The sequence below is a fragment of the Equus asinus genome, chromosome X (assembly GCF_041296235.1).
Source record: "Equus asinus isolate D_3611 breed Donkey chromosome X, EquAss-T2T_v2, whole genome shotgun sequence".
In the NCBI taxonomy this organism is placed as follows: domain Eukaryota; kingdom Metazoa; phylum Chordata; class Mammalia; order Perissodactyla; family Equidae; genus Equus; species Equus asinus.
In genome coordinates this window covers 95215735-95276682 of record NC_091820.1, presented here as the reverse complement: position 1 = coordinate 95276682, position 60948 = coordinate 95215735, and the positions used below count along the sequence as shown (strand labels likewise).

Here is a 60948-nt window from a genome sequence, read left to right as displayed (position 1 = left end):
TGTTATTCCCCAGTCCTTCAAGCCCAGCTTGCTTAAGTGTCCCCGCCTCTGTAAAACTTTCCCTGAGCCCTGTTGCCCACGGAAGTTTCTGCTGCCCCTAAGCACTAATAGGAAGCAGCTGGCCGTGATCAGAGGCTCCTGGTTTTGTTGATATCTTCCTGTTTCCATACATCTTGTTTTCCCAAACAGATCATAAACTCAAGGACATGATAAAATTCTCTTTTTTTGCCAGTTAAAAGGCACAACTTTATTGATTAAACACAAGTCTAAGAGTAACAAATGTAAACTAATACAAAAGTGTAGCATATTCATGATTAGTTTGCTGTCCATTTAGGTAGAGGAAAGAGTAAAAATATCTCAATCTAGGTAGCAAGATGGAATCAATAAATGCTTTCTTTGTACAAGCTCTAGTATTCATTTGGCGTCTTTAGAATGGTCCAGCCTAAAACCAACCATCACAATCAGCATCACTGTTGATGATCTGTCATATTCATTATTCCAAAATAGAAGCTGAAAGGATCTCTGCCATATAAGCACAGTGAAAAACAAAGAATTTACAAAATGCATTGTTCCCAAGTGCAAACTAAAAAAATAACCTCCATATTGTTTGCGACAGACCCCCAGTTAGAGTTTGGTCAATACTTTCAGGACTTTTACTTTCACCACCAGATCATTGTGATTTGCTAATGCCTTGATTTTCTTAACACACACTCCAGATTCTTTGAATAAGAAAAAAAGTGAACTTCTGCTGAATTCTTTCCTGGATGATGCAAGCCCTTCGTTTTTTATGTTGTCATTTATATTCTCAAATATGGTAAGGATATTAAGAAGAATCTCTCTGTCCCATTCTTTATTAAAGAGGGAAATCAATTCTGATGGTACTTTACAACTGACCAGCTCTCTTGTCATGGCTGGATTTTCAGTAAAGTTTATAATTAGTTTCATAATCTGAATCTTGGTGAAGTAATTCCCCAAGAATAACAAAGCAAAAAAGTCTGGAAAAGAATAGGAAAGCAAATGTTGGTAATGATTAGTGACAGTCATGTTGGTTAACAGTCTTAGTCCAGCCATCTGCACAGCTGAGTCCAGGCGACAGATCACGGTGTCATCACACACTTGACTGATATACGTCTTAATCTTGCCCTGATTTTCAGCATTCACACTCAAGTTATTAAGAGCATTGTAAGCCTTTTCCCTAATAATGGGATCTTTCGTTTTTATCATTTTTGCAATAATTGGGAGACCACCCAATTCCCGAATGGCATTTTGGTTAAATGAATATGCTGCATTGTTACCCAGAGTGACCAAGGCTACTTCTTGAATAAAAGGATCGTTTGATCTTTCCAGGATATTAAGGACCTTTTGAAGGTCAGTAGCACCCAGAATATCATCAATTTTATAGGGAAAGTTGAACTTGCCCCTGCGAACAGGCCAAGCTGTAGCTGGAGTCCTGGTGCTCTTACCTCGGGTCCTTCCCTTGGATTTCCCACTTGTCTTGCTCCCAGCCCTAGCCCCACTCCTGGTAGGGTGGCAGCCTCCACCCCGACCTCCTGGGCAGGGTAAACTCGGTGCAAGGAGCCTGGTCCCAAAGATGGTACCCAACCTGGTTCCTCTGCCCGCCCTTGCGCTTGCCTGTTCCTTCAGGGTGCTGAAAAGGGCCTTGGCCTTGGCCTCTAGACCACCTCCACTCTGGACCCCCAGATGGGCCTCCACCTTTACATCTGAACCTCTCTCAAGTTCCACGCCCACTTCAGCCTTGGCCTTTGAGTCACCCTGAACTCTAGCTCCGGCCCCTGCTCCAGCATTAGCCTTAGCTCCTTTCCCAGTCTGGACCCGAGTCTCTGCAATATCACTAGATTCCTCCTCATCGTCGTCTTCGTCGTCGTACCAGATTTTGTCACTCTCATCTCTTCCCCAGGTCAGTTTGTATACGCAGTAGCAGGCACCAGCCCCAATCACCACACCAGCGGCCACACAGCCAGCTTCTCGAGTACGGCCCATTCTCGGGTGAAGGTCAGAACCGAATGTCTGAACTCAGGCAGAGAAGACTTGCTCTGGCCCAGAGGAGTGCTCCCACGTCAGAGAGGAGAGTCTTCAGCTACAGCTGGCAGGCTCAGTTGCAGCTGCAGATACAGCAGACCTAGGAATGAAAGAAAGATTTGAGGCTTCAGTCTCCTCCTTTTGTGCCTTTGCATGCAGACAGACTGAACTACAGATGGACGATCGGAGGGGAACATAGCGGGGACTCAGAGCATGGCATCTAGATCACTGATTCCTTTCCTCTATGGGGAAGGTAATTTTGAAAACTTTCCCCATCTTCAGATGCTCCAACCTCATGTTCAACCACCCACCTGAGTATGTTAATTTAAGGTATCTAATCAGTTCCCTACCTCCCCTGCCCCTCCAGATGTCCTGGGGGCAGTGGCGTTCTCACATACACTGCCCACGTCCAGGCAGCTTCTTGCTTTTCTTTTTGCCTTTAAGTGCAATGTTGCACTGCGTCCCGCAAACCTGCATATAAAGGGATGGGGAGGGGGATGCTGAGCGCTCAGGGGACAGAGGGTCCTCACCCAGGACAGGACACATGTCCCTATCCCAAATCCCTGGATCCCTGGCCCTCGTCCTGCACTGTGTAGCCCAATATTTCCCATCTTCAGTTACCCTCCTCTCCTAACAGAGCTGCGGCTTTGAAATTCATTATCTCCCTCCCCCCGCCTCCTTTGATCGCCTCCAATCTTCCACCACATCCCCAACCCCCGAAAGTCACTTCCTCGAAGGTGACGCCATACCCCACTCCTTGTAACAAAATGGATGCTGGTGAAGAGTCTAGAAGCCTGAGAGGCATCATAAGCACAAAGGTCTCGAACTCCGCCCTTGCCTCCGCCACTCCCACCATCTCAGAGGTACCAGGACGCTCCTCCCCTGACCCGTTATATCAACTTCCACTGCTCTGGAGCAATTTCCTTCCTCCCTCATCTCGGTTTCCGCCTCCACCAAACTTAAGGACTGACAACTCTGGGACTAAGCGCTTGATGGACGTATCAACACCGAGGACACTGTACCCCAAAGAGTAATCTGGAGCAAGGTCCTCCCTACTCCCACCCCAGGACTCTGGTGACACCCTCCTCCTCCCAGCCACTTCCCTCCCTGTCGTGTACCTGCAGAGCACTTTCTTTTGCAAGCTCCAAAGTGGTATAGTGCAAGAGAAGGAGCAGGATGCGTAGGAGGTCCATAAGCCCGCTCGAGTTTGCAGTCTCCACCCCAGGGGAGCCCAAATCGTGCCACCACCCTCACTGTGACCTACTTGTTTCTGGACAATTTTCCCCTTCTTCCAGCTCCTAGGGTTGAATTGCCTTCAGGCGCAAGATCTACTGACACAGACAGGCGACACGGCAGAGACGGATGGCTGGGAGGATAGAACAGCACTTCGGAGAGTCCCGATACCAGCTTTTCTGAATCAAGGTCCTGGTTGTCAAAGGGATTTCACCTTTTAGTCTCTCTCTCTACCCCCACATCTCAGGACTCTGCTCACATCAGCCCTGTTCCTGTATGGCGTCCACCCACCACTACCCCAGCCCCCACCACAGCCCCCACCCCCGGCGGTCGGCCATTTTCCAAGCAAAAACCACACCCCCTTCGAACTACTGGAAAGGGGGGAGGCGGGGCGAGGGAGTATGGAAAAACCAGAGGAGCGAAAGGAGACCAAATGATCTCTTCGATCCCCCTCCCCGACTCATTCCGACCCCTAAGGACCACCATTTTTCGTGCAGGAGCTGTCACATCCTTTTTCCTACATAAAATAGCAGGCAGATAACTGGAGAGTCAGTAATGGGCCCAAGTTAAAGCAAGGACCTCAGCCAACGCCCCGCTTCCAGGAATGGCGGGGCAATCCCACCTTTACACTGCCCTGCAGAGATTTGGGGCAGATTCTTTATTCCTTTGCTCTGAGTGCTACAGCGCCCTACTGAGATACGTGGGGAATAACGGACAGACAGGCACACAGGCCCCAGATTCTGGATTGGTAGATGGACGAACACACAGGACCCGACTCCTAATTTCTGCCCTTCCCCCCTTCCCGCTACAAAGCCCTGGATGCCAAAGGTTTCGGGTTTCCCTTCTGGTCTGGGGTCGCCCCTGGAATCCGACCGCCAACGTCCACCATTTTTGTTCTTGGAAGGGCCGGGGATAGTGCAAGAGTGTGGAGCTTTGTCCCTCTTCTGTCTCCACCCTCCTCTGCTACCCGCACCGCAGAGATCTCCCAGGCAGCGCCCAACCACACACAGACCTGCTGGGATCCGGGCAGCTACCACCTCCTCCTTTCCTGGTCACAGGCCCGCCCGCACTCGGGGCAATAGGGAGATGGCAACCGGACCGAACGAAGACCAGGATTAGAAGGACGTCTGCACACGTCGGCTCCCGCTCACGTGAAGGCCACGTCACCCGTGAGCTCAGGACCCCAATTACCACTCCCACCAGCAGTGCGGCAGGAGCCAGCCCACTCCTTTCCTTCCCCACCGCGTCGGGTCCTGCCACTCATTTTCCTCTGCCAATCCCAGAGACCAGAAGTAGCTTCTCCTTGTGGTTAGGATATGCCTTTCTTTGGTTAACAGGGAGAGAGACTGATCTGCTCCCACGTCTACTGGTCTTTTCTTCCTATTTGAGGACTAATCTTTTTCCTTCTCCCGGTCCAACCATCTCTCCCTTTACGCTCTCACCGCCAGCCAAGAAGGTCCAGCATTTCTCTTGCACCCCTATACGAAATGGGAGGAAAGATCTCAGAAAAGGATGTAGGTAGTGGGAGTGTCTTACTTTCTTAAACTTTTCTGTCCCTTTTTTAAAAAATCAGTAATGCATTACTTTTACATTGGGAAAATAAAATGATGCTATTTTCATTTGAATGAAGAAGAATGTAAGTGGGAGAGAGAAACCCAAAAGGCCTCATTAATTTCGTTATATTTATTTATATCACAGGGAAAATGTTTCTACTGGTTATAGCCAAACAGCAGCGTTCAAGACGTACTAACCTGTTTTAAAATTGAAAACTGGACTTTTTCATATGATCTATGAATCAGTTCACAAAGAGATGACTAGTCATGTAATCTTGGCCATTTTATGCAAATGATCTATTTCTTTTTCTACTTTTAGATCAAATTACAATTTGATAAAACAAAAGCAACACAATCCTGTCTTGATTAAAGAAAGACATGTATTTGATGTTTCAAAATCTTGGCTGACTGCCCTGCAAGCCTCTTGTGATTTGATAGCTGTTCTGAACACCTGCCCCTGGATTACATTGCAGTCTACTAAGCTGGAAGCAGCTGAGTGTGTGAGGGATGCGGAGATGGTCCAATGCTCCCTGCCCTGTGTCAAGAGGGGAGGGAGGAAGGTGCTGTCCCTCTACCCCCTCCCTCTCCCGTATCCCAGAACCTCTCATCACCTGCAGTCAGGCACCTGATTCTGTTGCTCACTCCAAAAGTAGACATGGACAGGTGACCAGGGTGGGAAATGTCGCCTTTACTCAGGTGACCAACCTGGGTAAATGCCTTTGGCTTCTTTCCGCCCTCCCTCCCCCACATTCCCACAGAGGGAACTCAGGGGTGCACAGAGGGATTGCTGCTCCCACATAACACTGCAGCTGCGGGTTTCCAGGAAGCCTGGAGAAGTGATTGCTGGGGGAAGCACCCAGGTCAGCCCGCTCTGCCCTCATTCATGGTGCCCGAGTTAAGGTTGCTCCTAACACTGCTGCTACTACCACCTGGCCTGAGAGGTGCGGCCTGCTGAGCCTCTCAGCTCTGGCTTCCTTACCCAGGGCACTCAGAGAGAACCTAACCTTGCTGCAGGGCCACTACCTGCAGCCCACGCCCGCCTCGGTGCCCGCTCAAATGTATGCTCTGACCCACTGGACTCTCCCCACTGACCATAATGATTAACCTGGAGTAGGCGTGCTCAACTGGCCACCTCTGTGGTCTACCTGAAATTGTATCAAAGTTATGCACACACATAGTATGTTTATTTTAATGAGGAGAGAGGTCACAGCTCTCATCAGATTCTCACAGGCATCTATGACTTTAAAAAAATACTAAGAACTACTTGCCTGGAAAAAAAGATATATATTCCCTCAATAAAAATCTATCTCTGTCTGTCTCTCTCGCTCTCTTGTTATACATTCTCCTAATTTTTTTAAATGTGTAAACAATACAGAAATGTATAAAGTAGAATGTGAAAGTGCCCTGCAATGCCTGTTCAACCAGTAACCATTTTAACAATTTCCATCTTTCTTCATGCAAATACAAAGAGTGTCTGTATGCATATGTGACAAGTTTCAAATTGAACAACAATATACAGAATGAAACGTGTGACATTTAGTGACATAAAGTGCAATGAATCTGCCCTTTAATTTGAGAACTGACATCTTTAAAAATTGAGTCTTTCTATCCATGTCAACTTTTATGATCTTCAACAAATTTTACATTTCTTTAGGTAGGTCATACTCATTACTTGTTAAATTTATTCCTAGGTATTTTATTGTTTTGTCGCTTTTGGGAATGGCATTCCTTTTATGATTACATTTTCTACCAGGTTATTGCCTTCTAAGGAAAAATAATTAACTATGATATATTTATTTTTAGTGACCTTTCTTAATTTTTCTGATACTTTTTCACTTGATACCTTTGGTTTTTCTAGGTATGCATACATAATCATCTGCAAATAATGATTTTTTTATTTCTTCTTTTCCAATATTTATATCTCTTATTCTTTCATTTTCTGGATGTACTGCATTGACCAGCACCTCTAGGACTAGTTGAGTAATGGTGGTGGCTGAGGGCCTCCTGATCTTATTCTTGAAAGGAATGGGAACACGCTTCATATTTTACCATTTAGTAAGACATTTGCTGTTTGTTTCTAATGTGTTCTTTATCTGCATTTGTTTGATTGGCGGGGGGATGGTTAAAGGCTGCACTTTCGTAGCCCTTTATATAAGACTGAGAAAAATTCAGTTGTCCACATCATAATATTGGGAGGGGAGAAGACAGGGGGCAATTGCCACAATTGCTATGCTTATTGTGAATATGTTGGTGAGCAAAAACGCACTGACTCTGCTCTCATGGTGGAAAAAAGACCTTAATGAAATAATCACACAGACATACGAACCAGGAGAAATACTGTGAAGGAAAGGAACACTGTTAATAGAGAAAAAGAAGCGGCAGAGTCTGGGGATCAGAAAAGGCTTCCTTGGAGAGGGGAAAGGAAGTAAAGTTTTGAGCTGAGATGAAGAAAAGTAGGTCTTAACTAGGAAATGAGAGGAGTAGAAAATAAAAATGTTCAAATTCTCCACCCTTCTGATAACCACCATGATAACCCATCTACCTCAGTCCTAGGATGATTCCTGTGAAAACCAGTGCTAACTTTTCAATGGACTCTTTGCAGGTTTTGTTGTTGTTTTATATATACCAACAAAAAAATACATATGTAGATACATTATATGGGAGTGTGGGTACATATGTATCTTTTAAAAATAATTTGGGATCATAGTATGCATACTATTGTGCAAACTATTTTTTCACCTGATATATTGATATCATGTACATTGTTTTATCAAAGACAATAATATTCTCTAGTGTGGATTTACCAAAAATTTAACCAATCTATTACTGATTGATATTTAGCCTCCTTGCAATCTTTGTCTATCACAAAAATGCTACAACGGAGACCTCTGTACACATATATGTTGGCAATTGTGGCATTATTTCCTTAGGATAAATTCCTAGAAGTGAAATCACTGGGTCAAAGTGGATGTTCATTTTAAATTTTATCCGTGCTGCCAACTTTCAACTCTTAAATTTTGATATATATTAATTCCATGTTGTTCTCTAAATTAAAAAATTTAGATTTCTTTAATTACAAGTGAGATGAAGCATCTTCTCACAGGTTTGTTAACCATTTGTATTTCTCATTTTTCCACTAGGTTTTCATCCTTGCCTTATTAATATATAAAAACATTCTGTAAATTGAGGAAATGACTGCTTTGTCATAAGTGTTATATTTTCCCAGTTTATAATTTTCTTAGGATTTCTGCTATAGAGAATTTTTTAAACTTTATGATACAAAATTTATCAATTCTGTCTTAACATTTTTGGGGGTTTGTGTCCTGCTTAGGAAGGCCTGTATTTTGATAAATTTTTGGTCCATATGAAATTTGTGTGTGTGTGTGTGTGTCACTGCCTTTATTATCAGTAAGGTGCCAGCAGTTTTACACACCATTGTTTTTGTACCATTTGTATGAATGTTAACATAGTATTAAAAGCAAATAACATCTCAGTGTTATTATGAATACATTTTTTTTCCAGCTTTATTGAGCATATGGAATTATTCTTTTCTAAATAGTTAGCAAATTGTCCTAGTGCCAATTATCAAATAATCCCTCTCTAGCTCTTTGATTTAAAATGCCACCTTTATCATAAGCTAAATATCCACATACATTTGGATCTATTTCTCAGTTTTCTATTATATTCCTTTTGTCTGTTATTTTTATTTCTTTTTATGTATCAAACTGTTTTAGTTATATTATCTTCACAATATCTTTTACTATCAGGGAAGATAAGGCCTCTCTAATTACTCTTCTTTTTCATAATTTATCTGCCTCTTCACATGTGTTTATTTAGAGATAAAATGTATTATTTTGTTAAATTCCTCTCTAAATCCTGTTTTTATTTCAATTTGGATTACATCTAATTTATAAGTTAATTGAGGAATAATTGGCATCTTTACAAGAATATCTTACCACCTCACACCTGTGAGAACGGCTATTATCAAAAAGATAAGAAAGAACAAGTGCTGGTGAGGATGTGGAGAAAAGGGAACCCTTGTGCACTGTTGAGGGGAATGTAAACTTGTGAAGCCACCTTGGAAAACAGTATGGATATTCCTCCAAAAAATAAAAATAGAACTTCTATATGATGCAGCAATCTCGCTTCTGGGTACATGTCCAAAGGAAATGAAATCCGGATCTCAAAGTGATATCTGCACCCCCATGCTCATTGCAGAATTATTCACAACAGCCAAGAAGCACCAAAGTATCCATCAAAAGATGAATGGATAAAAAAATGTGATGTGATATATAGACAGAGAAAAAGATAATGGAATATTATTCAGCCATAAAAAAGAAGGAAATCTTGCCGTTTGTGACAACATGGATGGACCTTGAGGGCATTATTCTAAGTGAAGTAAGTCAGACAGAGAAAGACAAATACTGTACGACATCACTTATATGTGGAATAAAAAAAGCCAAACTCATAGAAATAGAGAGTAGAGTGGTGGTTGCCAGGGGCTGGGGGGAGGGAAAAATTAGATGTTGGTCAAAGGGTACAAACTTCCAGTTAGAAGATGAAAAAGTTCTGGGGATCCAATGTACAGCAAGCATGGTGACTATAGTTAACAGTACTGTATGGTATATTTGAAAGTTGCTAAGAGAGTAGATCTTAAATGTTCTCACCACAACAACTACAACAAAAAACTTAATTATGTAATATGATGGATGTGTTATTGTGATAATCATTTCATGATATGTATGTGTAACAAATCATCATGCTGTACACCTTAAACTTACACAGTTATATGTCAATTATATTCCAGTAAAGCTGAGAAAAAAAGAATATCTACCTATCCAAAAACCCAGTTTTTCTAATTATTTGTCTTCATTTATTTTTCTCAGCAGAATTTCTAAATTTTTAAAAAATAACTCCTAGGCCATTGCCTGGCACACTCTAGGTTATCAACAAATATTTGTTGAGGGAACAAATATGTCTTGCAGACTTTTTGTTAAGTTTATACTTAAGTAGCTTACCCTTTCCCATGGCTGTTGTAAGATGAACATTTTCTTTATCTTATATTTTCTGTTATTGTATTTATATATGAAAGCGATTGGTTTTTGTATTGATTGTATAACCAGCCTCTATATGGAGTTCCTAAAGTTTCAAATAGTTTTTAGTTGATTCTTTTAGATAACCTTGCCTCCTCTTTTCCAATATCAATGTCACACTTTTTTCTCTTGGATAATCGCATTAACCAGTACTTCCAGAACAATGTTAAATAATTGTGGAAAAACTGGCTCCGTGTCTTTTCATTTTTATTGGAATGCTTCTAGTGTTTATCCCTCAAGCATGAAGGGCTTCTTATTAGAAATTTGTATAGTTTTATCATATTAAAGAAGTATCCACCTATTCTTATGCCAATATGTTGTATCCAGAAGGCATCTGGCTTCAAGTACAATTTGATTAAGATTCTAGCTTCATTTTTTTCTACGATTCTCTCTGCAATGCCCTTCTTTACATATAAACTTCGTCCTCAAGCTGGTCACTCTGATAGAACCAAAATAGCTATAATAGTTCTAGGCTTTACATCATCATATCTTTAACAGTAAGAGTCCCAGCATAAAAAAGAATCCAACTCAGCTGGTTCAAGATATTTGAATGTAGGGGCTACTCGAAAAGGTATATGCAAGGTTAGGAGACCAAACAGGGGATTTTGACTCACCCAGAGATTAGCAATAGCAGGAAGCTGTTACCTCAGGCCTAAAAGGACATAGTACTACTGGAGCCTAGTGAGAGCTAGAGCTATGGAGGAGGGACCTTCTGGCAAGAGTTGAAGTGTTGACCCATCACTGCCAATATTTATTGACAGTCACTGCCAAGAAAACACAGCCCAAATCAGAGAGGGAGCATGGAAGAAATACCTCATTTTCTCTCTTCTGCCCTCTAAAATTCTATCAGTGCATTCTATTGGCCAAATCCAAAGGGACCCCAACCAGGAATGGAGCCTAGGGGATACAATCCATAAGGGTCAGCCTCCCAGGGCATATAAGAGGGCAGAGAAAGGCAGAAAATGGGTCAGGAGGTGGAGCAAAATAAAGAATAACCAACACAGTCCATTCTTTTTGCCACTCAGCATCCATTCTTGCCCTTTGCTCCAATGAAGAAACTCTCATCTCCGACAGGGAGGCAGGAACAAAAAGTCCCATTAGCCACTGTACTGTCATGGAGCAATGCTAATTCATACTCTCCACCCGAAACCTAATTTATAACAACCATCTCCAGCATTTTTCATATATCAGAGAAAGGAAGGAAAAAACAATAAATTATCAACAAAAATACACCTAGCTGCTACAGTTCCCCTCTGTAGCTGGTCACGAGGCCAAAAGTCAATAATCATAACTTCACTCTTCCACCACCTATTTCATATTCCCCTTAGCTTGTCAAAGTTCTGTCCCTAATGTAGTGATCCTAACCTTCAATCCTGTCTGTATTGGATTTCTGCATCATTGACCAGGACTACTGGGCAAGTGAGTACTAAGAGGTACCCCAGTGACTATCTCTTGGCTCTAAGCATACTTCTTGTTCTCATTGTATAGCAGCAACACTATTTCCTCTTAGTAACAAGATCCAATCACTCCAGCCAGTACAGTAACCCCTTTATCTGCCTGGCAGTTCAATAGCATGAAGAGACCAAAATGGCCAGGGTGCAGTTTCAGCTTTCAATTTAATGAAACCATGGCTTTATTCCCTGGTGGAAGTATTCATTCCTTGGAAAAATAGAACCTCCAACCTGCTGAGCCCGAGGTTGTGGAGACGAAAAAATATATTTCTTTATTGGGTTAATTGGTATAATAGTTAGAGGGGCCACTCCCTCTTCCACCTCTCTATTCCTAGACCTGTGTATCTTCACTATGAGTGAAATAGTACCTTATACAGGTCACTGGTTTTAAAGCAGCTATTGTATCCTTGTAGTACAGCACTCTCAATCCGGAACAGCTGACTCCATAACTAAGCCTTCAGTACATCATTTACTTTTCTATCAGGCAAACTGCTTCTGCATGATGGAGTAAGTGATAAAGACTAGTGACTCTTTGGATATGACTCCATTATTGTACTTCATCTACCATTAAATGAGCTCCTTAGTCAGAGACAATATGGTATAGGATACTCTGGTGATGATTAAGGCATTCTGGAAGTCCGTGGATGGTGGCACTGACAAAATCATTGTTAGCAAAGAAGGTAAATGTGTGTCTGGAATATATATTTATTTCCATGAGGAAAAATTTCTGTTCTCACCATGATGAAAGGCATACCATATAATAATCCTACCATGATGGGGCTGATTGGCACCCCGAGAGAAAAATGCTTTATTATATTGAACAGTTCATCATCATCTTATTTTGTTGTCAGGTTGGGCAGTCAGCAGTGTTAGTACAAGATCAGCCTTGGTGAGTGGAAGTCCATGTTGTTGAGCCCATGCATACCCTTCATAACATTGATGCTAATCTGACAACGATAGCACAGAAAAAAAAAATAGGGACCATTATCACTATTCTATTCTTTTACTACAATGCTAGACTGAATTTACTAATATTTTATTTGGGATTTTTGCATCTATATTTATAAGTTAGATTGATCTTTGGTTTACTTTTTTAGTTCTATTCTCTGTTTTGGTATAAGTCTTATAAAGCCTTATAGAATTAATTGGTTAGATTTCCACTTTTTCCTATGCTCTAAAACACTTTAAATTATATAACAATTATTGGATCCTTGATGATTGTTGTGGTAGAAAGAATAATGTTCCGTCAAACATGTCTACATATTGGAACCTGTGACTATGCTGCCCTATATGCCAAAAAGGACTTTGCAGGTGTGATTAAGTCAAGGATATTGAGATAGGGAGGTTATCCTAGATTGACTGGGTGGTCCCAATGTAATCACAAGGGTGTTTATAAGGGAAAAATAGAGGCAGAAGAGTCAAAGAAGATGTGATGACAGAATTAGAGGTCAGAGTGATATGGGATGATGGGCAAAGGAATACAGGCAGCCTCTAGAACCTAGAAAAGGCAAGAAAATGAATTCTCCACCAGAGCATCCAGAGGGAACACAGCTCTGTCAATCCGTTTTAGAGCTCTGATCTCCAGAACTGTAAAATAATAATTCAGTCTTGTTTTACACCATTGAGTTTGTGGTAATTTGTTATAGCAGCAATAAGAAACTAGTATGTTGTTGTTTTTTAAAAAAGAACAGAGAATGAAGTCTTTTATATTTACCCAGATGTTTACCATTTCTATTGCTTTTCTTTCATTTCTGAATTCCAGATTTCCCTCTGGTATCATTTCCCTTTAGCCTGAAGAGCTTCCTTTAGCATTTCTTTTAAAGCATGTCTGCTGGCAACAAATTCCTTCGTTTTCCTTCATCTGAGAGCATCTTTATTTCATCTTCATTCCTGACGGATATTTTTGCTGGATATGGAATTATGTGTTGGCAATTCTTTTCCTTCAACACTTTAAGATGTTGTTCCACTGTCTTCTAGTCTTCATTTTTTAAAAGAAAACTACGGTCTTTCAAATTGTTGTTCCTGTATTGGTAATGTGTTGTATTCCTCTGGCTACTTTCAAGGGTTTTTTTCTTCAATTTGGTTTTCAGCAATTTGATAAGATGTATCTAGGGATGGTTTTCTTTGAGTTTATCCTGCTTGAGATTCATTGAAATTCTTGAATCTGTAAATTTATGACTTTCAACAAATCTGGGAAATTTTTGACAGGTATTTCCTGAAATATTTGTTCTATTCCAGGAGAGGCACGCCAAGAAGAGCAGAAGCTGCCACCCTTTCCCAGCATCATTTCACAGAGCAGGAGTGTCACTCAGGTAAAAGCAGATCCCTAGTCCAATGGTTCAGGAGTTCTTCCCAAGAGGAAAGACAGGATATCAGGATGGAGAACTCTGCAGCTTTGCTTGAGGGAACTGACTGAATTTGGAAAAGGTAGTAGAAAATTCCATGCCTACAAGCATTGTCAAAAACAATGGAGATCTCAGTAGAGAAGAATTAAGAGGAGGCTGGTAGCACTAATACAAGAAAAATTTCAGAATAGTCACAAGCTTACCAGAGAGAACAAGGGAAAGAGACAACCAATAAGAGCCCTCCTGGGATCATATAGAATTGCAGAGGTCAGGAAGTGTGTGTGCATATGCTAGGCTGCATACACCTAGGAGAATCAGAAAAAGGCATGGAACAGGCTTGAAGGGATTCCCCAAGCCACACACAGATCCATAAACACAGGGCAAAAGCTTCACTGGCACAAGGAGCTTAAACACAAGCACTAACTGACCAAGCACAAACTCTGACCAAGCACTGATTGAACCGTAAGCTACTCTGACAGAGGGGTGAATCCCAGAAAGCCAAGGTTAAAAATAAAATCACAGAGGGGTCAGCCCTGTGGCCAAGTGGTTAAAGTTCTGCATGCTCCGCTTCAGAGGCCCAAGGTTCACAAGTTCAGATCCTGGGTGTGGATCTACTCCACTCATCGGCCATGCTGTGGAGGCATCCCACATACAAAGCAGAGGAAGATTGGCATGGATGTTAGCTCAGGGCTAATCCTCCTCAAGCAAAAAAAAAAAAAAAAGAGGAGGATTGTCAACGGATATTAGCTCAGGGCGAATCTTCCTCACCAAAAAATAAAAATAAATAAAATAAAATCACAGTCATCCTTGGCAGTGTGGAAGAATATGTGAATCCCCAAAGCTATGCCCTTTCAGGAGCAATCAGAGAAGGAACCTCCAAGCTAATTGTCCCTGGTTGAATGGAGGTGGGGCAAAATATGTAAACTCACCAAATTGTGACAGCAGCCTCCAAGCTACACATATATCCAATTGTAAAGGGTAAATATCTAATTGGCTAAGGGGGATTAAGCACAACCTTTGACCAATAAGTTATTTATGCTAACGCAGGGGTGAAACCTAGGAAGCCAGACTAAAAGATAAAAACAAGAGGAAAAGACCTGAGCTGGGACACCAGAGGTGAACACTATGGGGGGAAATAGACTTCACAGAATTAGTCCTGCCAAGTCAACAAACAAATAAACAAATGACTGAGAAAATAATAACAACAACCACTGGGAGGAGGATCAGTACCCAGGGTTGCTATAATATATTATCTAAAATATCCAGCTGTCAACAAAAAATTAAAATACATACAACAACTACACAGGTAAATATAAAAGACAGTACAAATATTTTTTGTTATAACTATTTGTTCTATCTGATTTAAAAGACAACTTCATAAAGCAATATGAATAAATCTATGTTGATGTACATACAATGTATAAAGAAATGTAATTTGTATGATAATAGCAATACAAAGGAGTGGGGAGGGAATGAGGCTATTAGGAGCAAAGATTTGAAATTAAGTTGGTTTGATCCAAACTTGATTTTTTTTTTAAGTTAGGTTGTTAATTATAATCCCCAGGGCAACCACTAAGAAAATACGTTTTAAAATACAGTAAAAGAAATGACAAGGGAATGAAAATAGTACACTAGGAAATACCTATTTAATATAAAAGAAGGCAATAATAGAGGATTTGAGGAACAAAAAAGACATAAGACATATAGAAAACAAATAGCAAAATGGCAGATATAAATCCTACCTTATCAGTGATTGCATTGAACATAAATGGATTAAACACTCCAATTTAAAGGCAGAGATTGGCAGAATGGATTTTAAAAATATGATCTAACCATATGCTCTCTACAAAAGGCATTCAGATTCAAAGACACAAGTAGGTTGAAAATAAAAATACAGAAAAAGATATACCATGCAAACAGTAACCAAAAGGGATCTGGAATGGTTATACTAATACCAAAAATATTAGGCCTTAAGATAAGCATTAGACACAAAGAAGGTCCATTTATAACAATGAAATAGTAAATCCATCAAGAAGATATAACAATTATAAACATATATGTACCTAATGATAAAGCTGAAAAATACATAAAGCAAAAACAGACAGAATTGAAGGAAAAACAAAAATTTATACAAGGAATAACAATAATATATCATTTATGTCAACTACTATGTGCCAAGTACTACTCTGTGTGCTTAATCTTTCACCACAGCAATCCTAAAAAATAGGTATTATTGCTATTCCCATTCTAAATACGGGGAAAGTGAGGTAGAGAGAGATGAAGAGATTTGTCCAAGATCACATAACTATTAAGTGACAAAACCAGGATTCGAAGCCCAGCTGTCCAGTGGCAGAGTCTACACTCTTAACTACTCATGGCTCAGCTATGAATAATATTTATGTAGACATGATATAAACACTAAATATTGATTTAATAAAATATAGTGATATAACAATATATTGGGAGAACGAGATAGTATATGGGGTGGGAATGTAAGATAAGTGACTCTTTCCATTGTAGGGAGTCATAACTGATATATAAAAACTAAAAATCAAGAAATAAAAGTATAAACAGGTCATATAGAAATATGGAGGTGATATCAGAAGAAATAGTTAAAAGATTTAAAAGTGATTGTCTCTGAGGAACAGAAATCTGGGGTGGGGAAGGATGAAGCAAAGTTCTGGTGGACTTTTTCTTGTTGCTGTTATAAGTCTATGGTACTCTGTAACTATGAAAATTACATTTTTAAAAACCAGGTTCTAAAACTGAACATAGAATAGGACTCCAATTCTGCATAAAGAATGTACAGAAAACTTGAGGACTGTTATGGACTGAATGTGTGTGTGTGTGTGTCCCAAAAATTCATATGTTGAAGCCCTTACCCCTAATGTGGCTATATTTGGAGATAGAGCCTCTAGGGAAGTAATTAAGGTTAAGTGAGGTCATAAGGGTGGGTCCCTAATCCAATAGAATTAGTGTCCTTATAAGAAGAGAGACCAGAGAGCTCACTCACTCTCTCTCCACATGCACAGACCAGAAAGACCACGTGAGGTGTGATAGCAAGAAGGCAGCTGTCTACAAGCCATGAAGAGAGCTCTCACAGAAACCAAATTTACCAGCACCTAATCTTGCACTTCCCGGCCTCCAGAACTGTGAGAAAATAAATTTCTGTTGTTTAAGCCACCCGTCTGTGGTATTTTGTTCTAGCAGCCCAAGCTGACTAATCCAAGGACATTATGCTAAGTGAAATAAGCCAGTCACAAAAGGACAAATACTGTATGAATCCACTTATATGAGGTACCTCGAATAGTCAAATTCAGAGACAGAAAATAGAATGGTGGCTGCCAGGAGCTGAAGGGAGAGGAAATGAGGAGTTGTTGTTTAATGGGTACAGAATTTCAGTTTGGGAAAATGGAAAGAGTTCTGGAGATGGATGGTCATGATGGTTATGCAATGTGAATGTACTTAATGAATTGAACACTTAAAAATGGTTAAGATAGTGACTGTTTTGTGTACTTTACCATAATTTTTTTAAAAGGGAAAAAAAAGAATGTACAGAGATATGCATTGTAATATTGATGGGAGGCTATCCCCTGAGTTTCAATTCTGCACTGCCCGCCCCCCCCCCCCCCCCGCCAATGTCAAACCTGTATCGAGCTTCCTCAGCATTCTGTCCTCAGCTTTTCAATCTGTATCCCTTCCTGGGACTACGTGACTCACTCCCTGGATTCAGTTATCACCTATAATACATATCTTTAGTCAGACCTTTCTTCTGAGCTCTGGATCCATACTTTTCAAATGAACACTGATCCTCTCCACTTGGAAGTCCCATAGGCACCTCAAGTTCAAAGAGTTCAAACCAGATTCATTCTTTTCCCCTCCCAAATATGCTTCTTCATGTTTGAAAAATAGAAGAGGAAGAGAAATGTTAATACCCTCCCTCCTTCATCCACTACTCTAGATTGTCCTCTTTGCTCTACACTATACTGCCTTAAGGGCCAATCAGTTCATGTGTTTCCCAGAAATGGGCCTTTTAGCCCAAAAGAAGGACTGCATTTTCATCTTCAAACAGTGATGTTAAATTATTCCTTATACGTGCATGACCCAGCAAAGCCACTGTATCCCAAACCTTAAAACAACCCCTGAGCCCAGAATCCGCTACAACAACAACGCTAGAATAAGAATCTGAGGACCTGGGGCCACAGTCAGATCCAGAACCGGCTATACCACTTAACTCTCCAAAACTTCTAGAAATGGTATCGTTGCTATCCAAGCTTCAGTGCTACCCTTAGAACTGAGCACAAGTGCCCCTCCTAAACCCCAAGTTTTGAAGGGTCCTGCATATCTCATACACACACACAGCACACATTAAAGAACACATGGGTGCCTGTGTCACATGGGATCTGGTGCTCATTGTTGGCACAGTGCAATTCATAACCATAAACATCTGCACTTTGACTAACACTGTTCAGGCTCGAGCAAAATGCTTCTCCACATCTGTTTCCCTGTATCCTCTAAACAAAAAGCAACTGTGTCCTAATGCCTTGAAGACTTGTGGATTGTGTCACTGCTGACATAAGAGAAAGACATTATTTCAGAGTGCAGGGAAGATTCGAGCAGTAGAAACACTTAGGGAAAAAATAAGCTAACTTGCCAAAGCCTTTTCTCAGATACATTAATCTAACAGGGTTTTTCTCAACAAACTATCATTTCCCAGTAGTGTCCATTTTCTTGCTTGTCTTTATTTTCCAGTTTTTAGTTTCAGAGGTAATAGAAAATTAGTGCAGTATTTACAACAGCTGCATATGGAGGGTAAAGAACATTTCACAATATTAAGCAACTCATATTACTCCTGATTTTAGGATGGATGGATAGGTAGATAGAGAGAGAGTTGATAGGTGATAGATATGACATGTGTAAAGCATTGTCATAGATTGGATTCCCCAGGAAGCAGATTCTGAGACAAAGATTAGAGTGTAGGAGGTTTATTAGAGTGCTCCCAGGGTCAACACTCATGGAAGGAAAGGGAGGAAAGAAGCAAGAATAAAAAGAGAAAGAAATGAAATTTCAGTGCACTATCAATGGAATGCTTTAGCACACCCTGTAAGAAATTTTGAAGATAGGCTGAAACTTCAAAGCTATCTCTAGTAGGGGCAAGAGATCTGGGCCTTTATATACAGCATCAGTGAGTCATTGGATGTGGGCCACCCTGAGAATGGGATGTGATCTTGAACAAAACAATTCTCAGCTGAAGCAATCCCTGAAGGAGGCTGACAGTCAAGGACTTTCTGATGGCAACATTCCTAACAATTGAAGTAATAAGAGCCTTATTGTTAAAGGGAGTTCTAGGCAGGGTATTGCAGTGTCCACCACAGTCCACCCCTTGTGCCTCCCAGATTCACTTCATGTAAGTCCTGAAATCAGCTCTTCTAGGGGTCTGGTGGGTCTCTCTTTCTGGGGGAAAGTTAGGACAAACTACACACCCCAACACTCAAGCTGGTCTCCAAGCCGCAAATGATTTTCTCTCTCTTCCACTATCAAGTATAGATCCCCATCACTCTTAGGGTCTTGGCAGTTTAGCTGGTGGTATAACCTAGACCCTCATTCCTGGTAACTATGGCTTTCTCAGACCGAAGTTACTATACTTGCTAATATCCACATACCAAGCCCACCAAACTATGAACAATGCTTGGGTTTTTCCTTCTCAGTCAACTTATCAAAAGAGATCCTCCGTGAGCCCACAGGTGTAAGGTAAATGAAAGGTGCTAGAACAACAGTGATGAATATCATGGAGCCTCTGCTCTAGCTGATTGTGCAGGTGCTTGTGTCTTCCAGTTCTGCTCGGGTTTGACCCTGTGTATAAAACTTCCATCTTGTTGCTGGGCCTGCCCACCCTTACACCTTGGTGGACCTGACAGAACTCGGCTCACGACGGGCAATTCTGGCTGCATGGTAACTTGCATGGTCACTCGATATTCTATGGCCAGGTATTCCATCTCTACCAGGGCATAGTAGCATATCAGAAGCTGTTTTTAAAAGGTATATAATTCTCTTTCGGACACTATAACTCCTCAGTTGAGGGAAACAATAGAAAGAATAAACAAATGGGACTTCATCAGACTAAAGAGCTTCTTCAAGGCAAGGGAAAACAGGATTGAAACAAAAAAACAGCTCACTAATTGGGAAAAAATATTTACAAGCCACTTATCTGACAAAGGGTTAATCTCCATAATATACAAAGAACTCACACTGCTTAACAACAAAAAAACAAACAACCCGATCAAAAAATGGGCAGAGGACATGAACAGACATTTCTCAAAAGAAGATATGAATATGGCCAATAGACACATGAAAAGATGTTCATCATCGCTAATCATCAGGGAAATGCAAATCAAAACTACACTAAGATATCACCTTACACCCGTTAGATTGGCAAAAACATCCAAAACCAAGAGCGACAAATGTTGGAGAGGTTGTGGAGAAAAAGGAACCCTCATACACTGTTGGTGGGAATGCAAACTGGTACAGCCACTATGGAAAACAGTATGGAGATTTCTCAAAAAGTTAAAAATAGAAATACCCTATGACCCAGCCATCCCACTACTGGGTATCTATCCTAAGAACCTGAAATCAGAAATCTCAAGAGTCCATTGCACCCCTATGTTCATCGCAGCATTATTTACAATAGCCAAGACGTGGAACCAACCTACATGCCCAGAAACTGATGATTGGATAAAGAAGATGTGGTATATATACACAATGGAATACTACTCAGCCTTAAAAAAAGACAAAATTGGCCCATTCACAGCAACGTGGATGGACCTCGAGGGTATTATGTTAAGCGAAATAAGCCAGTCAGAGAAAGACGAACTCTATATGATTCCACTCATAGGTGGAAGTTAGTATATTGATAAGGAGATCTGATCGGTGGTTACCAGGGAAAAGGGAGGGTGGGGGGAGGGCACAAAGGGGGAAGTGGTGTACCCACAACATGACTAACAAAAATGTACAACTGAAATCTCACAAGGTTGTAATCTATCATAACATTAATAAAAAAAAAAGAAATCAAAGAAAATTAAATGCCCGAAAGAAGGATGAATAAGGAAATAGAATTGAAGGTGCAGCCAGTCCAGTATTCCATGAATAAAATCTAATCAAACTGCTACTTAGTTTAGGTCTATCATATGTAAATCATGTGGATAACTGAGTTCTCAATTACCCTTAATGGGTTCTTGTTCATAGTTGAAAGAGTAAGATTAGACTTCGTTCCACAGTTCAGAAGCATCCAGATTTAACTGATCTGGCCATAATTTGCATTGAGTAATGAGGCTTGAATAAATGTTACCCTATTTGCTATGTGTCACAGGATTAATTAATCAGTAAATAAAAATAAGTATATTTAAAAAAAAAAAGGTATATAATTCTCTACTGCATGTGGTGTGGCTTTGCTCCAGAACCGAAGTTCTGGACTAAAGTTGTGACTTTCCCATTAGGGCTTACCAAAAACTCAATATGGCATCTTTTGCCAACACAGATACTTCTAATACCTTAGGGTCTATCTAATGTATGGGCCAAGTGGCAGACTGCTTGAAACTGCAGCCAGGATCTGTTCTCGGGCCTTCTCTTGCTCTAAGCCCCACTCAAAGCTGGCAGCTTTTTGTGTCACGCAGTACATGGGTTGAAACAATAATTTGTTTCAACAGGTATGAAATGTTCTGCTTCCAGAACCTGATGAAGCCTACCACACGTTGGAATTCAATCTTTGTAGGGAAGGTGAAAAATGCAATAATTTGTCCTTTACTTTGGAGGGAATCTCCTGGCATGCCCCAAACCATTCAACCCATAAAAACTACACTTCATGTAGCCAGCCCCTGGATCTTTGTAGGGTTTATCTCCCATCTTCTGGTGTACGTGTGTCTTACCAAGGCCTCCAATCTGCTAGCCACTTCTTACTCCTTTTGGTCCAATTAGCACGATGTCATCAACATGGTGAACTAGTATTATATTCAGATGGTCCAGATCTCTTCAGACTATATTATGACAGAGGACAGGAGAGTTAGTAGGGCCTTGAGGAAAAACTATAAATGTATACTGTTGCCAATTCTATGTGAATGTGAACTTTTTCTGATGTTCCATTCTTATAGAGGTAGAAAAAAAACACATTTTCCAAATCAATAGCTGATTACTAGGTACCTAAGGCCATGTCATTCTGCTCTAGCAAAGATAGTGTATCTGACGTGGCAGCTGCACTTGTGTCACTACTTGGTTGGGTTGGCACTAGTCTACTGTCATCTACCAGGCTCTGCCCACGTTTTGCAGGGGCCCAAACTGGTGCATTAAATGAAGATATGATTGTGACCACACTCCAGCATTCTTTAGGTCTTTAAAGGTGGCACTAACTTCTGCCATCCTCCCTGGGATGCTGTATGTTTTCATGTGCTATCTTGGCCGAGGAGATGGAAGGCAGTTTCAAAAGCTTGTAGAAGGTCTTCTCATCTATAAATAGCTCTGACCCCACAGGCCAAGGAACCAGTGTGGGGCTTGCACCAACTATCAAAATATCTATTCCAATTATACATTCCTAGACCGGGAAAATAACTGACAGGTGAGTCTGTGGACCCACAGAACCACAGTGAACTAGGCCAGGAGCCCATTTAATACCAGGCTCCCATCTGCCCCTATTGTAATAAGAGGACTGTAATGACACTTTAGGTCTCCAGGTATCAATATCAACTCGGAACCAGTAGCCATCAGTCCTCAAAATGTCTGGATATTCCTCTTTCTCCAGTGCACAGTCACCTGAGTAAATGGAAAAAGAGGAGGATCATTACTATGTATGTGTTGTAGGGTCCTTCTTCCCGAACACCCAGCCTCTCCTTCAAACAGTGCATTCTAGATCAAAAACTGACTTAGGACCAGAAGCTGGGTGGGGGATTTTGACTTTTTATTGAGGCAACTTCCCTCAGACTCCTGATCATCTTTGATTTACTTTGACTGTACAGGTTGTTGGCTGCCTATTTTCCCCAAGGCGCTGTGTTATATTAACCACCTGTATTCTCTCAGCTACCTCTTAACCATCTATTCACCAGGGGCACTGTATTCTATTAATCATCTCCACAGCTCTCTGCAGGTCAGGCCTCCCCGCCTGCCACTCTGAGCCTGCAGTGCATTATGGTATTTGCATCCACCTGACTTCTGACAGTTGAATGCAGTCATCCTGCCTCTATTGTTTCAGGGCCACCACCATTTCTATCAGTGATCCTCGTCCTGTAACATCCTCTCCTACTCTGAGCCCTGGCCTGAAGAGCAAGCCACCACTGAAATTCTTAGTGAGGCTGGCGCCCCTCTCACCAGTGCATTCCTTACACCTTTGGCAAATGGTGTAGTAGTAAGTTCATATGATCTCCTGTGGTTTCCCAGGGTGTTAAATCCTGTATCTTGGGAGAGAACTCTCACATCAATTAATTCTCTCTTATCCAATTCTATAATCCAGCTCCCTGGATGAAGGCCCTCAGAACTCAGCCCCATGCTTACTCCCTCAGCACCTGCTAGTACGTGCTGGCTAGGACCTGCGACTCCTTCTTGGGGTAATCCCTTTCCTTCCTTATTAGGCCCAGTACATCCCCAGTGAGGTTACACTGTGACTTAACCCTAGATAAAGGCCCAGTGGCCAGGAGGGGAGGTGGAGGCAGATTCTGAAGGAAACATACATCATCTTACAAGGGAAAGACCTCTGCGTGTTCAAGCAAAATGAAGCTCTAGCCCTTAATAAGAAGGAGTGAGACACTTCTGAATGCTCAAGGGGTTCAGGGAAATCTCAGGATACAAGATTTTTAGGGACATCAATTCAGATGTTCCCATACCATGTGTCAGGATCCCCATTCCTTCCTAACTAGGACCCTCATCTTGGCATAGCAGATTTGACTTGGTTGGGATTTTAACATTTATTGAAGCCTACTTTCAATAAGTCTTCAGCCTGATCTTCATATTTTTCTATCCTCTACCTGGAAAAGATGAGGACCTCTTTATATGCTATGAATAAAGCCCTCTGGCTTTCACACATAGCTTTTAATTAATTGTTGATTAATATAATTCAGTTTTTCATTATTTTTTTTCTGAAGATCAATCAAGCTCAGCCATAGCCACCCAATTTTCCAGGCTTCTTTATATTTAATATCTCCCATATATTTCTCAAAGCTGCTACCGGGTACCAGTGAATGCATTCCCTTCCACCAGTGCCATCCCAGTTCACCAACAGTGAAAGCCCTAACAATTCCTCTGCCACCTGTTCTAGCTGCCTGTCTACTCCACCTACCACCAATGATGGGGTCCTCATTGCCAGCTGGGCAGCAGGTGATCCATCTCCAAAATGTCATCACAGTGTATGCTCTCCTGAACCACTTCTCGTACCAACTGTTGTAGGTTGGCTTCCTGGAGAGCAGACTCAGAGACAGAGTTCAGCATGAAGGGCTTTGATTAGGGAATGATCTTGGGATCAACACCTGTGGAAGGGAAAAGAACGAAGAAGGATTGGACAGAGGGAAAAGTTAAGCTCTCCCATTTGGGGCAAGAAAGCCATGTCGATCAGTCATTGGATGGGAAGTACCCCAAGAAGGGGGTATGACCTTGGGGGAGCTCTCTTAGCAACTGAAATAATAATATCTTTATTCCTGAAGGGAGACTATGGCAGCAGATTGCAGAATCCATCACAAGTTTGACATTTTTTCCACTGGAAAGTTGGTGGCCATTGAATGCTAGAATTGAGAACAGCTTTACTTTTAAAATAGTTAATAAGATTTAAATTTTCAAACATTTACAGCTTTATTTAGCATTTTCATTTATACTTTCCAAATATTTACACATAAATATGTGAGCCTCCATTTACACTTTTTCTCTAGTCCCCTGAAATGCTATTGACAGGCCTGCTTAGCCTGAATCCATCCATTTCCTTTTGGTAAATTATGCAAAAGAAAATCCTGGTTTATTATATAAAAACCAGAAAATAGAGATAAGTAAAACATAGATAAAATCACCTATTAATCTAACACCCATAGGAAACTATTAACATTCTCAGTGTATACACCAAAGTGTATACATAGAAATAATTTAAATATATACTTTTTCCTCACAAAAAGTATAGCATGTGCTTTGGCAGCCTATTTTCCTCACTTAAAATTATATGCAGGGCCGGCCCCATGGCCAAGTGGTTAAGTTCACACGCTCCGCTTCGGAAGCCCAGGGTTTCGCGGGTTCAGATCCTGGGTGCGGACCTGGCACCGCTCATCAAGCCATGCTGAGGCGGCATCCCACATGCCACAACTAGAAAGACCCACAACTAAAATATACAAGTATGTACTGGGGCGCTTTGGGGAGAAAAAGGAAAAGTAAGATCTTTAAAAAAAGATTATATGCAGAATTTTTTCCAAGTAAATAGGTGTAGATACCCATAAACATTTTTACATATGTGTCGATGTGCAGACATACCTTACTTTGCTTAGCCAAGTGCCTATTCTGAGACACTTACGTCATTCACGATTTTTCAGTCTTCAAAACAGTGAAAAGATGCACAGCCTTGTATAAGCCAATTATTTGATTATTTCCTAAGGATCAGTTCCTACAAGTGGAATTACTGAGTCGAACAGCATGCACATCTTGAAGGCTTTTGAAACGTGTGTCGAAGTGGACCTCGTCCTAGTGTAGGCTCCCACCAGCAGTTTGAGAGTGCCCCTCCCCCCACACCCTCACCGCCCTCTGGGAGAGACATGGATCTTCTCCAGTAAGGTTACCAACAGCCCTCCTGATGGTTCCGTAAAAGTCCTGCCCCAACCAACCTTATGAAAGTAATCTGATAGAAGCACTAAAAATTATTCATTCTTCTAGTATATTTTATTATTTCAAAATAGTAACTAACGTATTCACTTACGTGGACACCAGAGTTGGCCAAGAAAGAGGATGTTTTCCTATCAAATGCCCCCAGGACCCCAAAAGAAAATTGTCCCTCACTGTATGCCCCCAGAATAGGTTTCAGCACTTCTTCCTTCAAAGGGCCTCTCACCTCCTCCCTCCCCTTACCACTCCCATGGCCAGCACTCAAATTTCATGCCTTTATCATCTGGTAACTTCCTAACTGGTGTTCCACTCTCCAGTGGTCACTCCTGTCCCCACCCCAACTCCGACCCATCCTGCACACAAATCAACCACATCGTTTTCCTTTCATCCTGTCATTTCTCTGGTCACGAAAGCCTTTGGGGTCTCCCAGGGCTGGAGAATAATATGCAGACACCTCGGTTTAGCAATCAGGGGTCCTCCACGAATGGGACTCACTCCAACTGCCAGACTGTATTTCCCACCACTCCCCTCCCCACACTTTGTGCTCCAGGCAGGCCAGCCTCCTCTCTGGAGCAGGATTCCCACCTCCATGCCTTTCTTCCCACCACTCCTCCCTCCTCCAATGCCCTTTTGCCTGTTATTCCCCAGTCCTTCAAGCCCAGCTTGCTTAAATGTCCCCGCCTCTGTAAAACTTTCCCTGAGCCCTGTTGCCCACGGAAGTTTCTGCTGCCCCTAAGCACTAATAGGAAGCAGCTGGCCGTGATCAGAGGCTCCTGGTTTTGTTGATATCTTCTTGTTTCCATACATCTTGTCTTTTCAAATACATCATCAACTCAAGGACAAAGACATGTCTCTTTTTTTATGCTTAAAACACACAACTTTATTGATGGCATAAAAATAAAGTCTCAAATGTATAAACATAAGTCCACACAAAGGACCAAAGATTACCTTACTTATGAAGAATCAGTTCAGTTCCTGCTCATGAAGCATACTAAAAATATCTCAATCCAGACAAAGTAAAAATCAACACATGTATTTTCAGTACAAGTTTGAATTCATTTGGTGTTCATAAAATGGTCCAACTATAGACCATCATAAGTAACATGAGTTTTGAAGTTATAATGCAATTTACAATGTGCATTACTTCCAGGCTGCAAAACCAAAATATTACTCAATTTTTTTGGAAATACAAAACTAATCAGAGTTTACTTAATAATAGCTCAACTCTTTCTTTCACCTCAGGGTCATTGTATTCTGCCGCTAAGACTCGAAGTTTCTTGGCACATGCTTTAGGCCTTTGGAATACAAAATAAAGGGAATTTTTGCTGAACTTGTCCTGGGTAAATACTTTTGCTCTTCTTTTAAAATGGTAATTTATATTTTCAAATAGAGAAAGAGCATTAAGAATATTCTCTTTTGTCTCTTTCTTGCTAAAGATATTAATCAGTGATGTTGGTGCATTAGCAATTAGCAAATCTTTTGTCATAGATGGATTTTTAGAGAAATTCAAAAGCATTCCCAAAATATGGTCTTTAGTTTCTCCACTTCCCACAGTCAACAAACGAAGAAATTCTGAAATATAATTTGTAACCATATGCTGATACTCACTGATAATAGTCAGGTGCTTTATCAATCTTAGTCCTGCCAGCTGCACATTTGAATTCAAGGGATAAGTGACGGTGTCTTCACATACTTGATTTAAGTATGTTTTAACCTTCCTATGATTTTCAGCAGCCACTGAGATGTTATTCAGTGCATTTAAAGCCTTGTGCCTAACACTGGGGTAGGGATTATTGAGCAAGCTTTCAATAATTGAGATTTTGCCTGCATTACGAATGACTTCATGGGAAAATGGATAATCAGGACTGTTATAGAGAGCATTATTGGCTATTTCATGAATAGAAGGGTCTTCAGTCATCTCAATCATGCAAATGAGTTTTTCAAGCTCTCTTGGATCCATGTTAGCTTCGCGTTTACAGCGGCAGGCCCAGGGCTGAGTTTTCTCCCCAGACCTGATCTGCTTTCTGAGCTCATCTTCAGGTGGGAAGCAGGACTCATTTTGGTATGGAAATTTCATTTCCGTCCAGATCATGGCTCCTGCCCATGACCCCATTCCTGCCCCTGGGACCATGGATGGATATGTGCCTCTTGACTCAGCTGACTTTTTGGCTTTAGTGTTAGGTGTAGATTTGTCCTCACTTCTGTTTTCATTACCATCCCGGAACCAGGACCTTTCATCAACTCCACCAGCAGCCTCAAGCTTATCCTTGATGCCAGCCTTACGCTCAAAATTGATATCTTTCTCACTCTTGGATCTGGACTCATTACTGTTCTCACTTTCAGCCCAAAACAAAGACCTTAAACTGATCTCCTCAATATCAGGGCTGGATGCTCTACTTAGCTCATCCTCATCTACATCCTCAGCCAAAGTCCAGGACCCCATGCCAGCCCTTTCCCCAGCCCCAAGCCTAGAACCTGTAGTGGTTGCATTTCCATCCCAGAGCCAAGACTCTTTCCTGGCCTCAGCCCCAGCCACAGGCCCAGCCTCAGGCCCCACACAGGAATCCATACAGGCCATCTCTTCAGATCTGATCCAGGACCCAATATTGGTCTTGTCCTTAGCCCCAAATCTGCAACTAATGATGGCCTCCTCCCCAGCCCCTGATGTGGATTCAACACTGGCCTCATTTTTAACTCCAGGCCTGGATACAATACCAACCTCTTCCCCTCTCCAGAACCAGGACCCTGTACTAGCCTCACCCTCAGCCCCAAACCAGGATCCTTCATTGGCCTCTGTACAAGCACTGATCTGGGACCTTCCACTGGCCTGGTCCCCAGCCCTAGCCCAGGATCCTCCACTTGCCTGGTCCTCAGGCCTCAGCCTAGACCCAGCCCAGGACTTTCCACCAGTCTGATCCCCAGTGCCAGCCTGGGAGCCTCCTCCACCAGCCTGACTCTCAAATCCAGTTTTGGAACAGCTAACAGCCTGATCCCTAGCCCCAACCCAGGACCTTCCACTGGCCTGACTCCCAGTGCCAGCCCAGGACCCACCACTGGACAGATCTGTCAGCCCTGAACTAGACCCTCCAACAGCCTGATTTTCAGCACCAGACCAGAACCCTCCTCCACTGGCCTGATCTTCAAAGCCAGGTTTGAGACAGCTACCAGTCTGCTCCCCAGCCCCAGCCCAAGACCCTCCACTGACCTGACTCCCAGTGTCAGCCCAGGACCCACCACTGGACTGGTTCAAGGGCCCCAGACTAGACCCTCCAATGGCCTGGCCACCAGCCCCACCCCAGGACCCTCTTGCATTGGCCTGACTCCCACTGCAAGCACAGAACCATCCACTGGACTGATCCTCAGGCCCCAGCCTGGACCCTCCACTGGCCTGGTCTTTAGTACTAGCCCAGGAATCTCCAGTGGACTGGTCCCTGGGCCCCAGCCTAGACCCTCCACCAGCCTGGTCCCTACTGTCAGCCCAAGCCCTTCTTCCACTGGCCTGATCCTCAAATCTAGGCTTTGCCCCACCACCAGCCTGATCCCCAGGTCCAGTCCAGGACCCTCCATTGGCCTGGTCCATAGCCCCAACCAAGAACCCTCCACTGGCTTGGTCCTCAGAGTCAGACCAAGACCTTCCTGTGGACTGATCTTCAGGCCCTGACCTGAACACTCTACCAGCCTGGCCACCAGCCCCAGCCAAAGACCCTTCTTCAGTAATCTGATCCTCAAATCTGGGCTTGGACCCACCAGCAGACTGATCACCAGTCCCAGCCCACGAGCCCCCACTGGCATGGTCCATTGCTCCAACCAAGAATCCTTCATTGGCCTGGTTTCCAGTGCCAGCCCAGGACACAGCACTGGACTGGTTCTCAGGCCCCAGCCTAGACCCTCCACTGGCCTGCCCACCAGCCCCAGCCCAGGACACATTTTCACTGGCCTGATCCTCAAATCTAGGCTTGGATCCCCCTCCAGACAGATCACCAGTCCCAATCCAGGTCCCTCCACTAGCCTGGTCCACAACTCCAGCCCAGTATCCAATATTAGCCACATTCCCAGCCCTAAGTTCAGCCCAGGATCCTCCATTAGCCTGAATTCCAGCCCCATCCTGGGACCTTCCACTGACCTGTTCCTCAGCCCCAGTCCAGGACGCTCCATTGACCTGGTTCTCAGTTTCAGTCCAGGACCCTCCAATGGCCTCTTCCCCAGCCCAGGTTACTCCACTGGCCTGGCCCCCAGGCCAGGAACCCTCACTGGCCTGACCTCCAGCCCAGGGCTCCCCAATAGCCTGGTTCCCAGTAGCAGCCCAAGACCCCCCACTGGCCTGGTTCTCAGCCCCAGTCCAGGACCCTCCAATGGCCTTGCCCCCAACCTCTGCCCAAGAACCCCCACTGGGCTTGCCCCCAGCCCAGGACTCTTCACTTGCCTTATTCCCAGCCCAGATACCCCCACTGGCCTGGTCCCCAGCTCCAGCCCAGAATCCAATACTAACCTCACTCTCAGCCCTAGCCCCAGGCCAGGACTTAATGCTGACCTCATCACAAGCCCCACCCCAGGACTCAATACTGGCTTCATTCTCATCATCAGCCCAGGACATGCTATTCTCCCAGTATCCATCCCTGGCCTGAAACCTAAATTTGATCCATCGCTCAGAAGCAATCCAATCCTCAATACCAATCCCACTCCAGTAATAGTCATGGACCCTAGGCTGAGTCTTTCTGCAGGCCTGAGTGTCTGTCCCACCCTCACTTTCAGACGTGGACATGGCCTTAGCCTTGGGCTTTGCATAGGTTTCATCTTCTCCTGTGGCTTCTGCCTCAGACTTAGGTATAGCCTTGTCTGCTGTCCCAGGCAAGGTCTTACTCTGGGAATGGGCCATGGACTGAGGCTGGCCAGAGTCCATCATAGCTACCCCAGCCTCTACCTTAAACTCAGCATTGAGATTGCCCCTGACCTTACTCCTGGCACCAAGCAAGGCATCAACCTGGGAATTGGCCACAGCTTGGGGCGGGGCCGAGTCTGTTGCAGCCAGCCCAGCCCCTGCCTTAGACACAGCATTGGGATTTCCCCTGACCTTCTTCCTAGCACCAGACAAGGCTTCACCTTGGGAAGTAGACACAGCCTGGTGCTGGGCAGAACCCATTGTATCTGCTCCGTCCTCTGCCTTGGACACAGCATTGGGATTTCCCCAGACCCTATTCTTGGCACTAGGCAAGGCCTCACCATGAGAACTGGCCACAACTTGGGAATGAGCAGTGCCTACTGTCTGAGTCTGAGCAGAACATGTTGTATCTGGCCCAGCCCCTGCCCTAGACACAATATTAGGATTGCCCCGGACCTTATTCCCGGCACCAGGCAAGGCTTCACCTTGGGAATCAGACACAGCTTGGGGCTGGGCAAAGCCTGTCGTATCTGCCCTGGCCTCTGCCTTAAACACGGCACTGAGATTCCCCCTGACCTTATTCTTGGCACCAGGCAAAGACTCATCCTGGGAACTGGCCACAGCCTGAGGCTGAGCAGAAACTGTTTTATCTGCTTGAGGCTGGGCATTGCCCCTGACCTTTTTCTTAGTACCAAGGAAAGCCTCACCCTTTAAAATGGCCACAGCCTGGGGCTGGGCAGAGCCCACTGTATCTGCTCCAGCCTCTGCTCTAGACACAGCGTTAGGATTGCCCTGAACCTTCTTCCTGGCACCAGACAAGGTTCCACCTCGGGAATCAGACACAGCCTGGGGCTGGGCAGAGCCCATTGTATCTGGCCCAGTCTCTGCTTTAGACACAGCGTTGAGATTGCCCCGGACCTTATTCTTAGTAACAGACAAGACTTCACCCTGGGAGTTAGCCACAGCCTGGGGCTGGAGAGAGCCCACTGTATCTGGCCCAGCCCCTGCCTTAGACACAGCATTGGGATTACCCTTGACCTTATTCTTGACAGCAGGCAAGGCCTCAGCTTGGGAACTGGCCACAGCCTGGGGCTGAGCAGAACCTGTTTTGTCTGTTTGAGCCTGGGCAGAGCCCGTTATATCTGGCCCAGCCCCTGCCTTAGACACAGCATTAGGATTGCCCCTGACCTTATTCTTAGTACTAGACAAGGCTTCCCCCTGGGACCTGGCCACAGACTGGGGCTGGGCAGAGCCCACTGTATCTGGCCCAGGCCCTGTCTTTGACACTGCATTGGGATTGCCCCGGACCTTCTTCCTGGCACCAGGCAAGGCTCCACCTTGGGAATTAGACACAGTCTGGGGCTGGGCAGATCCCATTGTATCTGCTCCAGTCTCTGCCTTAGACACAGCATTGGGATTGCCCCGGACCTTCTTCCTGGCACCAGACAAGGCTTCACCCTGGGAAGTAGACACACCTTGGGGCTGGGCAGAGCCTATTGTATCTGCTCCAGCTTCTGCTTTGGACACAGCAGTGGGATTGCCCTGGACCTTACTCCTGGCACCAGGCAAGGCTCCACCTTGGGAATTAGATACAGTCTGGGGCTGGGCAGAGCCCATTGTATCTGCTCCAGTCTCTGTGTTAGACACAGCATTGGGACTACCCCGGACCTTATTCTTGACACCAGACAAGGCTTCACCCTGGGAATTGGCCACAGCCTGGGGCTGGGCAGAGCTCATTGTATCTGTTTGAGTCTGGGCAGACCCCACTGTATCTGGCACAATTCCTGCTTTAGACACAGCTTTGGGATTGCCCCTGACCTTATTCTTAGTGCCAGACAAAGCCTCACTCTGGAAATTAGCCACAGCCTGGGGCTGGGCAGAGCCCACTTTATCTGCTCCAGCCCCTGCCTTGGACACAGCATTGAGATTGCCTCGGACCTTCTTCCTGGCACCAGGCAAGGCTTCACTTTGGGAATTAGACACAGTGTGGAGCTGAGCAGAGCCTGTTGTATCTGACCCAGCCCCAGCCTTAAACATAGTACTGGGATCGCCACTGATCTTGTTCTTAGTCCCAGGCAAAGCTTCACCCTGGGAGCTGGCCACAGCCTGGGGCTGAGCAGAGCCCATTGTACCTGTCTGAGTCTGCGTAGAGCCTATTGTATCTGACCCAGTCTCTGCCTTGGACACAGCATTGGGACCCCCCCTGACCTTATTCTTGGCACCAGGCAAGGCCTCACCCTGGGAATCGGCCATAGCTGGGGGCTGACCACAGACCCTCTGTTCTGCCTCAGCCCCTGCCCTAGAAATGGCATTAGAATCACCCCTGCCATCAACCCTGGAATCAAGCAAAGCATCAGCTTGGGTCTTGGCCCCAGCCTGAGGCTGTGCACAGATTTTTGTGTCTGTCCCGACCCCTGCCTTACACTTGCCTTTGGCTTTGCCCCGAGTCTTACCTCTAGTACTAGGTAAGGCCTCAGTCTGGCTCTTGGTGGAAGCCTGAGACTGTGTCTTTGTGTCTGTCCCAGTCCCTTCCTTAGACATGGTGTTGGCATTGCTGTTAGCCTTAATTTTGCCATCAGGCAAGGCATCGGCCTGAACATTGGTCACAGACTGAGGCTGTGCATAGGACTCAATGTCTGTCCCAGCCCCCACTTTATACATGGCATTGAGATTGCCTCCGCTCTTATCTCTGGCATTAGGCAAGGTCTCAGCCTGGGAATTGGCCCTCACGTTTGCCTTGGCCCCTGTTTTACACATGGCATTGGAATTGCTTCTACCCTTAACCTTGGCGTCACGTATAGCCTCAGCCTGGGGACTGCTTACAGCTTGAAGCTCAGCAGCAGCCCTCATGTCAGCTCCAATCATTGCTCTAGATGTGACACTAGTATTTCCCCTGCCATCCACCTTGACACCAGATATTGCCTCAGCCTGTTTCTTGGCCACAGTCTGAGGTTGTGTAGAAGCTCTCATACCTGCCCCAGCCCCTGCCTTACACATGGCATTGGTATTACTCCCAGCATCACCCCTTGCCCCAGACACGGCCTCAGCCTGGGCCTTGGCTACAATCTGAGGTTGGGCAGAAGGCCTCATGTCTGCCCCAGACCCTGCCTGAGACAAAGTTTTGCAATTCCCCTTAGCCTCAACCCCAGCACCAGGCATGTCATCATCCTGAATCTTGGCCACAGTATGAGACGGTGCACAGGACCTCACATCCACTCCAGCTTCTGCCCTGGACATGGTATTAGGATTTCCCTTATTATCAATTGTGGTACCACGCCTGGCTTCAGACTGAGTCTTGGCCACACTCATAGTCTCTTCCAGGGCTTTTGCCTTGGTCTCAGCCACAGTTTCAGTCTTGTTTATGGCACTCATCTTGGCCACTTCCCTGGTCACTGCCAAGGCCTTACCCTGTGTCACCATTACTCTGTTCACCTCTGTCTCTTTTTCAGCCAATATACGAGCTTCTGCTTTGGTCTGAGTCATTGCTTCTTTCTTGGTCTCTGCCTTGGCAACCAATGTCCAAGCTTTAGCTTTGGTCTGGGTCACTGCCTCCTTCTTGACTACTCTCCCAGCCTCAGAGTCAGTTTGGGTTACTGCCTCTTTCATGGCCACTTCCTTGGCTTTGGCCTTGGCCTCAGTCAGAGTCACTAGCTCTGTCATGACCACTGTTCCGACTACTGTTTTGGCCTCAGATTGGGTCTCTGTCTCCACCCCAGCCATTGCCTCGGCCTGAAATCTGGCTTTGGGTCTGGCTTTAGCAGTGGCTTTAGTCCCTACTTCAGCTCCAACCCCACCTCCTTCTCCAGTTTCTGCTCCAGACTTGGACTTGGGTCTAGTCTCAATCTCTGTCTCAGTCATGGCTTCACTCACGGCCAAGGTCTGGTTCTGCACACCAACCACAGTCTCCATCTTGACTCTGGACCCATTTCTGGCAAGTCTCCTCACACTCTGGGCTCTTCCCTTGGTTAATCTGTAAATGTAGTAGCAGGTACCAGCCCAGATCACCAGTCCTGCAGCCACCCAGCCCACTTCCTGAATGCGACCCATGTAATCACCCCTCCTGAAGGCACGAACAAGGTACAGGGGGGCTCAATCAGGCTGGGGAAAGAGGGTAGTAGGTCTGGGTGTAGGCCTGTGAGGGTGTTGGTCTTCAGCAACTCAAAGGCCACTACGGCTGCCACTGGAGGTGGACCTAGAAGTGGAGGAAGGAAATGGACTAAAATTTCTCTTCTAATTCTGTGCATCATACAGATAGATACACAGAAGGACAGGAAAGCGTAGAAATGATGCGCTTGGTGGAAGAAAAGGATGGTTAGCAAACTCTCTCTCCATCCATTTATTTTATCCCTTCCCCATCTTCCCCAGTGCCCCAAAATTTTCCCCCTAGGTACTTCCGTACACATTTCCTTACACCAAAAGAACAGTGGATAGGATAGTGAGAGGGCTGACTATGAATAGGAGAGACTGAGAAGCCCTCAGACCTTGATTTTTACTGGACCTACTTTGGTCACCACTCCCACAGGCCCCCACCCTCATACCAACCTGTAATGATGGATGCAGTTCCCTCCTCTTTCCTTCTCTTGATTGGTGACACACCCTAAAGTAGATCTATAAACTCATGAGATCTGCGGACCTAGAGACAGACAGACAGACAGATGAAGGGACAGATGGGAGTGGAGATTTTGTTCTTGATGTGACAGGCATATTATTAGCAAACTACCTCTCTATCCCCCTCAGTTCACCCCACTTCCTGTACCAAAATAAAGGTGAGGGTGTAGGGTAAGTGACAGGGATGGCGGGCAAGGTGGCTGAGAAAGGGAGAGGCTGAGGATCCTCCAGACTAGACACTGGCCCTACTGGATGCATGCTGGTCTCCACCAACACACCCCAGAGGCCTACTCAGGCAGTCCTCATCTTCTTACCCGTCTCTACAGATCAGGGGCAATTTCTTCCTTATTTTTTTGCTTTCAGTGATCTCAAGCCCTACAGCAGACCTGCAGGTAGATCTATGGACAAGTAAACAAACAGGAGGTTAAGAGACCGAGTCCTTCGTAGAACAGACAAGCACCCTGATCCCCGACCCCAGTAGCTGCCTTGCCAGAGCCCATGTCCAGTTTGCTAATGTGTCCCATCTTGTGGTCCCCCCCAAGTCTTCTCTCAGTCACACTTCAGCCTACCTTTACCCCAACATTCCTACTGTTTCCTGCCCTGAAATCGGTAGGGAGTATGGTAACACTGTGGAAACCCGGCAGAGTATAGGAGAGGCAGAAGTACCCTTCACTGAGATCCTCTCAAGTCTCTGCCACCTTCTGTGCCCACCCTCTTCTGTCGTCCCCAGGCACTGCCCACCTTCACACCAACCTTCATGGTTCCAGGCCAGTCTCCCCCTTTCCCTTGCTTCCACTGGTAAACAGCCCTACGGTAGGCCCATGGGAAGAACTAGGAACAAACAGAGAAAAAGGAGAAGGTGAGTGTTGAGTGCTTGTGACATCCCAGCATCTAAGACACAGGTCCTAGTGTCTGTCTTACTGGATTTAAAGACCCACTCATAGGCAGGCAGAACCTGGGGCTTCCCCAGCACTGAACCGGGCAGGGTGGGAAAGGGAGGCAGGAAAAATAAAGGGGGGGTGGGACAGAGGCAAATTGTTTTAAAACCACCTGTAGGATTCTAGAGCTTCTCCCAAAAGTCCATTATTTCCTTCACCAAGATGATCAGACAGGCGGGAGGAATCTGGAAAACTGGAAAACTGCGAGATAGATGGAGGCCCCCAGATCCCATACTCTAGATTCATAGCCTACTGCCATCCACTTCCCCTTAAACCAATTCATAGGCGTCTCCAGCAGATGAGACAAGGTGTGGGGGAAGGCTTTTGCTTCTGCAAAATCACTATCCTTCCCTTGCAAAGGCTATCTCAAAAAAAATAGTAATGTTCTTTGATACAACAATTTGTACTTTCTCAACATTATCTGAAGTGCAAATAAAAGCATCTGTAGCAAAGTTCGCTGTCTTTATTGGTCTTCAACACAATTTAAGTGAAAAATCGGAAGCTCGGTAAGTAAACGCAGTTTAGGGAAAGTCCCCTAGCCAGCCCCGCCCCATATCCCGAGCCTAAGTTCCTGTCATAGAGAATTCACATAGAACTTCAACAGTTCACAGACAGGGCCCGTGCTCCCACTAACCTCCACAGATCCTGTGCAGTTTTCTCCTCTCTTTCTTCCCTCGCCTCGCAACAAACAGTGCCACACCGAACTACTGTCCGTCAGACAGGAGAGAGTAAAGGCACTGACTGCTTGGACCATCACCCAGGACACAGATCCCAATACTCGCCCTTCTGGATTCAGGAACCAGGTTATCAAACGTCCCTCCCCGCATTCCGACATGCCACCCCCACCATCCCCGCCGTCCAGTCCCCAAGGCCCACCATTTTCTCCGCAAACGCCACTGTGGCGTGTCCCTTCCACTGAAATGAGCAGGAAGCTGAGTAGACTTGTGAGGTCAGCGATTAGAGTCAGAGAGAGATACAATCTCTGTATTTCCCTCTTGAGACTCTCCCCCCCAGCATCCGCCCGGTCAAAGCCCTGCACAGACGTAGGCAGGGGGAGGGGGGCTCGGGAGAATCAGGGGCGAAGGCTCCTAGAACTTGAGCCCTCTTAGTCCCCGACCCCCGGACCACTAACAGGGTCGGCCGTCCGCTGCCGCGCTGGCCTCGGCGGGCGCCCGGACGCTTACCTGCTCCGCTTCCCGGGCCTGATGCCAGCCCGCCGTACGCAGGGCAGCGGGGAGCTGGTACCCAGACGGGAGTGACGACTGCTCCGAAGGCTGCGTCGCTCTGCAGCTCCCGGTCACGTGAGGGCCCCGCGTCACCGCCGAGCTCTCCCTCCTTCCCACACCCCCACCGGCCGGCCGGCCGGCCGGCGGGGAGTTCAACAGGAGCCCCCTCGCCACCTCCGCACACACGACTTCCCCCACCACCCGTCTGTGCACGAGGCCCCAGCGCGCAGCGCCCTGTCACTCAGCTCGGTCCTCTCCAATCTGAGGGCCCCCAAGTGGCCTCACCGCCCTGTGGTTGGGGTCTGCCCTTCTCTGGTTACCAGGGAGGGTCTGCATCTCACTCACCCCCAGGTCTTAGCTCCAAGCTTTCTGCTGCTATTTTGAGGAATTCTCTCTTTCTTAGGCTATAAGACCAAAGCTCACCATCGGGTACCTTGCTGCGTCAAAATGAGCTGGGGAAGGGATGTCAGGAAAGAAAGTAGAGAGTGCATGTAGAGGCTTAACTTTCTTATGTTCCTTTTTCTTTTCTTTTAGCATCGCCTTCAATGTTTTTGTAGTTGGGAAATGCAGCCAAGCCATTTTCATTCAACACTGAAAAATTATGTGGTAAAGATAACAAAAGACTCATTTGTTTACAGTGTTTTTTGCCACATTAAAAAATGTTTTCTAGTTGCTATAAACTATTTCACAGCTTTCAGAACAGACTAGTAATTGTTGACATTTTAAACACAAAATTTTGCTATACAAGACCGCACGTTTTCAATGTGATCTGTAAGTTAATCTTTGGAAAGACATTCAGTTTTCTAATCTTGGCAGTTTTCCACAAGTGATTTACAACCTTTTGAAGTTCTGGCTGAACTTATGACCTCATGTCAGATGTCTGAGAACTTCATAGATGATTCCTGGATGATTGAATGAAGACCCAACTCCTGATGAACTGAGTAGCTGAAAACTAGTGATTTCCCGGATTAACCTGTTTTCCATTCAAGGGGTTTTATCTGGATTTTACATAAGCGTATGATCAAATCAGTCTCATCACATCATCACACCCTTGAAAGGACCGTTATCCCACTGACGGAAATGAGACTCAACGGATGGAATTTTCATTTAACTGTGACACTGGTGAGATATCTCTGGTGTCTGTCATTCATGTACCATGTCACCCTGGGAGCAGCTAGTGTCCTGCATCTTCCAGCGGAGACAGTGGTGCGGGTCTGTGGGTGACTGTGAATCCTTGCAGCACCCCTGAGATCCATGTCATTTTTCCCTCACAAAAAGCACAGTTTACAGGATCCCAAGCAGTCACCAGGAGAAAGAAGCCTTTTCATTCCCTGCCTTCTGTCACAATTTCACTGCACCCCGAGCCCCTCAGAATAATCCCAGAACTCAGGAACAAAGTATGCAGAAATTAGTCCCCAGACATCCAGCTGTTCCGGCTGGGGAGTTACTCTAAATATAGACCCTTCAGGCAGCCTCTTTGTTAGAACGTTGAAATAGGACACCCAGCAGGAAGCTCCCTGGGTGAGGGGCCCCTGCGTGCAGGAGGCCCTTTCAGTAGGAGCCAGAGAGCCCAGAGAGCCATAGAACCTCACTAATGGCTTTTCAGAACTCAATTGCCCGTGACCAGCTTCTGTTCTCCACTAAATAGAAAGATTCAGATATTGGTTACATAAACAGTTAAAACTTTAAGGTAAACAAACAAAAAAACCATAAGCATGAGATGTCAAAAGGCTAATTTGTAAAAACTCTTACAATCATTGATAAAATGATAACAACCTGATAGAAAAAGGTGCCAAAGACATGAATGGATTTGTTCACAGGAAAGAAATACAAATGACCAATAAACATACGAAAAGATGCTCAACTTCAAAGAAATGCAAATCAAAACAACTATGTCTTACCATTTCACCTAGGAGTTTATCAAAATTTAGAAATTTGATAACATTGTTGACTGGTTTTTGGAGAAACGTGCACTCCCACACTGTTGGAAGCAGATACTCTGATGCAACCTTTTTATGGAGGGCAATTTGGCAAATTCTATTAAACAATAATTATAATATCTCACGAATTCTTTGACCCAGCAATTCTATTCCTAGGAATTTGGCAAGGCTATATACCAACACAGTTTCACATAAAACAACTTTTTAAAATCTTTATATACTTACATATCTATTGTACTACCTGTAAAGCTTTTAAAAAATGACACACGGTGCTGGCCCCGTGGCCGAGTGGTTAAGTTCCAGCGCTCCTCTTCAGGGCCAGGGTTTCGGTGGTTCGGATCCTGGGCATGGACATGGCACTGCTCGTCAGGCCGTGCTCAGGGAGCATCCCACATGCCACAACCAGAGGGACCTTCAACTAGAATATACAACCGTGTACTGGGGGGCTTTGGAGAGTAGAAGAAGGAAAAGAAACAAAAGAAGAAGATTGGCAACAGTTGTTAGCTTAGGTGCCAATCTTTAAAAAAAAAAACTGAAACATGAAATGTCCATCGACAGGGGAAAGATTAAATACATTATGTTAAATTTATACAATAAGGCTGATTAAAAAAAAGATTTAGCTCTATGTATCCTGATGGAAAGATACTTAGGGCATTTTATTATTTGCTGTTTATTTTCTGTAATTACACACAAATTTCATGAGAATACATTCTAGGATAGGATTCAAACTCAGAAAAAGCACTAGTGCTGGTTTGACTCCACTATCCTCATCCAAAGCACAATTATCCTCCTTTGTTATAAATTTGTTGTTAAATGCTTTTCTGTACATTATATACACATACACGACTTATGAAAATATATAAACGGGATCATATTTAACATACTGTTTTGCAACTTTTTTTTCACTTAAACTTATATCTCAGAGAACTCTTCATGCCAGTACATTTAAAGCTGCTTTGTTCTTTTTCTACATACTATTCCATAGCTTGGTTATACTATTGTTTATTTAATCCCATTCCACCACCCCTTGCCGATTGATGAACGTAAAGTTGTTCTGGGTCTGGGGCTAAGAAAAACAAGGCTACAATGAAGAACCCGGTGCATACAGCTTTGCCCACAAGGGGAAAAATTTCCTTAGGATATTCTACTATAAATAGAATTGTTCAGCTAAGGGTATGAAATTTTATACATTTGATACCGCCCAAAGAAGGGTATGAGCTTTTGTATAGTTAATGGATAGACCACCAAATTGCCCTCCAAGAGGCTGGGCAATTTCCACTCCTGTCAAGCACGTGACAGGACCCCCTTCTCCATGTTCTCATGCACACTGTAAATTAGCAATTAGTGCCAATCTAAGAGATAAAAAAAGGTATGAGATCGTCCTTTTAACTCACATTTTCCTAAATATCTATAAGTTTGAGCATCATGTCATATGCCTATTAGTAATTTGCATTTTTTCTCTAAGAATTAGTTAATATCCTTTCAATATTTTTCTATTCAGCAGTATTTTTCTCACTGATCTGTACTTCTTTATGCATATCTACATAATATGTTTCTGCTATATAGGTTACACATATAGTCTCCCAATCTGTCACTGACATCTTAATTTTACGATATTTTTTATACTCAGAATTTTTACATTTTGATGTAGTCAAATATATTAACTTCTTCCTGTATGGCTTCTGGATTCTGTTATATATATACAGACATACATATACATATATATATCTCATGTACATGTGTATATATGTATGTACAATAAATATGTATTTGTGTATATATGTATTCAAATGTATGGCCAAATTCCAGTACTATTCATATAACAGTCCAGCACTCCTCAACTAATTCAAAAAGCTGACTTATCAAGTGTTAAATTCTCACTTATGCTCAGATATGTTTCATGGATTGACTTTTCTGTTCCACTGACGTATGTATATATGACTGTCTCAATAGCATGCTTTTAATTGGTACAGCTTTGTAGCAAGTTTTGGTATCCTTCATTGCTCCACTTTATCAAACAATTTTTGGATATGCTTGGGCATTTCAAGTAAAGTTCCAAGTTTTATTTTTAAAAAATCCTCTTGGACTTTTATTAGGATTGCATTGAATTTATAGATTAACTTGGGGAATAATTAAAATCATCATAATAAATTATTATTTTCATACAAGGTCATGTAGTATTTTTAAAATTTATTCACATCTTCTTTTGTGCCCTTCAATAAAATCATACAGTTTTCTCCGTGTAGATTTCACATGTTCCTTATTCCCAAAGATTTCATAGTTTTTGTTAATATTGAGAATGGTGGCTTTTTTGCACATAATATTCTTTCTCCGTTTTTTATGAAAATAATTTCAGTTTTTATACAAATCATGCATGCTCATTACAAGAAGCAATACAATGCAGTAAAGTACAATGAAGAAAGATAAAATATCACTCAGATTCCAGCACTGTGAAATAACCATCAAACTTTCAAAGAACAATCAAACTTCGTGGAACATTATATGTTCTTTAGATCTGAACACTTCATTCTTTCTTAAGAATATATATATTCATAATATGTGTGTGCAGATATATATATAATATCTCCCTATTTCCTTTAATTTCTTCTGTTTTTTTCATCTCCAGTCAATATGATTATCTCAAGCCCTTTCTCTGTCCATAATCCAACTTTTAGCAATGTTTTTCTACTTCAGCTGTTTATAATTTATTACTTCTATGGTAATGTTATTTGGGCCTAATTGGTTTCTTAGTTTGCAGTCTTCCTTTTTATCTAATTCTGCTGTTTATCATCTCATCTTTGAGCTCTTTTTTTATTAAATCTATACTCTTGTTAAGTTCTTCTATAGCTTAAAGTACTTGGAAATTTCCTTCTGTGCTTTGAGGTATGTTTTCTTCTTGTTTAGGTTCTTTGTCTTTCTCATAATCTATCTTATGCGGCTTCTGAGGGGCTGGGCAAGGTTAAGAACCTGGCCACCCTGTACCACTATGCTCAGTGCTGGAATCTCCTTTTCTTTACTTGCCTGTGACTTTTTGAAGTTTGTGTAATTGAAATGTGCCCTATTCTTTCTTCGATTGCTGATGATGACCCCCACTCCACACCCACTGATTTTTTGCTCCTTTTTTCTTTTTTTGCATTTTGTTAAGTATTAGGAAAGATTCTGTGAGGCGGTGTCTTTTCCTCTATTCCAGCACAGAAGCTTCTTGTAATCCATTTTCTAGCTGTTCATTTTTGGTGCAAGATAACAGGCCACCATAGTAATCTTTATTAATAGTTTTAAAAGTTTGTCAGTTCATTCTCTCTGATCTTCTAGAGAGACAATTGTGTTGTCAGTAAATGACAGCTTAGTACTTTTCCTTTCTGCTATTTTATACTGCTTATTTCTTCTTTTTGGCTTATGCACGGAACAAGAACTTCAGAATAATGTTGAATAGTAAAGGTGATAACAGACATCTTTATAGTCAGGGTCTAGCTCCTGACTATAATGGGAATACTTAGTGTTTCATCAAGCACAATGTTTCTGTACATCTCTGCCACAAACTCTTTGCCAAGTTAAGGAAACTTCCTCCATTCTTAGAATGCTACGGGTTCTTATCAGTAATGGATGTTTAATTTCAACAAATCATTTTATAGCACCAATTAGGATGATCATATTTTTATATGATTTTAATATTATTTTAATATAGTGCATTACAATAAAACTGCTCAAATATTGAACCACACTTAAATCCTTGGGATAAATCTCACATGATGATGGCTATTTTTTAATACCATGCTCGATTTCAATTTGCTTATATTTGATTTCCCATTTTTGCACGTTTGTTGATGAAATCAGTTCATAGGTTTCTTTTTTGTGCACCATCCTTTTCCAATTTTTGGTATTAGGATTATACTAGCCCTATAAAATGAATTGTCAAGTTTTCTATGTTCTGAAAATAGTTTATATAATAAGAGAATTTTCTACTCATTGAGGATTGGAAGAACTTTGCTAGAAAATGTCTGAGAACAGTAAATGTCTTTTTTTCCTTTTTTTTTTTTTAAGCAGTAGCTCTTTAACTATCTTTTAACATTCTTCCTTGGTTATTTGTTTATTCAAGTTTTCTACTTCTTCTTGAGCCAATTTTGATAAGATATTTTCTTAAAATATCATCCATTTTGTCTGAAATTTCAAATTTAGTGGTAAAAAATGTGATGCTTTCCTGTATTTTTTCCAAATGTCTTCTGTGTTTGTAATTATGATTCCCAGTGTTGTTTATTTTCTCTTTTTTTTTTTCTTGATCAGATTTGCAAGCTTTTTTTCTCAAAGAATAAATTCAGGTTTTATCAATCAATTGTAGCGTGATCCTTTTTGTTTCTTATCCTGTTTTCAATTCTTTTTTTTATCTTTATTTTTTCGTTCCCTCTATTTTCTTGGGATTCAGTTTATTATTCTTTTCCTGCATTCTTAGTTGAGCGCTTAGTTCATTTATCTTAAATCTTTCTTGTTTCCTAATATGTATTTGAGTCTATAAATTACCCTCTTGAAATTTCTCTAACCACTTCCCACAGGTTTTACATCTGGCGTTGTCACTTTTATTCTCATCTACATAATTAGAAGTGATGACTTTTATTTCCTCTTTAACCCAAGAGTCACTTAGAAAAGTCATTTTTCATTTTCGATTGGGTGGGAGTTCTTTGTATTAATGTTTAAGTTTATTTCATCATGTCATGTCACCTCCTCTTCAAGGCCTTCCTTAATCTTGCAGTTTAAAATAGCCCTCCAGCCTCTATAACATCATCCAGTTTAATTTTCATTAAAGGACTTAACACCTGTCTTTTTGTTTATGTATTATTTGATTCCTTTCTCTAGGATGTACGCTCCTTGGGAAGAGGGACATTGTCTCTTATTCATCTCCACATTTTCAGTACCCAAAACAGGCCTGGAATACAGTAGACATTCAATAAATATTTGCTGAATAAATAAATTATGTTCAATAAATGTGAACCCTATGATTATTATTTCTACATTTTTTTTTAGAAATTGGTGGGATTTAACTGTTGAATGAGCATGTTCTAATACATGAACAAATTTTATAAATCAAGCGCATTTGAAAAGAATGTTATTTTCTGTTGTGTGCAAAGTTGTATTTGAGAGATTAGTGAAAGTTCGTTGATTGTGTAATCCAAATCCTCTCTATACTTGCTAATCTGTGGATTACTGAAAGACGTATGAGAAGCTTTCGACTATGTGTATGTAGCAATTTTTCTTTATATCGTTTTGCATTGCATTTGTGAAGTTATATCATTAATTGCACAAGAGATTATTAGTGCTATGTTTTCTAGGTAATATAACCATACTTATTAATATTAAATATCCTTCTTTGACCCTTTTAGTCCTTTCTGTCTGAAAATTTACTCTGCCTTATATTGATAATGCTACATTTGCTTTCTTCTTATTAGTTTTTGCCTGGTTTATCTTTTTATTTAGTACAACATAGAGGTGGATTGTGTGTGTGTGTGTGTGTGTGTGTGTGAGGAAGATTGGCCCTGAGCTAAAATCTGTTGTCAATCTTCCTCTTTTTGCTTGAGGAAGATTGCCCCTGAGCTAACATCTGTGCCAGTCTTCCTCTATTTTGTATGTGGGATGCTGCCACAGCATTGCTTGATGAGCAACGTGTAGATCTGCACCTGGGGTCCAAACCTGTGAACCCCAGGCCTCCAAAGTGGAGCATGCGAACTTAACCACTACACCACCAGGCAGGCCATGGAGTTTTATTTCTATGTTTAACACAGTCTGAGAATCTCTGTCTCTTTTTAAGTGATTTAACCAATTCACATTGTGATTATGATATATTTGGATTTATTCCTGTCACGTGTTTTTACTTTTTCTATTTACTATGCTTTTTTGTTCCCTTTCTCCCCCATGCTTTATGTTGGATCAATTTATTTTACCTATAGTCGTCTGGAGGTTATTACATTCTATTTTTATTCCACCACCTTTATGAGCCCTGATAACTTTTATTCTGAAGATACTCACTAAGAAGTCTTGATTTCTACTATTTGCTCTCTCTGAATCTGATAGCCTGCTCCATATCACTTCTTTCAGAGGGACCACTGCCTCTTCCAGTTCTTAGTTAAAATAAAAGCTTTACTTTTTTACTTTTTTCGCTGAAAGTAAAATCCATAGCCATAAGGTTTCTAGCATAAAACATAGAGGAATATCTTCGTGACCTTGAGAAAGGCAAAGATGTCTTGGACAGGATACAAAAGCACTAATCATAAAACAGAGAATTGGACTCTATCAAAAGTTAAATTTTCTGTTCATCCATAGACATTATTAAGAAAATGAATAGGCAAGCCACAGATCTGGAAAAAATATATATGCAGTACATATATCTGACAAAGGACTTGTATCCAACATATATAAAGAATTCCTAAAAGTCAGCAATCAAGAGAAGAACCCAATGTAAAATCAGGCACAAACTTGAATGGAAAATTTGGCAAAGGAAGGTACTCAATCCTCAACATATTTGGTAATCAGGGAGATGCAAATTAAAACCACAATGAGATATCACCACACACCAATTAGAACAGCTAAAACCGAAGACTAACAACATCGTATGTTAGTGAGAATAGAGAAACCTGAACTCTAATATATTACATTACATCCATTAGGGGTGTAAAATGGCACAAGCACTTCGGAGAACTTTTTCACAGTTTCTTCAAAAGTTTAACATTCACTTACCAAACAATCAAGCAATTTCACTTCTGGGTATTTAGTCAAGAAAAGTGAAAACATTTGTCCACACAACGACTTGTACATGAATGTTTATATCAGCTTAGCTAATAATAGCCTAAAACAGGAAACGACAGGAGAAAGGCTCAGCAAATTGCTATACATATATCCAATAGACTACTACTCAGTGATAAAAAGTAATGAAATACTGATGCATGCAACAACATGGATAAATCTCAAAAGCAGTATGCTGGATGAAAGAAGCCAGACAAAAAAGAGTATTGTAGGATTCCATGTCTATGAAACCCAAGAACAAATAAAACTAATTTGTGATGATAAAACTCAGAAAGTGGTTGTCTGGAGAACAGAGAGGAATTAACTGGAAAGAGGTAGGAAGGATCTTTCTGGGATGTTGGAAAACTTCTATATCATGTTTTGTGTGGTGGTTACATGGGTATATACCATTGTTAAAATTATTCTCACTGAACATTTAAGATGTGTGTGATATATTGCATGTAAATTATACTTCAATGCACCCAAATTCCCTCCCCAGAGAGAGTTGCCTTATTAATTTGAGTGTATCATAACAGACCTTTGTCTGTGAATTGCATACACATATATGTACTTATAGAAATATTGTTGGGGGCATTGTATTGTACATGTGTTTCACAACTTGATGTTTTTCACTCATCAATATATCTTGGAGCTTTTTCCATGTCAGTAAATGTGGATCTTTTAAGCTGCTGTATTATATTCTATAGTGTGACTATAGTATGGTTTATTCAGCCATTCCTCTGCTAATGGACCTTCGTGTTTTCTTTAATTTTTGGCAATAACAAACAACGCTACAAAAATTATCCTTGAAAATGTTGTCATTCAGAAAACTGAGAAGTGGTATGTCAACATTGCAGATTACATTTTGCTATTAAGTAGTGAGGCTGTGCATCTGTTCTTGTGTTTATTGGTCATTTGTAGCTCTGTGAATTGCCTGCTCACATCCTTTTGCTATTTGCCCGTTGTATTATCTTTATCTTATTGTTTTTGCAGAAATGTTGTATTTAGTGTGGATAGCACTTGTTTCTCTGTTTTGTATGTTGCAGATTTTATCTTAGTAATTTAATTTTTAATATTGTTTATGTTGTCTTTCCATATACTGAGGTTTTTCAGTTTTGATGTAGTCGAATGTGTCAGTCTTTTTCATTTATGGCTTTTTTCCTTCCTCAGCTGAAGTTTATGAAAAATACTCTCCTACATTGTTATAATACTATCATAAGTATTTTTAAAAACGGAAGTTCCAGGGGGCCGGCCCGGTGGCGCAGCGGTTAAGTTCGCACGTTCCGCTTCTCGGCGGCCCGGGGTTCGCTGGTTCGGATCCCGGGTGCGGACATGGCACTGCTTGGCAGCCATGCTGTGGTAGGCGTCCCACGTATAAACTAGAGGAAGATGGGCACGGATGTTAGCTCAGAGCCAGGCTTCCTCAGCAAAAAGAGGAGGACTGGCAGTAGTTAGCTGAGGGCTAATCTTCCTCCAAAAAAAAAAAAAAAACACTGAAGTTCCATTTGGAACTTAATAAGCGGTATGATATAGGGGTCTGACATTTTTTTCCATATGGTTATCCAGCTTCCCAAAAGCATTTATTGAGGAGTCTATCCTTTCCTCCACTGATTTGAAGTATAGTCTTTTCTCTATATTTAATCCCCATGTATACTTGGATCTATATGAGAATGTGTAGGTTAAACACAAGAAGCATATTTTACATACTACTCTGTACTATGTTTTTTCTCAAATTAATTTATAAATTTAGCACTATTCAATCAAACCAATTTTTTTTAAGTGACACCCAAACTAACAGTTTAAACTGGAACAGAATTTCCTATATTTTCTAAAGCTGGTTGGACAAAACTAAGAGTGAAGAAAACCAAGGCAGAGCATTCCCGGGAACAATCAGTCACATTACAGGAAAAGAACTGGGCATTTGTCTACTTTTCCGGTAGAAATCATATTTCAGATAACCAAATAACCCAGTTAATGAGGAAACACTTCCTTTTAGATTAGTTGAGTTTTAACTAATAAGCACAGAAGAATGTTAAGATTCAAAAATTATCGTTTTGTGACCCCTCCAATGAAATAATTGATTCAGGCAAGAATCAATAGTTGCTTAAGTCGTCAGATGTTAGTCATGAGAGGAAAAACGTAACTTTACAAAAGGAATTATATCATCACCAGCTTGACCCAGTTTAATTTGTTTGGGGTTTTTTTCCTAGATTCTTGAGATAGATGCTTTGATGGTTTATTTCCAGCTTTCTTGATTTCACAGGGGTTTTTTTTTAAGTCAAATTTATTGAAGTAAAATTCACTTCTTTTAGCCATCAAGTTTTGTGAGTTTTGACAAATGTATGCAGTCATGTAACTACTGCTACAATCAAGATATAGAATATTTTCATAACCCCAAAAAGTTCCTTCGTGCTTTTTATAGTCAATCCTCTTTCCCCAACCTCAGCCTCCGGAAACCACTGATCTGATTTGTATGTGTCTAGTTTTGCTTTTTCCAGAATGCTGTATGAATGAAATCAACCTCTTGTGTCTGAGTTTCATTTAACGTAGTGCTTTTGAGTTTCATCCATATTGCTACTTGCACTAATAGCTCGATTCTTTCTATTGCTGAGTAGAATTCCACTGTATATATGTAGCACAATCTCTTTATCCATTCACCAGTTGATGGACATTTGGGTTGCTTCCAGGTTGAGCCAATTACCAACGAAGATGCTATAAATATTTTTATACCAATCTTTGTGTGGACTTCTGTTTTTACTTCTCCTTGGATAAATACTTAGAAGTGGGAATGTTGTTACCATTTGGTAAAGATATGTTTAACCCTATAAAATCGGTTTTCCAAAGTGGTTGTACTATTTTACATTCCCACCAGAATTATATGAAAATTTCAGTTGCTCCAATACTCACCTGCACTTGGTTTTATCATTTTTTAAAGCCACTCTATTTGGTGTGGCTATTCTAATCTTTTGTCCTTATTTTTAAATTGGATTTTTTTCTTATTATTAAATTGTGAAAGTTCTTTACTTCTTTATATATTCTGGCTACAAGTCCAGAATTATATTAGCTAGTTTGAGTTGCAAATATTTTATCCCAATTTGTGGTTTGGCTTTTCATTTCTTAACAGCATCTTCCAAACAGCAGTAGTTTTTAATTTTGATAAATGCAATTTATCTATGTATTGGTTATAGTTTGTACTCTTTGTGTCCTATCAAAAAATTTTTGCCGGACACAAGATTACAAAGACTTTCTGTTATGTTTCCTTCTAGACATTTTCTAGTTTTAGCCCTTAGGTTTAGGTAGATGATACATTTTGGGTTAATTTTTGTGTAAGATGTGAAATTCATTTTTTTTCATGTGGGTGTCTAATTGCTTCAGCATGATTTCTTGAAAAGACTATTCTTTTTCCACTGAATTACCTTGGCATTTTTGCTGAAAATCAATGAACGACATGTGTGGTTCTGTATCTGGACTTTTTATTCTGTTTCATTGATCTATATGTCTATCTTTTCACCAAAACCACACTCTTTTGATGACTGTACTTTATAGTAACTCTCAAAATCAGACAGTGTAAGTCCTCCAATTTTGTTCTTTTTCAAAATTGTTTTGGCTCTTCTAGGTCCTTTGTTTTTCCGTATAAACTTTAAAATCAGCTTGTCAATTTCTAATCCAAGAAAAAACCTGTTAGGATTTTGCACCCCACAAATTCTGATGTGTCATAATTTCACTAATGCTCAGTTCAAAATATATTCTAATTTCCATTTTGATTTCTCCTTTGACCCATAGGTTATTTAGAAATGTATTTCTTAATTTAAAAACATATAGCAATTCTCAATTTATTTTTTATTAATTTCTAGCTTAATTTTCACAATGGTCAGAGAACACACTCTGTGTTATTTCAATCTTAGTTTGTCAAGACTTGCTTTATGCCATTTGTGTAGCCAAATTTTATAGGTGTTTCTTTTTTACCTAAAAAGAAATTGTATCTTGTAGTTTTAGAGCTCAGGGTTCTACATTTGTTAATTATATTAGGGTTATTGATTGTGCTATTGCATATGTTTTATATTCTTGCTGATTTTTGTCTTTATTATTTGACCATTACTGAGAGAAGTCTGTTCAAAATCTCCCATTATATTTATACAGTGGAATACTATACAGCAATGATAATGAACAAACTGTAACCACATGCAGCCACATGGATGAATCTTACAAACACAATACTGAGTGAAAGAAGACAGGGACAAAATAGCACGGAGTGGACGGTTCCATTCAGATAAAATTCAAAAACAAGCTAAACTTATATTTTTAGAAGTCCAAATAATAGTTACTCCTGGTAGAAGGAAAAGATTTAGTGACTGGAGGGGAACACTAGTGGGGCTTATGGGTGCTGGCAATGTTCTTTTCCTGATCTGGATTCTGGTCACACAAATATGCTTACTTTGTGAAAATTTACCAAGGTGTACATTTATGGTTTGTGCACTTTTCTGTCTGTTATATTTCCAAAAGCTTACTTTAAAAAATAATCAATGTCACTAGTGATCAAGTACCTGCAAATTCAAGTAGTGAAATATTCTATTTCTCACCAGAATTATAATTCCCAGTGTTTGTGTAGAGATAGATAAATGGATAATCCTTTGCATGATTGTCAGAAGTATAAACTAGTATAATTTTTCAAATGGCAGTATGATAATATGTATTAGAAAGTTTTAAAAATGTGTATGCCTTTGAACCCAAGAATTTAATTTCTGGGAAAGCATCCCAAGGAAATGATAAGACAAATACACAAAGATATATCTACAAGGATACTCACTGCAGAGTTGTTTAGAATTCTATAATTCTAACTACTTGAATATCCGATAGGAGATAGGTTAAGGAAATCAGGACACTTTCATACAGACTACAGCGAAGCCTCTAAAACTATAACCGAACCAAAGCTTTTACATGGAAAATTATTTATGATATACATTACTTTAAAATAAAAATAGGTAATAAGACCATATGTATATTATGATTTATTTTTTATTCAAATACATATGCATATATACAAATATACTGAGAAAAACTCCAGATGGATATATATAATAAATGTTAACGGCTTTCTCTGAGTACTAGGGATTTAAATTGTGGGAGTTGTGTTCTTCTATTTCTTTTTTTTTCCCCATTTTTTAAATTGAGGTTTAATTGACATGCAGCTTTATATTAGTTTCGTGTGTACAAGATAATGATTCCATATTTGTATATGTTGTGAAATGATTGCTACGATAAGTCGAGTTAACATCCATCACCACACGTAAGTTACAGAAATTTTTTGTATGATGAGAACTTGTAAGATTTACTCTCTTAAGAACTTTCAAATATGCAATATAGTATTATTAACTATAGTAGCCATGCTGTACATTACATCCGCATGACTTATTTTATAACTAAAGTTTGTACCTTTTAACCCCATTTACCCATTTCAGACCCCCATCCCCACCTCTGGCAACCACCAGTGTGTTCTCTGTACCTATGAGCTTGTTTTGGGGTTTTTTTTAACGATTCCCGATGTAAGTGAGATCAAACGATATTTGCCCTTCTCTGTCTGATTTATTTCACTTAGCATAATGCCCTCAAGGTCCATCTATGTTGTTGTGAATAGCAAGATTTCATTCTTTCTTATGGCTAAATAATAGTCCATTGCATATATACACCACATCTTCTTTATCCACTCATCCATTGATGGACATTTAGGTTGTTTTCATATCTTGGCTATGGTGAATAATCCTGCGCATAATCATTTTGAGTTAGTGCTTTCATGTTCTTCAGATAAATATCCAGAAGTGGACTTGCTGAATCATATGGTAGTTCTGTTTCTAATTTTTTTTTTGTTTTGCTGCTGAAGCTTCACCCTGGGTGAACATCCATTGCCAGATTGCCAGTCTTCCTCTTTTTGTATGTGAGCCACTGCCACAGCATGGCCACTGGCAAGTGATGTAGGTCTGAGCCCGGGAGTTGAACCCAGGCTGCGGAAGCGGAGCATGACAAACTTAATCACTAGGCTGCTGGGGCTGGCTCTATTTTTAGTTTTTTAAGGAACCTCCATACTATTTTCCATAGTGGCTGCACCAATTTACACTCCTACCAATAGTGCACAAGAGTTCCTTTTGCTCCACACGTTCGCCAAAACTTATTTCTTGTCTTTTTGATAATAGCCATTTTAATAGGCATGAGGTGATACCTCATCATGGTTTTGACCTGAATTTCTCTGATGATTAGTGATGTTGAGCATCTTTTCATGTACTTGCTGGCCATCTGTGTGTGTTTTTTGGAAAAATATTTATTCAGATCCTCTGCCCATTTTTTAATCGGATTGTTTGGTTTTTTTGCTATCAACTTATATGAGCTCTTTATGTAATTTAGATATCCACTCCTTATCAGATACATGACTTGAAAAATTTTTCTCTGATTCAGTAGGTTGCCTTTTCATTTTGTTGATGGTTTCCTTCGCTGTGCAGAAATTTTTTAGTTTGATGTAGCCACACATTGATTTTTCTCCTATTTCCTTTTATTTTCCAATTTTTTGGTCTGTGTATGCTTGTATAATAAACATAGTTTTTAAAACTCTTCTAGGGGCCTGCCTGGTGGCACAGTGGTTAAGTTCACATGTTCCACTTCTCAGCAGCCCTGGGTTCACCGGTTGGGATCCCGGGTGCGGACATGGCACCACTTGGCAAAAGCCATGCTATGGTAGGCGTCCCACGTATAAAGTAGAGGAAGATGGGCATGGATGTTAGCTCAGGGCCAGTCTTCCTCAGCAAAAAGGGGAGGATTGGTAGTCCTCCTCAAAAAAATAAAAAAATAAATAAAACTCTTCTACTATGACTATGTATTTTTCTATTTCTCTTTAAGAACTATAACATTTTGATTATTATATTTTAAAACTATATTATTAGATGCATACAAACACAATTATTTTATCTTCCTGATGACCCTTTTATCATTATGAAATGTCCCTTTTTGTCTTTACTAATGTTTTTTGCCTTAAAATATACTTTCTCTGACATTGCTATAGCTACATAGGTTTCTTTTGTTAATTTTTGCATGGTATCTCTTTTTCCACACTTTATTTTCAGCCTTCCATGACTTGATATTGAAGGTGGATCTCTTCTAAGAAGCATATAGTTATTTTTTTAACCCAATCTGACAAGTTTTGTCTTTTAACTGGAATGTTTAGGCTGTTTATCTATAACGTAATTACTGGTATATTTGGACTTAAATCTACTATCTTACTGTTTGCTTTCTATTTGCTCTGCATGTTCTATTTTGCTTTTTTTCTCTTGCCCTCCTTTGGGTTGCTTGATGATTTTTTTTAGAATTCCATTTTCCCTCTCAATTACCTTGCTAATTATCCATCCTACTACTATTCTTGTAGTGGCTACCCTAGAGATTACAAAATGCATCCTAGACATTATCAAAGCCTAATATAAATAATTTTACCACACTGTCCAACATAGAGTGCTTCTAAATAAATATTAGACCCCTTTCCTGCGTCCCCACTCCCATCTGAGATCCCCAAACCTGTGCTATATATCACTGTCTTGGAAACCTAGTGATGTCAGCCCTACACCTCAGCCCTTTAGCACAAAGAAAGGGTTTTTATCTCCCTTTCCTCATCTCATCAAGAGAAGTTGATGAACTGGTACCTATATATGTGTCATTTCATAATATACGTGCACCATTCCAAACAAATGTAGCACAGCTAGATCCTGATCCCTAGAAGTCCATCATCTAAAAGGGGAAACAAGGCAGCAAAATCGGGAAGTTACGTATGTCAAAGCCCGCTGAAGACTCAGGCTGTATGGAACTTGGAAACGTTTTACCCTATCTTGAACTATCTTCATTTGTAAGTATAATTTGATGTTCTTGACTCTACCACTAGATGTCAGCAAATCCCAGAAAGGGATAGGCTGTTCAGGTTGTGGGATTTGGGGTGTTTCTTCCTATTCTCCTTTTGTTTTAATGTATTTTCCAAATGTCTCACAAAGAACATGTATCACTTAAATTCTAGGAAAAATAAAATTAACATTACACATAGCAGGCACTTAATAATGGTGAGCATTATATCCATTCCTGTTTGTTCTAGAGCAAAATAATATAGTTCATTATCACTATCAAGCTATCACTGGGTATCTTACTTCTGTAACCCCAGTATCTTTCCCAAAGACAAGGCTGGTTCTCACCCTCCCTGAGAATCAGTTTCTACATCTTTAGTGTGAGGATAACAATTCTCCCTCGAAGGGTTGATCTAAGTATGTAATGCCACCGTGTATGTGCAAGGGCCAACCTCTGTGAAAATTGATCCCTCCCAATTAAAGAGACACACAGGGAACACAGAAGTCCCTTGAGGGAGCAGCCCAGAGTACGGGTTTCCCGGAGCACAGAGCTCTTAGTAGACCAGGCTGGTATGTAGTCTGGATTCATGGGTTGGAGAACGCAAGCTGGGGAAAGCAATTTGCAGTTCTCTTGGCAGGTGAAGGAGCGCCTCTGAGGGTGTCTGTGTGGTGCTATCAGAGCGAGCTTTGGGGAAACTGCTCTGGGCAGCTCTGTGTAAAGTGACCTGGAGAGAATCAGGTGGAAGGTTTGGGAAGCCATTGCAGGGATATGGTACTTGGGGGCTTAAACCACCTTCTTTCCCCCAGGGGGCCATCTCTACAATGCGGACAGGTCAGCAGACTTTGATGAAGACAGTCAGAGACAGTGAGAGAGAAAGAGATGAATAAAGTATGTATGAAATTTAATAGATATCCTTTGTCTTTTTATATAAAAAAACATTTTTAAAGCTCAATTTGTATAATCATAAACAAACTGTTTAATAAGCAACTTTAAAAATAACATTTTGTTTCTTCTAAAAAAATGTCTTTTCTTTAAAAAAGAGAAAAAACAGAGACAGAATAGAGGCCCCCTGGTGATCAGAATCTGAGTTGCGATGTTGAAAGTCTCGGGACAGGAGGCTTTGCAAGGGGATCAGAGAATTAGGGAGGGATTTGGTCTTGGCCTCAGCCAGCTCTTCCTAGAATTTACCACCCACTGGCAGCAATCTCTCTGAATATAGGACGTTCATGGTCTCCAGCCCCAAAACCAGACATCTGCCTCCTGCCTGAGCTGAAGAGAAGGCAGCATGTTTGAGTGTGAGATTATCGGGAGTGAGGAAGTTTGAGATATAGAAAAACACACATACAGAGATACGCTATCAAATCAGTTGCCTTAATCTACACTTTCCCCAACAAACCAGTATATTGCGAACACATGTCCAAAACATAATATATGTGTACATAATTTTTGTCAGTTGGGCTACTTATTTTTGCTCTTTACAAATTTTTGTCTCAAAAAATGTTCCTGATTTCAAAATTTCAAACAAGACAAAAACATACACGTGTAAACTGAAATTATCCTGTGTATCCCACTTGCCTGACCCTCACTCTCTCACCCAAAGAGAGTCATTGAAAACAGACAGGTGTATATTCCCCAGGTACTTTTCTCTGTACATAGATTATTAATGTATAGTTACATATAAACAAAATATTCACATAAAATATACTAAAATACACATATTTTTCAAAATGGTGATCATGTTATACGTATTCTGCAACTTGCTTATTTCACTTAATATGATATCTATGATTTTCACTAGCATTTCATTAGCTAATGTTTATTAGGCACAAACATTGCTCTTTAAGTGAATTTTCTGATAATGTCATTGACCCACCTATCTGTTCATTAGTAAGTCTGCCTAATATATCAGAAATATGAACCCCATAGAGTTTGCAAATATTCTGTCTCTACTTTTCACAAACTCATACCTTTTTTCTGCCATACACAGCATTTTAAATTTTTCAATATTATTGATTAAAATTATACCGTTTTGTAAATCTAAATTTTTTTACACTTACAAAGTAAAGTTTATTTTAAAAATAAATAGTAAATCTCATCCATTAGGATGGCTATTATTTTTTAAAAAGCAGAAAATACCAATTTTTGGTGACGATGTGGAGAAATTAAAACCTCGCGCATTGCTGGTGGGAATGTAAAACGGTGCAGCCACTGTGGAAAACAGTATGGCTGTTCTTCAAAAACATTAAACACAGAATTACCATCTGATCCAGCAAGGCTGTTTCTGGGTATAGACCCCAAAGAGGGTAAAGCAGGTATTTGAACAGATAATGCTCACAGTGGTAGCATTCACACTGACAAGACTGTCTCTGACAAAACTTTAGTCAGGCTCCTCTGAACGCTCTTCTCAACTAGGGTTTGACTTTTGGACTTCTGTGTTCATCTTTGCATAGCCCAATTTTAGCAAAAATTCAGCTAAGTCAATTTAGCAAGAATCCCCACCCTTGATAACTGATCATCCTGGCCTGTCTTCAGCAAAAATCCTGCTCAGTTCAGTTTAACCAGAATCCACCCTTTACCCCTCATATTTTCACTTCCGTTTTCCATCCACTGACCCCACCCGACCCCGTTCCTTGGCTATAAAGCCCCATTTTCCCATGCTGTATTCAGAATTGGGCTTAGATCTAATTTGAGGTCTCTTTTCTCCTATCACAATAGCCCCCTAATAAAATCTGTTTTTACTGCTTCTGCTATACTGCTCTGGTTTTCTTTAACAAGAATAGACAAAACATGGAAACAGCCCAAATATCCACCGATACATAAATGGATAAACAAAATATGGCATAGCCATACAACAGAATATGATTCAGCCTTAAAAGGAAATGAAATTCTGATACATGCTACAATATGAATGATCCTTGGAAACATCATGCCAAGAGAAAGAAGCCAGACACAAAAAGACAGATACTGTACGGTTCCACTTACATGAGGTGCCTGGAGTAGTCAAATTCATAGAGACAGAAAAGTAGAATGGTGGTTGCCAGGGGCTGGAGGAGGAGGAACAGGAAATTATTGTTTAATGGGTATGAAGCAAGATGAAAAGAGTTCTGGAGATGGATGGTGGTGATGGTTGTACAAACAACATGAATGTAGTTAATGCCACTGAACTGTACACTTCAAACAGATTAAAATGGTAAATTGTATGCAATGTCTATTTTATAAATAAATAAAGGATACAGTCCATTGTCATAGAAATTGAGCGACACCCTGAGGAGCATCAAGCGCCAGCCCCCAGGGAGATTAGAGCACTCCAGAGCCCTGGCGGCTTCAGGACACAAAGGGCAAAGCTTTAGAGTAATTCCAGGCTTCACTACTTTTCTCTGCTAAACTAGCACACCCTCAAGGATAGGGATTACACGCGTGCATGAATGCAAGGAGGCATGGCTCATTCGGGACATCTTATTATTTTTTTTATATTGCACAATTTATGTAGTTTTTCTCTTTTTTAAAGATTGGTACCTGAGCTAACATCTGTTGCCGATCTTCTTTTTTTCTTCTTCTTTTTCTCTCCAAAGTGCCCCCAGTACATAGTTGTATATTCTAGTTGTGAGTGCCTCTGGTTGTGCTATGTGGGATGCCACCTCAACATGGCCTGATGAGCGGTGCCATGTCCATGCCCAGGATTCAAACCCGCGAAACCCTGGGCCCCCGAAGCGGAGCGCACAAACTTAACCACTTGGCCACAGGGCCGGCCCCTATATTTTTTATTAGAGTCCACAGTCTGCCAAACAAAAGCAGTAACAAGATATGTCACAAATTATTGGATAATTTAAATCTTATGAATTTAATTTCTTAACAAATTAGGTGCATATTCATACGGGCTAACCTAAAAATGCTATGTTTCATCTAGGGTCTAAAATACTTTATAAGAGATTTCATTCCAGCACTAAAAATGATCCCATCACTATAATTTTTTTGCATGTTTTACACAAAAAGTTTGTGCTCTTAATCAAAAAGATCCACAGACTAATTCAGCAAGTAAAAAATAATTTTACAAAAGATCCAAGACAACATTTCAAATCCACTTTTATTTTCTTTTTTCCTCTTCACATACAAAACTTCTCCACACATCACATTTCCTGCAGCTATAAAGTCACTTGATGTTGGTCAGGCACCATTTTATCCCTGAAACTTTGCTGACATCAAAACATGACAGTTACCCAGTGTTAAACATATGAAACATTTATATACCACAGCACATTAAGCTTTAGACACTTGGCAATTAAACCAAATAAAAATAGGACAAGACCTCCATCCTACATGTTCAGAATTAGGTGTTCATGGTCCCTATCTGGTGACTGTACACTGGTTCAAAAGGCGGCAGAAGCAACAGACAGTTACTTCGGAAAACATTGAACACTATGATCTGGAAGCACATTATGATGTCACCCTAGTGACATGTACCACTCACCTTTCTCCAAGGTGGTCTCATATTTCTAGAGGGGCGGGTCCAGCTGATACAAAATGAAGACAGACAACACAATATTTACTCTGTGTAGATGTCCTAAATCAAACTATACAAGCACTGTGATTTTGAACACAACTCGTCCTAACAACTTGTCACGATCGTCCTGGTTTTTAGGTTGGGCAAGCCGTCAATCTTGCACTCTACTGTTACTTCTTATATAGTACTACTAGTATCACAGGTAACCTGGACAGCAACTAATGGCTGTGGATACTTCACATGCAGTTTTTTCCCATAATATGGAAAATATTTTAAGTCTATAATTCCATTGGGAGGATAAGTTGATAGAGTTGTGTGTTTTCATCCTTTGAAATACATTGTATCATTGGTTCTCCTTGAGTCTTTAATCCAATTATTCTGCTCATTTTCACAAGAATACAAGATTTTCCTCTGGAGTAGCCAAACTCAGGATCATCCACACCACTGCAAAACAACAGGAAACTGACATGCAACATAAATTAGACCCTCTCTGTTCAAAGAGTGCTTCATCAGGACAGCCTACGAAATTCTTCTGTTCTTCTAAATCTTAAGGCTTTAGAAACTTCTCAAGGTCTTCAATGTACCCTTTATAGGACTTTGGATCAGACCTACTGAATGAATATTCCCACACAGTCACTGGTTTTGGGAAAAAACATAAGTCCTGGACTAGGAATCTGGTCACAATATTTTTGAACCTCATTGTTCAAATTCTGAAGCATAGCCCACACTGTGAATGAGAAATGGGCAGCCAGAAACTCGTGAAAGACTAGGTAGAAGAGCAAGATCAAACCTTTTTAAGGGTCTTTTCACTGTCCAAATAAAAGTGCATCTTCGTGTACGAGGTACTTGTGTGATTAAGTCATACTGCACGTTCATGCAACCCACACACTTAACGCTCACTCGCACTCCTCCGACCTCTTGGAGTGGCAGCATGGACAAGTCATAAGATAGGGTCAGGGATGGAAATTCCCTCTCCCCCGGCATCAGGCAGGGTCTAGCTTCCCAGTACTGCTCAGCACCACCGGCGCCTCCACCAAGGCTTCTCCCGACTGGCACGCTCCATACAAAGGAGGACCCAGGCACTCAGGCCCTGATGCTTAGGGCTTGGCATCAGGAAGGGGTCCCCAGCTTCTGGCACCATTCAGTTTGAGAGCCCTGAGCAGCACATATGCTCATTGGGGCATCTTAGAGGCTGCCTACCACAACATCAATTGCCCATCTTTCTATATCGGTTACTGGGAATGCTTTCATATATCATGAGAATTAGTCCCAGAAAACTTTCAAATATTTACTCCAGACATTTCAGACAAAATTTTCTGTTTTGTTTTGTTTTGCTTTTTGCCACTGAGCATTTTAAATTTTTCAGTAATGTTATCATTTAAAAGTAATATAGCTCACTATTAAAAAAAGAGGTAATACCCTGGGCATCAATTGCCCAGGGAGATCACAGCATTCAGAACCCTGGCGGCTTCAGGACACAATGGGAAAGCTTTAGAGTAATTACAGTTTCCACTAATGAGCAGGCATTTACAAGGTGGTTTCCCTGATGTACTTAACCTCCCCTAACTTCCTATATCCTGGTCTGAGTTAGGGATTTAATAATAAGTAACTTGAATAGCTGTTAAGATCAAGGGAGATCTTGGGAGCCTGGTGCTTAATCCCTCACCCACAGGGCTCCCCAGGGTGGGAGATATGATGAAATCACAATGTTATAAGAGCTGTTCTATGGACCAGTGACTGGTCCCCTCACACATAGTGTCACCCACTGCCTGAGTCTATGGCCCAGATCACGGGCCTGAGCACACTGCACGCTGGGTCCCTTTTGCTTTGACCCCAGGCCATGTACCTCCACCAGCCCTCTCAGCTCACTGTGATTCTCTAGGTACTCTGTAAGGGGTAAATGCCAGTTTTGTTTGTTTTTTTATTATCCACATCAGGGGATCTCTGACTGTGGTCCCTAGACCAGCAGCATCAGCTGGGAACTTGTTAGAAGTGCATATCCTTGGGCCTCACCCAGATGAGGCCCAGCAGTAAGTGTTTACACGTCCTGTTGATGACACAGGGTAGTTTGAGAACCTCTGCTGTATTCTAGAAATGACTGATAAAGTTTTATATGTTATCACCTCTCTGAGCCTCAGTCTTCTTAGTGGATGTGACAAATACCTTCGTTTCACTACAGTGGTGTGAGGAATAAATTGGAAATCTTTACAAATGGTGTCTGTTGATACGTCTGTATTGTAAGATGAATTATCTCTTGGAGCTGGGAAAAGAAGAGAAAATCCTTATGCCATTTCCATTTTTTTTAATGCACTAAAACCGCCCTATAGAAATGAGAGGGTCCTTTTGTCTCTCCCCTTCAATCTACGGCGAGTAAAACATCCATAACACACCAAGATGCTGGAGGAATTCACACATTGGTACATCCGAAGGTGGTGGATTGGAGCACACAGAGGAGGCTAAATGGGAGAACAGCAGAGGCAGAACCCAGAACCCCGGATCCTCAGCTGAGGTGGCTGCGCCTGCTGCCCCAGCTCCAGACAACTCGATGGACAGCAGCGGAGGTGCACGTGCAACTCTGGCCAGCCAGCCACCAGCGGTACCTGTGGTATTGGGAAGTGGAGCAGCAGTGGAGGAGGAGCCCCATGATCCTGGGCCCCCCGGCCTTGGCTCAGAGC

The 60948-nt window shown here is 41.7% G+C and overlaps 2 protein-coding genes and 1 pseudogene across 14 annotated transcripts; all 3 read right to left on the bottom strand.

Annotated features, from left to right (window-relative positions):
• Positions 1 to 215: 215 nt before the first annotated feature.
• On the bottom strand, positions 216 to 37443 carry ARMCX1 (armadillo repeat containing X-linked 1). 13 transcript variants are annotated; one of them, XM_070502264.1, is made up of 9 exons: positions 37154 to 37443; positions 35785 to 35862; positions 35346 to 35429; positions 34966 to 35056; positions 24031 to 24217; positions 21638 to 21745; positions 3305 to 3465; positions 2391 to 2511; positions 216 to 2140 (listed from the first exon to the last, which is right to left on the bottom strand). In XM_070502264.1, the coding sequence occupies exon 9, from the start codon at positions 1999 to 2001 to the stop codon at positions 625 to 627; it is 1377 nt and encodes a 458-aa protein (XP_070358365.1). In that variant the 5' UTR covers positions 2002 to 2140; positions 2391 to 2511; positions 3305 to 3465; positions 21638 to 21745; positions 24031 to 24217; positions 34966 to 35056; positions 35346 to 35429; positions 35785 to 35862; positions 37154 to 37443; the 3' UTR covers positions 216 to 624. The 13 variants fall into 13 exon arrangements, 5 of the variants coding, with proteins under 5 accessions (XP_070358365.1, XP_070358366.1, XP_044619380.1 ...); XM_070502265.1 differs by lacking the exons at positions 2391 to 2511; positions 3305 to 3465; positions 35346 to 35429 and having other exon boundaries at positions 35773 to 35862; positions 37154 to 37288; XR_011499654.1 differs by lacking the exons at positions 216 to 2140; positions 2391 to 2511; positions 3305 to 3465; positions 21638 to 21745 and adding an exon at positions 36082 to 36162 and having other exon boundaries at positions 24081 to 24217; positions 37154 to 37232.
• On the bottom strand, positions 26399 to 34607 carry ARMCX4 (armadillo repeat containing X-linked 4). Its single transcript, XM_070502262.1, has one exon. It carries the CDS (start codon positions 34468 to 34470, stop codon positions 26743 to 26745), a length of 7728 nt encoding a protein of 2575 aa, XP_070358363.1. The 5' UTR covers positions 34471 to 34607; the 3' UTR covers positions 26399 to 26742.
• A 20900-nt stretch (positions 37444 to 58343) lies between the features above and the next one.
• Positions 58344 to 60948, bottom strand: part of LOC106823083 (sodium/potassium-transporting ATPase subunit beta-3-like) — a 4199-nt pseudogene continuing 1594 nt past the window's right edge.

Excerpts from the sequence above, each read along its gene's own strand:
- ARMCX1 (XM_070502264.1), bottom strand. The coding sequence starts at position 2,001 with ATGGGCCGTACTCGAGAAGCTGGCTGTGTGGCCGCTGGTGTGGTGATT.
- ARMCX4 (XM_070502262.1), bottom strand. The coding sequence starts at position 34,470 with ATGGGTCGCATTCAGGAAGTGGGCTGGGTGGCTGCAGGACTGGTGATC.